The sequence below is a fragment of the Oryza sativa genome, chromosome 5 (genome assembly GCF_034140825.1).
Source record: "Oryza sativa Japonica Group chromosome 5, ASM3414082v1".
Taxonomy (NCBI): Eukaryota; Viridiplantae; Streptophyta; class Magnoliopsida; order Poales; family Poaceae; genus Oryza; species Oryza sativa.
Window position 1 is genome coordinate 6,585,387 of NC_089039.1, and position 72,089 is coordinate 6,657,475.

Below are 72,089 nucleotides of genomic sequence, written 5' to 3' on the forward strand. Positions count from 1 at the left end.
TGTCTGTAAAAATCGTTTCTATGTAGTGAATAACAAAAATTAAACAATGTATTGTACGAGCTATTTCAATAATTAATTAAATACCTTGTCATTAAGAATGCATGGCCTAGGGGTGTCAAATAACCTATTGATAATACGCCAGTGTGCTGATGGATTGCTGATCGATCGCGCAAGTTTTGGGAGAGTAAGATCAAGTACAATAGCAGGCTAGCACAGTGAGCACGGAAAATAGAGCGATCTATTAGTGTGTGATTAATTAAGTATTAGCTAGATTTTTTTTCAAAAAAGGATTAATTTGATTTTTTTAAGCAACTTTCGTATAGAAATTTTTTTACAAAAAACGCACCGTTTAGCAGTTTGAAAAGCGTGCGCGTGGAAAACGAGGAAGAGGGGTTGGGAAAAGGATATCCGAACACACCCTATTTGTACATATGAAAGAGAGAGAAGCAAAACGTACAGATTTGTAGCCAGCTGCAACATAGACTCCAATATATTCTGTGTGTACGAGAGGTGTGACCATATATTAACGGTGTAGTATATGCTTATAAGTAACTATTGTATAAATAAACTATTAGATTGTTTATAAATGATTTAGAATTAGTAGTTGGCTCTATACTATCGAACTTGCTCTAAGTGGACTTTTAACCCTTTTTTCAAAATTCTTGCCGATTAACTTGGTCGTATGGACTATGACTCATTCATGAGGCTTCTATAATAACTGCACACAGTTTGCTCTTCGCTGCAAAAACCGGATGATGACTACGCATGTGTGTGCTATATATGTCATGCTGGCGATTTATAGAATATAGGCTGTGATGGGATTGGATTGGATTGGGGATCGGAGTGAAATGTGCATTGCTGTGTTGGAATAATGATCTCTGCATGTACGTGGCGCCACTATCTCGTACTCCCTCCGTCAAAAAAAAAAAAATAAAATAAAAAAGACGAACCCTGCTTTATATGTCATTTGATCGTCCGTCTTACTTGAAAAAATTATAAAAAAAATTAAAAAGACAAGTCACACATAAAATATTAATCATGCTTTATTATCTAACAACAATAAAAATATAAATTATAAAAAAATTTCATATAAGACAGACAGTTAAAGTTGGACACGGAAACTCAGAGTTTGCTTTTTTTTTTGGACGGAGGGAGTATGAGATATATGTTGCGATATTTATTTTTTTTGGACGGAGGGAGTATGAGATATATGTTGCGATATTTATTGGGCCACTACACATGAAACTATCCTGCATCAATAATATGCTATATGCTAGCTAATATATAGTCCGAATGCATGCATGTTTCATCGTTTTGTGCACGGCACTCGTCCTAACTAGCGCATGATGATTGACCTGGTGCTACGTAACATATATGCCTTGCTTGCATCACTTCATACCACCTAGCGGTGTGCGTATGGATTGCTATGGCCTCTATAGAACTAAAATAGAGGATTCTCCACTATAACAATTAATGAGGATGTCAGGTTGTTAACTTCAGTAATGGCATACAGCATCCTACTTTAAAATCATGAAAATCATGTGATAATTTAGTCTTGGTAATAAATAACTCTCAAAGGTAAAAAAAGTGATTATGTTAATATTTATGAAGTGGTAATGAAATTGGAGAAGTGTCAGGGTGCAGGCGGTCAAATCGCATGGTAACTAGTAAGGCCGGTTAGACGTTATGTGTATGTGTGGTCACACCGGACCGGGTAATTGCGATCTAAATGAAGGTGTTCGAGCAGTCCGGTGGTTAGACTAGTTAAGGGCCCCTTTGAAATGGAGGATTACCAAAGGAATTTTAGAGGATTCATTTTTCTAAGAATTTTTTTTTCTATAGAGCCCTTTGATTCATAGAAAGAGGATAGAAAAACTTCCATAGGATTGCATTCCTATGATCAATTCCATAGGAAAATAAGCAAAAGGTTAGACCTCTTAAGAAACTTTCTTTTGTTGAGTGTATCCTGTGGTGTAATTAAAGGGCTCTTCTCTCCATTTTCTGTGTTTTCAATTCCTGTAGGATTGGAAAAACATACAACTTCAATTTCTACATTTTTCCTATTCCTATATTTTTCCTATCCTGCTTTTCAAAGGGGCCCTAAGTGTAGTTTGGAGCCGATTTTAGCTTGTTTTTTTTATAGACTATGTTGATTGTTGATGTTTATAACTTCTAAATTATTTCTATATGTATATTATACTATTGTGTGCTAATGTGCGTCAAGTTGAGTAAGAACTTATACTCAGATACGGTTTCTTGGTTGTTCATGTGTATAGGTGTTGCTTGAGGCCTTGGGAATATTGTCAGTGATGGATTGGGATTAGACTTTGGAAAAATTGAGGTCTAGACGGTAAGAAGATCACACAAGATATAAAGGCTAAAGAACAATGCACGTGGAAGTGAAGCTTCTATATGGCACACAAAGGGAATTGCATGCATAGATTGAAGTCCAACTTTCGGAGGATTGAAGTTAATTTGGAGTTATAAAGGGATATGTGTGGATTATCTATGTGATTAGGATTCCTAGTTCTAGTTAAATTCATGGCTGTGGGCAGTCATATTTTGGGAATAAATAGAAAAAGGGCTGAGACTCAAAGTTCATCGATTTTCTAAAAGAGAAAAGTTAGGGTTTGCTTTTATGTTTAGATTGTAATTTGTAAATTTAGATAGGAGTGCTTTAGATGTACTTTGTAAACACGTCTTGATGGAATAAAGTTGATCTACTTTGTAGCTCTTTTCAGTAGTGTTTTCTAGTTCTCGATGGTCAGACTGGTGGCACGCAGGCGGTTGGACTGGTAACGTCAAGGCGGTCAGATCGCAGGACATCCAGGAGGTTACACCGGAGCAACTACAACAGTCATATTGCAACTTTGTCTAGGATTTATTTTATTCCGCTAAAGATTTTGATTTTTAGTGTTCCCTACAATTCACCCTTCTCTGACAGGTTTCCTCTCTGGTAGGTTTGATTATTATGTTCGATCCTACGCTAACATTTGTAATATATGTTTGCTTCATATAAATAGATCAATGCAGAGTTTCTATGTAGTTCTCATCTGAACCGATAACGTCTGAGGAGCAACAGTGATGAAGGGGAGTTCATCTCAGTCACAATTCAAAGACAACGTACTGTTTGTTTGTAAACATACATGCTTGTCTCTCTTTTTATTTGAAAAGATACATGCTTGTCTCTTGTATTTATTGCTTATGAAACAGTAAAAGTAAAACAATGTATTGCGTAAGTTATTCCAATCATCAATTTTCTTTATTTCTTATCATGTGGCATCTTTTAGAAATATAAAAATAAGACCTCTCACGGAGGCGAGTTCTTAATAATCTATAAAAATATACTCCCTCTGTTCCAAAAAAAATTTAATCTAGGAGGGGACGTGACCCCTTCTAGGACAATGAATTTGGACTACCCTTTATGTTGATTTTTTTTTGGGACGGAGGAAGTATGTGATATAGTAATCCCGAGCTAAAAAGAATTGTATCCCAACTACCAAAGTGTCGGCATTAATTTAAAACAAAATGTTGGATAAAAATTCTTACTTCTTCCGGAGAAAAATAAAACCTGATCATGATGCACGCTTGCATGCAGATCATTTGAGTTGAGGAAACAAAAATAAACAAATATGGGTGAATCATTTGAACACTCCAAAAGTAAGATATGTGCGCATTGATCCTCTCGTTAAACCGTGTGCCCAAGATGTACACCGTTGCTTCTGCTGTGAACCACCAGCAGTTTATGTGTTCTTTAGTGCAGATATATATATATATATATGCCCACACCTTTTTATTTCTTTTGACACAGTCAAATGGGGAACTTTTTCATTTCATCACCCTACCACGCCTGCGTGGGACGCACTATACATAAGGGTACACAGCTACCCATGCAGAAAGGGTTTCTTTGGTTTTAAGCACATCACTGTCAACGACCGAGGTTCCAGGTCACGGACTACTATACCGAGGTTCCGAGTCAGGGCAATTTTGGACGGGAATAACACTATTGAATGACACGGTTGAACGAGTTTAAGGACATGTTGTGCATTTTACTCCTTCTAAAACTATATTTGGAAGTTGTTTTATCCTACATGGTACACATATTCATGCAGTTTAATTCTCCGACAAATGAAAATTACAGTGAAACCAACTCGCCATCCTACTAACCTCCTGTTCTCTTACTTATTTTGCTGCAAGACACCTAAATTTTGTGTAATTTACTGATAAACATTGAAAACATATGTCACGACTGAAAGACATCCTAAAAAACTGATAATTTGCTAAATGACACTTTGGCTCAATTGGAGAGATACATTTTTAAAAAAGACGAGAATGCCCTTAGAACCACATGCTTCAAATATGATATATTAAAATAAAATTGAGAAGTTATACAACTCTAAATTTGCCATCACCCAAAGTACATCACTAGCGTACATCATATTTCATTTTCACTCCAGTCTCATCTTAAAAGCTTTTGACCCTAAGGGTATTCTTTTTTTTTGAAGAATTTCTTTCTCCAATTAAGCTGAAAGTGTCCTCCAACAAATTATCAGTTTTTTAAGTATATTTTAGTTGTGACACGTTTTTACAATTTGTACAAACAAATTACACAAATTTTGAGTATTCTGTAGCGAATTTTGCCAGTTATTTCCTTGGGACAGCCTCTTGGCTAGCGCCACTATCACCAGTTCTCTTGCAGCAGACACCCATGTTAGCTTGCACTATTTTTAATGAAGAGTCTCTCCACAATACACTACTAAAATTTTTTCTCTCCATAGAAAACATTTCTAACTATCTGTAACAACTATGTCATAGAGGAAAAACTGTAATACCCCAACACGTACATAGCCTAGTTCAGCCCGTATGCGTGTACTTGCTCCGGTTTACACCTGGATAATTTAGATAGATTTGGGCCAGCTTTTACACCTGGTTAGCTTCAACCATAGTACCTTCGGGTTAACCCTTTTATATAATGTGAGGAGGAAAGTAGAAATAGGATATTGTTATGCGAAAATAGTCAATTTAGTGAATTATTGCGGATTTGAACAATGGGTGTTACAGATGATTATTAACAACGAAATTTGGTAAATTATAGATTGGATTTGGAGTCAAAGCCGAAGCAGATTTGGAAGAAGTTTGTTATTCTCAGAAACAGAATGCGCGTCAGCTACCGTTTGCATCAGCTGATACCAAATCAGATAGGGAGAAACCGATGTAGCCGATTTTGGCAAGATTATTCTAGAATCATTGTCAGGATCGATTAAGGTGGTGCATAAGTATTGCCAATTGTGGATGGAGTCCGAGGAAGGCAATTGTATCTATTAATTAGGATATTCTAGTAGTTTCCTTATAGATATTTTTGGTAAGAGTCCGCCTAAGGGACTTGTTCGTATTTTAGAGTTGTAATAGAAGTGGAGTCGTGTTCGATAAGGACATATTATGTATTTTGGATATAAATATGACCCGATACCTTGTAAACAATTAAAATCAGTTCAATAACACTTTCAGTGTATCGCCATCTTTTTTCTAGTTTCATTGTTTCGACAAGTTCTTGCTTTCGAGTTAGGCTGCATCGGTTGCGATCTCCGACAGAAAAGATAAAACTTGTTATGGCGGCTTGCGTTCTCAGGATTAGTGCTTACATCTTTATGACACCCTAATCTTGTTTACATAAATCATCGAGTTATCACATATGTTATATAATCTAGGCCAATATTCTTATCTGGTTTTGTCAGCTAGTTTTCAACATCGAGATCACCCGATAGAATTATATAAGTTCGTCGAGTTAGATTGTATAGCATATCTACCATCTCAAAAAGGTTTTCATTGGCATGTTTATTAGATATTATGTTTCTCCTTATGCTTAATGCCGCATCAGTTGAGTTTGACCTATTAAGTAACATCTAGATCCATAATCTCTAGCTTGCTTCATGATAATCAATAGAGATAGTATCAGAGTTTCAGCTGATCTTACCTGGTTTAGCTATCTCGTTCTTAATTTATCTACTTGGTATGCTAAATTTGCCCTTTATATCAAGATCTCAATAAGGTAAAATATGTTAAGATTGATATCAATCTGCTTAGATTAAACTAACAATAGATTGATTATTGTTTAATATATTTAATCCACAATGATATCTTAATTAGTATAAAGAAGTATCAGAGCAATAGCCGATACACGCTAGATTTAACTACTTGCTATGACATGAGCTTATATAATCTTTACTTTGGGGGTACTTTTAGACATAAGTAATTTATACTGTCTCGGGAGCAATCCGATCTATCCCAATCACTTGGTTTAAATATATTTTGAAGTATAGATTATATATTATTGATATCTATAGCCGATAAATTAAATTTAGTCCTTTATTCGTTATATACTCCATTGATGATCTAGATCAGATTGCATCGGCTTGATTTAGACGATACATCATCAGCAATCTAGCCGATCGGTTATCGTTTATGGATTTAACTTTGGATTCTCTGTTTCTTATTAGTTGCAGGATCAAACCAACTGGCACGCTCTGAACCCGAAAGCGAATCTTTGGATCTACACTAGAGTAAAGCAAATCTCTCAGGCCAGTGTGTGTTTTTTGCGTCAACAATGATATCAAAGCTTCAATGCATGCTGCAAAAGGTATTTGCACATGTTGGCCCATGGAGGGGACACGACGTAGCGCTGTAACACCAGAGGGAGATCTAGGTGTTCGCTTGCTGAGTAGCGGGAAGTTGCCGAGGGTGTCAACCCGTGAAAGGTGGAGAGGGTAATACCCTAGCTCGTTCATAGTCCGGTTCGGCCGTTTGCATATTCCGATCTTGATTTAGGTCCATAAGCCCAAATGTTTGTTTGTTGGGAATAGATACAAATGGATAGTCTAGATAGGTTTGAACTAGCTTATATACCTTCACTACAATCATAGTACCAACGGGTTAACCCTTTTATACGGAATGAGGATGAAAGTTTGAGTACAGTGTTATGTGAACATGAGCCCACTTAATGTGTAGAGTGGACTAATGCAGATTGGGAGGCAGCACCAGTGGTGGGTGGTTGACTCTACCCACCAAAGTTAAAATCCTGATGCCTATAAATATTATGCACATGTGAGCATGTTTTTAGTAGGATTCTAGTGAAACTAGGTGTTTGTCTCTAAGTCTCTATCTCTTTAAGCATGTGTACGGATGTGTGTGGAGTGAGTGCACAGCAATATGTATGTGATTTTCGTGTAATTAAATAACTATTTTGTAAAAAATATGACACATTGCTGGAGACCTGGAGTGCGCACGGAGGTTCCAACAAGTGATTTAAGAGGCCTTCAATGGATGCAAGTTTTGGGCCCAATTCACTACTAGGAGAACTGCAGGATGAAGGGAAAAAAATGAATGAATATTGCGTTCCCATAGCTAGGTAAATATATGGTCGGTGGAAACTCCATCTTTGATAAAAACTTGTGTAAATCCTCATAAAAATTCATCTAGATTAAAAAAAATCCCACGTACAGGTGAAATGATGTTACACACAATATACAAAATCTTGTTCGTTTGTGACATATGTACATAAAAAATTCAAACCAGAAAATTATCCTGATAGTTTGTTAAAAAAATGTTATTTTTATATTTCACAATGAATTTGGATAAGATTTGTTTACAGTTCCGTAACATAATCCTATCGATAATTAAATTAAAGAAAACCCGGTATATAGATAGGATTATGTTACACAACTGTAAAAGAAATCTTATCTAAATTTATTGGGAGATATAAAAATAAAACGCAACAATACCTAGGGCCTGTTTAGCAGAGCTCAAACTCCTTAATTCTGCTTCAGGAGTTGGGTTTAGAGTGGAGTTGTGAAGCAGTCTAAACCCAGCTCCACCTCCCTAGTTTATTTTGTGAGAGTGCTCCACCCAGCTCCGCTCCTATTTTCAGTGGAGCTGGCTGGGCTCTAGCTCCAGCTGTGCCAAACAGACCCCTAGAAAGATGTTTTTTTAATGTATTGTTGGGGTTTATACGAGTTTTAATCACCCGATAGCTAACTAATGACACTGTTTTTGGGTTCCATAATAAGCTAGTTCCTTTTTCTAGGTTCCTTGTACGTCCCAGTGACACGGGTGACGGGTGAAGAGTTGATCTTTTCGTTAGTGTTTATACAATGCTTCTAACTGCCAACTGAGACAACAATCAATCCTCTCATTTGAACGGAAACAAAACATGAGACAAAAATAATATTCTGAAACTGCCAACTGTATACTCATCACACATTCATGCACATACACATACATATATAAACTTAAAAGCAGAGAGTTTATTTAATTTCACGACAAAGAATTGCATGAATATATCAAATTCTTGCACTACTCGATCTACTAGCAGCTATAGCTAGATATATCCATCGTTGGCCGATACAAAATGTTGTTGAAAATCAATTAATTAGTGGCCAATGCCGGGACTTGGTACCGACCCCTGCACTTGGATCTTTCCCCAACGCTTGACCACCACAACCCCTGGCTCGCCTGACACCGCCGGCGCAGTTGCCGTCGTCGTCGTCGCCGCCGCCGATGGCGGCGGCGGCGGCGGCGCCATGGCTGCCATCAAATGATCTTGTTCATCACTACTCAAGCTTCTTATCATCCTAGCTTGCAGTGTGGATGCAGAAGACGCCAGCAGAAGCATCAACAAGATGGCACTTGTCTTCATGCTCCAACTCAAAGCCATGGAAATTAAATTGGCAAGAGATATATAGAGCAAACGAATTAAGCCAAATGCTGAATTTAATCAGCAAGGGATGATCGATCTTGATATCAGTGGTTAATCTGTGAGAAATGTTGCGATCGAACGATGTGAGGATCGACGAGCAAGCTTGGCATGTATTTATAGGCAAATTAACAAAGTTGCAAACGATTAACATATGCAGGATTTATGTGATGCATGAGCACGCCACGTGGCACATGTCGATTATTAATTAGTTGTTTGGAGCATTTGATTTATTTCTGGTCCGAGGAATTCATTGGACGGTGATGAAGATGCATGTCGGCTTAGTGCGTTCGTCGTCGTCGTCCGAGCTATAGGCAGCAATGGAGAGGGTAGCTCCGGCGTGCATGGCCACGGCGGAGGCAGGACCCACGGCGCACCGACGCCGGCTGCCGGCCGCCGGCCGCGTAATTCGGTGTGTGTGTGTGTGCATATCTCGATCGTGGGGCGTCCACCTTTTGGGCCCTAAAATTTGAGGCCACTTGCTGTCTGCTCCCCTGTTAGACCAGCAATTTGGGTTTTTCTCATTAGTTATGAAAAAACCTCTTCCGATCGAGATCAAAGATCAGATCGTGATCCTTGATGAATATGTATTGTCGTCGTAGGATATGCATTATGCTTCGTCGTGATTTGGTTAGAGTCAGCATGAAGGTATGGATGCGAATTGGTTATAGAAAATAATGCCAGGAGATTCGTCCATGGAGATCAATATGTAATTTAATATATGCGAGCCGCTCGTTTTATGGGTACATCACTTACCACTCCAGAGGTAAGAGTACGTACGTTAAATTAGAGCCGTTAATTGCACAAAGGTTTTTTTTGGAAAAATATTGTAGAAAAGGTTTCTACAGTAAATATATTGAGGGACGACAGAACTAAGATTTTAGGTCGATGGTGTCATAGTCAACTCTCTAACAATCGTACGTTTCTAATGATGTATGCAGAAAGCATAAAAATTAGTGATAAGTAACACAGTTAAGTAGACCAACTGATTTCGATGAACTTGTGTATTAACTCACACTCTAGTGATATTGATGTTTGATACATGTTGTCTGTACTAGTCACTTCATCAACAACTTGCGGTAATTTTCTTTTCAAGAATTGTTTCCATCATATTCATACATGTGGTAACAACATGTGTCCACTTGTTTCCATCTGTACTAGTTTTGGGTTGTAAATAACAAGCTTGTTAGCTGCTGTTGTGTTGGTACTAATTTTGGGATGTAAATTATAAGCTTGTTAGCTACTATCGTGTTACTTGTTAACTGTTGTCGTGTTAGTACTAGTTCCTTTTTCTCGGTTACATACATCGTTGTTTAGAGTCATATCAGGTTAGGTAGGATTTCTCGGTTAGATCCGATATTCTAACTAAGCTGATGTTCTTCTAAATCATATTGTTGTTTTAAATTGATTAATATATCTATCGCTCTTGTGTATATCTATCGGCTAAATAGGTGTTTCTTATTATCTTCTCTTATATATATTATCTCGGTTAGGTCTAATTTGTCATATTGCTATTGATAAGTTTATTTCTACTAAGCTGATATATTTTGTACGCAATCTTTCATTGGAGTTCTAGCCAATGAGTTACCTTGTGACGATTTCTAAATACTGCATCGGCCTCCTAAGTTGATGATCAGCTCCCTAAGTTGCTAATTGGCTTCCTAAGTTGATGATTAGCATCGTGATCAACGATCTATTTCTATCTTATTAATTGCAGGATCAAACTAACTGACACACCTGAACCTCATCTATATTTAGGACCTGCACTGGAGCTAAACATATCTCCTAGGCCTTCGTGTCGCAACATATTTTTGTGTCAACACCTAGTGCCCTCCCAATCCCATCCGCTGATGCACGCATGTCGTGTGACTCATCCATGGTCGCGACTCACGAGGAGTGTGCTCCGTGTCGTCGTGCGTCTCCACCCTCCGATCATGTGTCTCCGTTCACCTCGCATCTGCCCTCCGTACTCTTGACACTCCATCTCAAGTTCATGCTTTTCCCTATCTCGCTGGTCACTAATTACCATCCCTAGCACCGTGCGCCTTCTTTCTTCTCTATGGTCCCGTGACTGCCACCGTCCATGCCCTTCCCATTCTCCCCTCTACCTTCGGTCGCTAGCTACTGCTGCCCCCATGTTGTCTTCTCTCCTACTTGTCACCGTTGCCTACGAGCTTGGAGTTGGAGGGGAGCGAGAAGCACGTTGGGTACAAGTCCTCGGAGGGGCCGAGGCCATGGCTGTGGTCAGATTTCACCCTATTCATCACTTCAGGGCTGAAGCTGAGGCTGAGGCTAGGTGGACTCACATGGAGTCAGCGCCAGGGTTGTTGTTGCCCAACCCACACCCGTCCTGCCTCATTGCCATCCCTAGCTAATAGCATAGGTGGCTTCAGGCTTAGATCCTATACTGGTTTAACTCTTATTCTAGACTTTTTAAATAAAAAAGCACACCTAATATCACAACATAATACTCCCTCCATCTACTTTTGATAGTCATATTTCATCTTGGCACACAGACCAAGGATAAGTAATTCTACTTATCATCCATTTAAACATGCTACTAGTCATTCCTCGTACACAAACAATTCATTAATATTTACATTTCTCAATACCCATGTAACCAATCATGTGTGGAAGAATGGAGAGTCATGCGTTAAATCCGAGAAAGTCATTAAGATGATAGGTTGTTGGATTGAAATATGCCTATCAAAAATAAATTTTTCAGATTTAGAAATATGACTATCAAAAGTAGATGGAGGGAGTAATTGTTGATACCCTGATATATGTTACAGTTATACTAGTTTGGAGAGGATTGTAATTAATTAGTACTTTCTGTATAGGTTTCGATATTTAATTAACCTGGTTAATCAACATCGTGTTTTGATATCATCTGATGTTCGACTGAACAGTCCCAGTTACCTAGTACTCCAATTTATAAGGGTCTAAATAATAATTTTCTAGAGTTTGAATGTGCCGCGATAATTTGACGACAAGTACGTTTACCTAAAAAATGTCCATGTAATGTATAATTATACATGCTAATTTAATTATCTGCGTAAAGTGGTAAAACTTTTAATTCATTGCTTCACTCATTGGCGGCAACTAGCTTGTACTCCAACGGTTAAGTCAATGTCTTGTACTATTGATTATTACTATTCGTTGTTCGGCGATACTCTATTGACCGTCAATCCGTACACTTGGACGTAGCGATTGAAATTTTCCTGGACAGTTTAGGGGAAAATATTCATGTTTTGAACCTTTGAGGGATACCCCTCGTATATCTAAAAATGGTCTAAATAGTTTTAAAAAATTGAAGAAAAATAATAACATTCATGCAACATATATATATATATATATATATATATATATATATATATATATATATATATATATATATATATATATATATATATATATATATATATATATATATATATATATATATATATATATATATATATATATATATATATATATATATATATATATCTAACAAAAACAAGTTCAAATTCAGTTCAAACTTGCTTTAAACTAGTTAGTAAAGTAGTTAATGTTAATACCTAAGTAATTGAAAAAGTTTCATACTCATTTGAATTGGGTATATACTCAATTTCAACAATGGTGCCCGGGCACCATGGAGCACCAAACAAATTTAATATATATATATATATATATATATATATATATATATATATATATATATATATATATATATATATATATATATAGCTCTATGAAATTTTAGGTCCAAACCTAACCCACACATGGAGGAATCTACATAAACTATTAAATTTTCTAAATTCTGTAACTATGAAGGAAGCTATGGCTATCAGAAACTCTCAACAGATCCTTATTCTCATCGTAGCCATGAAGTACACTACGGCTCAACGGCTGTATTCGCTGGAGCTCGTTCCCAACCGGAATAGTGCGCATGAAAAATAAAACGGTCCATTAGCGTGTGATTAATTAAATATTAGCTAATTTTTTTTAAAAAGGGATAATATGATTTTTTAAGCAACTTTCGTATAGAAACTTTTTTACAAAAAATACACCATTTAGCAATTTGAAAAACATGCGCGCGAAAACGAGGGAAATGAGTTGGAAAACCTAGCTAATGTTGTGTTCGGGATCCCGGCAAAAAAATATTGCATGATTAATTAAGTATTTACTATTTTTAAAAAAAAGATTAATATGGTTTTTTAAAATAACTTTCGTATAGAAAGTTTTTGCATAAATTATATCATTTAGCAGTAGGTGAGCTTAGAAAACCAGTTAGGAAAATGAGGGGAGAACACATCCTAAGAACACAGCCGTGTTGATCCCGTCAAAAGAAAAAGAGAAACTGAAAAGAAAAGCACGATTTGAATTCGGTCACCAAAATGGAGCACCTGCAATGAACAAAACCATCATTGCGCCATGGGGCACTCAGATCAGGAGCAGAATTGGGCTGGGCCTACTTAGCCGAAAAGCGCAAATGTTTATACTATTAGTCCACGAGCTGCACACTGATCCATCGCCTCACGCGGATTAGCAGCTACCAGGAAAGCCACCTTAACAATTACTACCTCCGTATTTCTCCATATTTTAATTTTATTGTATGACGCCGTTGACTTTTTATCCAACGTTTAACCTTTCGTCTTATTAAAAAAAACTATCATTTATTTTATTGTGACTTAATTCATCATCAAATGTTCTTTTAAGCATGACATAAATATTTTCATATTTGCACAAAAAATTTAAATAAAACGAATGGTCAAACGCTGATCGAAAAGTCAACGGTGTCATACATTAAAATATGGAGGGAGTAATACACGCGGCACGTTTCCATGGCCTGAGCCGCCCAGATGATCACATTTACCAATTTGTGACCTCACCACCATTAGCAGTGCTCCACGTACATAGCGTGTTCTGGTGTTCACTGCAACAGTACACTCCATCAGATTAACACTTTCCATTAATTTTCAGTCGATCCCAGCTCATGATCACTGCTTCTACGACTACACATGATCGACCCATGCATCGATCGATCGATCGGTCTTCGCCTATAAATGCATGCCCGACTTGCTCACATTTCCTGCAAGAACAACACACATACAAACACAAGTAAACTTACTTCATCTTGCTAGCTAATTGTAGAGATTGATATAATCACTGTCTCTTCAGATCATTATCCAATAATGGCATCCTCCTCACTACACTGTCACTCGACGACCATCCTGTTCGTGCTCATCTTCTTGGCGTCCTCGTCGTCTCTGCAGGCCAGGATGTTGCCGAGTGATGTTCATGATGATGATAATAATGTTCATGTCAAGGAGCTGAGTGCAGTTTCTTCAAACCCTACTGCTAGCACTACTGTCGATTCGCTAGCACTCATGGCGCCGCCGCCGCCGCCGCCGCCGGCCGCCGGCAAGCCGGAGATGATGCCTGCCGTCGACGGCAAGCGTTGGGGGACGGCCCAGCTGCAGGGCTCGGTGCCCAGCCCGGGCATAGGAAACTGAACTTTTTGGCATATACTGTATCTGAGAATGTATGTCTACGTAAGTACGTAGACACACATATATATTTTTGTGTAGATCAAGAAGAATGTGTAAGGACATATATACATGTAATTCTTTCTTGCAATATAATAAAAAAATTTATGAGTTTTAAATTTCACAGGGAGAGGAATTAATATACTGGATGTCGAATTCAACAATATCGTGTACTATGTATCACCAAGATCTTTCTTATGCACTCCTGTTGGTAGATGCTAATTACTTAATTTGATCATTATGTTACAGAAAATGTGCATGAGTAGAACTCATGTATGAAGGGATTTTCTATCTCAAAATACGTGCAACTTGTATTCAACCGTCATACATATATATACTTTGTCAAGTGTGGTGGAAAGAGCTAACAGTTCATTGCATACATATAATGAATTAATTTGCACACAGTTGTGTCTTTTTTTTATTTGCTATTCTTTATTGATTAATTAATTTAATTATAAATTAAGCCTCCCAATTTTGCTGCAACAAGCCACGTCCAGCTATATAGATAGATGTACAAATATATATCTGAAAGCAACTACATGGCTTGACATATATACAAGTAAAAAATGAAACGAAATATTTATTACATTGGAATGTTTTTATTGTGAGTTTTGGGGCTTAGCGTATCGTGGGATTCTCTCTTTTTTAATTATGGCGTTCAAGTTTTGGGGCGGAAACCGGTCATTGCTTTTATTTAAGTGTATACTCCATCCATTTTACATGTATTCTCTCTTCTCAACTGATCATAACTTGCACCATTCAAATTTCCTACCTACCACCGCTTCTCAACTAATCATAACCTTCTCATGTTTAATTCCACCAACTTTTTAATACCCGTGATCAATCCTAAAGATCTTTATATTTTGGGGTGAAACCGTAGCAAGTACCAGGGCTTCTTCCACAAAACAGTGTGCCCAATAATTTACCTGTCGACGGCTTGTCTTTCATATTGTCCGTAGAGTCTTTGATTTATACTCCCTCTATTTTATAATGTAAGACTTTCAAGCATTGTCCACATTCATATAGATGTGCCTAGATTAATTAACATCTATATGTATGTGGACAATGCTAGAAATTCTTACATTGTGAAACGGAGTAAGTATTTGTTTAGAATTATTCTTTTGTCTGTTTTTATTCTTTTTATGTGGTGTTTGCAAATCCTCAACAAAGATCTAGAAAGCCTTGTCTATCTTGTAGCGGTTCAATCAGTGCCGATAGTTTTTGGGTTTGGATCGTCAATTTGTTGGTAATATCGTGTTGATATATTTTTGTGCATGTGTTCTGGGGTTGGTCACCATTGTGGATGCGCACTCATCTGCTTACACATATATATCATGTGGCGTTCTAAGATTTTGGGTCTATTTGTTCTACTAGCGCAGTCCCAAAATAATTATACTTGTAGGTTACTTAGCTTATACTCCGTATTAAGCTTTGAGAAGAAAGACTATAATGTCCCTTATTAAACGGTGTATAGGTAAGAGTGGAATGGTAGTTGAGGGTAAAATATATAGGAAGGAATTTAGATGAGAAGTGATTAATGGCCGGGACCATTAATACTTTTGTTGTGACAATTATTTTGGAACAAATTCAAATCCTAGAAATACAATTATTATAGGACAGAGGTAGTATTTAATTTGCGGTTTTGCTAAAATACTGTCGTCATATTTTTGGCTTGTTTACAGTCGATCTCTAGATCATATGATGTCCTCTAAGAGTCGTGCTATGGCAAATTACGAGATATAAACCAAACAATGATGCAAGACGTTAGCAACTATAAAAATATGGTGACAAATTTTTAGGTAAAAATACGTCAAATGAAATATACACAGTAGTTACACCCCACTTACACACCACTTACATATGTAATTAGTATGTAGTATACACATTAGTTACACCCCACTTACATACCACTACGCGGCGCAACTGGCGTGGAGGGTGGCGGCATGGCCGCGGGTGGCGGCGGGCAGCGGGTGGACACGGGTGTCAGGCGGCAGCGGGAGGACTTTTGCTGTTCTTTCTTTTTTTTTTTCAAGAATTTGTGATACATTGGGTCTAAGAATTTTTAAAAGTTCTGATTCATTGGATCTGTGCTGTATATGATTTATGATGTATTTCTTTTAGAATTTGAGATGTTTTTTTTTGAGAATTTGTGATGTGAACCTATGATTTATTGATTTGTGATGATACTTTGATTTTGATTTGGGGATATGATTAGGGATATGCGAGCAACTCGATTTGGAAAAAAGAAACAATGAAAAAAAAAAGAAAAAAATGGTGACCAACCGGGACTGGCGCTGCCACCTTTAGTCTCGGTTGAAGGTTGGTAACACCAACCAGGACTAAAGATGGATTTTTAGTCCCGGTTATTTCACCTGAAACTAAAAATATCCATCTTTAATCCCGGATTCTTACTCCTGGTTGCAAAACCGGGAGTATATGGGGGTAACAAACTGGGAGCAAAGACCCTTTCTCCACTAGTGATATGTAATTTAGGGACTTATAATGTAAATACATGCCGATTATTTTTTAGTAAAAAATATGACGCCATAAATATAGCTACTCCCTTTAATTTGTTAGCTCTTGCTTGCCAAAAAACAAAAAAGATGGTAGCTCTTATTTGTAACAGTAAAGGTTGCTAGCATATCTTCTATTTAATATAGTCTACCATTTTTTTTTGCGGGGAATATAATCTACCATTTTGGGAGGAAAAAAAATAAAACTGCTGAGTAACGAGCCTTAGACGGTACTAGCTCTATTCACAAGTATTTGGAAATATGCAAACACATTACCACCAGACAAAAAGTATATGGACACCTGGACTGGCAATCTAAAATCAGTTTAGGTAAACCCTGATGATGACAAACATATATATGGAGCACGCACGACATGTTAATGAGAATCAGCCATATGGTTAAATTATATTCCGGTCGTACATCGTCGAGTCTGTGCCAGCTAGCTTGTGTGACTTTAGCTTTAGGCCCTGTTTAGCTTGTTGGCACTGCTAGTGACTCGACGTTTGACCACCTGATTCTTTGACTTTCGAAGTTTTTGGCGCAAGACATGTTCGTTAGAGGAGTTTTTAACAGCTGTAGCTTTTCTTTAATACGGAGTACCTAGCTTCGCAAATGGTATAGATTTGTGTCCTCTACATCATTTTCTGAATTCTATAGCTATATTCTTAGAAACTTGCTACGTACCAACTAGATGCTTGCATGCTTCTTAAATCATATCCAAAACAAGACCCTAATCTGGTTCTCTATGAGCGATACTCAACAAATCTTGAAGTTTTGGGCTGGGTCTTATAAAGCAAAACAGAATGATGAATTAATGCAATAAAAATTAAATTTAGAAAAAGTCTTTAATATTTATATCAGTCCCTTCAGAGTATAAAACTTCTCTAGCGGGGAAGCATATACTCGCCCTTTGGAGATTCAGCCGGGCCAGTTCGAGTCCGGGACCCAATCAGAGAGTTATTAACGTAGGGGATTATATAGGTTTGGGCCACACGAATGTGTAACGCCCTACTCCTATGTGTGGACTATGCATGATTGCAGATGAGTTGCAATGAGAAGGAACTTTGCAAGAGTGCTAGCTGCTAGGAATCAGAACCCTCTATCCGCTAGCTTGGATCCTTCTTTTATAGATTAAGGGGTATCCACAGTGTTGTTACACAAGTCTTTGGATGGGGCCCATGCCATTAAACCAGTTGCGTTTGGTCTTGTCGAAGTCATTCGATCCGAACCGGGGGATGTCCTCCCTGTCAACTGATGGAGGGCATGCGCCACTAGTCAACAAGGCGCACATCCCCCAGTCGACCATGGACCCACCAAGATAACGCCCTGCACAGGCATCCCTATGCTCCTACATACTGGACAAGATGGATGGACGACCCGCGACACATCACAATTAGTGCGGGGGAGTGGATGGTCATCTCCCTCGCCAAGTCAACTTTGCCTCGGTGTGACTGCACCCGCCACTGAATGCCCGGGACAGGGAGCACGCTCGGACCCCTGCCCAGGGCGCAAAAAAGCGCTCGGGCCCCTACCCTGGACCCGAAGACGTCGGGCCCCATCTTCAGGCCGTCACCGTGTATGGGGACACTACGTCCCTACCGGTCTCCGCATTACGAAGATGTAGATATTATACTTCTCTTGAAAATATAGATTTTCTACATTTCTTGAAGATGTAGGCCTTATATGTTTTTGCTTGTATTAGTTGGGCCCCGATGACCTATGAGAATGGGGACCCTGGTTCCCGTTCCTCTGACATTAGCCCCTAGCCCCGAGGTCGGGCCGGATATCTGCCGAGGCCAGGGATGAGGCTTCTTTCCGAAGCCATCAAGTCGGCGCGTGGGGTGGGGCCCACGTGGTCAGTGAGGAACACGACAGGGCACGTCCCACTGGTCATGTCTTCATCTGGCTATGGTTTCCTAGATATCTTGTAAATCTCATAAAGATGTAGATTTTGTATATCTCTTGAATATATAGACCTTGTATTGTTCTGCTTGTATTACTCATGCCCCGATGACCCGGAAGAATGGGGACCCTGTTTCCATTCCTCTGACACTCCCCAAATTAATACAGAATGAAAAAAAAACTACGAAGAGCTCTTAATTAGTTCTAAAAGTTATGTTTTGAATTTAAGATTGGCTAAAGCTTACAAGCCATATCAACAAAACTAACATGCTTGAAAGTTCTGTTAACATGGGGAAGTACTCAGTTGGAATTCATAAATTCAGTAAATCATGAAAATGCACTTTAAAATTTTACAAAAAAATTACCTCATGTAGAGTTGTACAAGCACACTAGTATATATGCATTATTAGCAGTTTAGAAGTCAATATTGAAAATGTAAACTTGAATTCAACTGTAAACTTAAGTTTAAAATTTCAAATTTTGGCTGTGGCTGATAAGCTAATAAGCAGACGATTAGAAGCATAGTAATATTCTTCCAAGCACTCTAGCTTACAGCAGTACACATCATGTACTACTTACCGATTTCATCAGCATTCTTGTTTCAGAGTAAGAAAAATCTGCGACTAATATATTTGATAATACTTCAGAAAAGAGAGAGCCTAACAATTATCACTGGTACATATGCTTAATTATGTGGCAATTGCAGAGATTGCTAAGACGCACCAAAGCATCCACGTGGCACGCTCTCATCGCTTAAGCCGGCAAAATTCCCTATCAAAATCTTTGGACCAGAACTAAAGAGAGACATGAAAAGGCAAATTGTATATACTAAACACAAGTGCCCCGAAAAGTAGAGAAACCAAAAATCTATTAGTAGAACCAATTCAACCTCTCTATATATGGCTAGCTAGCTCTCTTCTGATCAATTGATGAAAAAAAAACTGAAAATTAATTGTTGAGACAGCGATGCTTTAATTTGTGCTCCACTATACACTTTGACTCAACCCAATTTCGATCAATTAATCAAACTTTTCATCGCCACGCCTCACGCAAGCACGATGGATCTTGCTGGCCACCTCCTCCTTCTTCTCACCCTATAAATACATGCCCAAGCTGCTCACATTCTCATCATCGCATACACACACTTAACTTAGACACGCACAATTAAGCACATTAATTCAGATATCCCCATTCTAGCAAGCTTGCAAAGTTTGCAACCTTGATTTTCCATGGCTTCCTCACACGCCATTGTTGCCGCTATCCTTTGCTTGCTTCTGCTGCAATCGTCGGAGTCGCTTGTTCAGGCTGCTAGGATGATGCCTGCAGGTGATCGTCCACAAGCTCCTGTTGCTAGAACAAGCAGTGCTACTGATACAGCAGCGTCGTCGTCGTCGACCTCGCAAGATTTGCTCCAAGAATTCATGGCGCCGCCGAGGCCGATCGCCGGCAAGCCGGAGATCATCGCCGTCGTCGACATCGCCAAGCGCCGGCGAGCTATCCAGGTGCAGGGATCGGTGCCGAGCCCGGGCATCGGCCATCACTAGCTGATCGATCATCTTCTTCGCCTTCAGTTCAGCTGCATGAGTAGAGTTCTTGCATATATATACATTAATTACACACATATTTGTCTCAAATATACATATTAAATAGTCGCTATCTAGCTAGCTTAGCTTGCTAGAGGCAGCTTTGATTTACATATGATCAAGGTGGATATGTATGTGTATGGATGGAGATGGATGCAGTTCTTAATTTGTTCTGTTTGTATACTGACTTGATTTGTATCTTGTCCTAAAAAAGAAGATATTTACACAATTATATATTATATCAAACACTTGTATACGATAATGAGTGAATGGATATATATAAATGAATTTTCTGCATGCAAGTCTTGATGTTTGGATGTTTTCCCATTGGTACCATCAAGGGGTCCCTTTGAAAAATGAAATTGAGTGTGTGAAGTAACCAACTGATCGATTAGATTAGCCAAGAAATTAAGGCAACAAAGCACTCCTAATTTAGAATTTAGCAGGGTTACTTAACTGAACTTGCACCAACTTGATAGCCTTGTTGTTACGTCTTGTTGCGTGCATTGCTCATAATTCGTTGTGATCATACATATATAAAACGATCGAGTTCATGAGTTAGCTAGCGATCGCACCAACGTGATGACATGACAAACGACGACGTCCTAGCTGCCGGATCAACAATCTAATGAACTCACCAAAAACAAGATTGTTTGGCAGTCCAATTTTGGACATATATTGGAGAAGTATATTTATATAGTGTCACATATATTGGTTGCGGCAATCATGTGTGCTAATAAAATTGACTATATATGAATTTGATTATTATTGCCTTTCTCAATCTTGCCCGTTTAGTTCAAGTCATGTGCAATTGCGTGCTGCATGTTGGGAATGAATTGAAGATGCTATAAATTTGGATCACCTGATCATGAAACCAGCTAGCCATCGACTATATGTATATATAGATGGTCTAACTCAAAAATATGTTTGTATTATATTGGTGGTCAATTAATTTAATGTGTCAACTTCTGAAGCAACACGCATGCATGAAATTCACACATATATAATATATGCAACAAGTGACCTAATTTAAGCACCATCATCATATCGATCCCATGACCAACTTAATTACAGCTATATATAATTATTGTTAGGCTCATTCCAAAATGAGACATTTTCAATTTATTCAAGTATAAGTTTCCATAATTATAAGGACATCTTTTCGGTTTTTATATAACTGATTCACTTCTTTACTGTCTCTCATGATCAACCATTGCATGCTGATGTAATCACACTACATCTACTAGTTAGTTAAGATTGTGAAACAGTTCCAAAAAGATATAATAGCATGCAAAACTAAAGTGATAATATTATTAGCTCAGACAAAACTATGCATACATATATCTGAGTTGCCAGACATATATAATTAAAAAAACATAGAATGGAAATAATAACATTACTCCAGTGAAAAGTAACAATATAGCAGCAGCAGGAGGATGAGGAATGATTAATTAATTTGATGACATATTGTGTGGAATTATTAGAGACAAATTAACCTATAGGATGCTTGGAATCCTTGAGAAGAAACAAATATCATAGGCATGCACATCCTCCTTGGGTGAATCCTATGTGCATCTATGCATGCCATGATCAAAGATCAAATTCAGTCTCACATGCATATATATATATATATATATATATATATATATATATATATATATATATATATATATATATATATATATATATATATATATATATATATATATATATATATATATATATATATATATATATATATATATATATATATCTACTATTATAAAAATTGAAGATGTTTTTGTCGGTATTTTGGTACGTCATCGTATTTGAGTCGGTTTCTAAGTTCTTTCACTTTTGGAAATAGAGATATGTGTATGATGCGGATTTTAAGTTCGTTTGCTTTTAGAAATACAAAAGAAGTCGTATAAAAAATTTCTTTGAAAAAACTTGCATGCTAACTTGAGATGAAAGTTGGACTCCTAATTGAAGCTCATGATTTTCTAAAAAAAATCGAAGTGAATTCCCACAGTGAATTTCATCCTAGATAAACCGTATAACAGTAATAAGATTAAAATAGCATTCACCGTTGCAACGCACGGGTATTTTTTCTAGTATGAAGATAAAATGCATGATATATATACCCTACTTACCCTTCATATATTAGTTGAATATACAAATAATAAATAGTTCCCTGCTCTCAACTTAATTAGTTAGTTGGTTTTATTACCCCTAACTAGCCAATGATATAAGAAAATTAATGTACAGAATTGAAGCAAATCACCTGTATCAGTCTTGGAATAGCTTCTAGCCAATTATGCGTGGTCAAAAGTGGTATGAAAAATTGATCACTACTTAGTACAAGAGTTCAATTGCCAAGGCGCGTACAAATTAATATGCACGTACCTGAGATATCACTATCTATCAATCATAGTAACCCAAATAACTCGAGCCGTCCAAATTGGCAGCCAATTGCCAGGTTTCAGCTTCACATGCTCTTCACCATATTCTATATAAAGTGCCTTTTTTGCATGCATCATCCTCTGCCACATTTAGCTTAATTGGCCGACAATACGCATTAATCTCCATTTTTTCTTAGAACATGTACAATAGCAGGCCATAAGCCAGCTATAAACCCATTTCAAAGAGATAAAAGAGGAAAAAGAAGGGCAGCGGGCTACAAATTTATAGTCAGCTGCACCACGGACTCTAAGGTACATGTATGTATGACAGGTGAGACCAGATATTAATTATGCAGTATATGTTTATAGGTAACTATTGTATAAATTATCTATTAAATTGACTATAGATGATTTGGAGCCAGCAGTTGACTATATTATTAAACTTTCTCTTATTAGATCGATCGATCGGCCATTTAACTAATTCAAGCAACACGGACGAGGGACGAGGGGCCTAGCTAGTGTTTGTTGGGATTTTATTTTATTTTATCTTGTTAGGACGACTAGTGGTACAGATTTCTTTCGTATATATATTTGACCACAATTAAGTAGTTACTACTTACTACTTCCTCCGGTCAAAAAACATGTCATTAGAGATATTTCAAGTCAAGGAATAAAAACTTTATGCAAAACTTTAAGCACTAGTATCATGTTAATAGTTTCAGATATCGATCGTCTGAAAATAATCAGATATTGTAGATTCACCTCAAATTTAAAGTGCTTTCGCAGTATTGTAGTTTTGTCATTTTTTTTAATTCTAGCAACAGAAATAAAATTTACATTGTTTTAAAAATACAGACACATGCACTCATATAAATGTATATATTTATCTCTATGAATGTACATACGTACGTGTAAAACCACCTTCGAAGATTGGCCAACATAACTTATCGGTGGATACATCGTCTACTATTAATAGAATAATTAGTCGTACATACGAGAACAAGTGTCTGATTTGGAACTTAAATGATATGTTTCATCATAATGAACCTTACCAATTGAGCTATATATGCTCAATTCAAAAGAAAATATATATTTTGGAGTCCAGTGTCTTTTAACCGGAGGAAGCAATTCTCTTGATAATTTTATTTCTTCTTTTATGTTTTGTTGGGACGTTGCTAACCGTCGGAGGTGGAAATTAATTAGTGTGCTTTTCCTTGGAGAGTCGGCGTGCTTACGTAGCTGATGATTAAAAGGTGTCTTTTCCAAAACCACGCTTGTACTGTTAAACTTTTAGGTTACATATGCTTATGAACCGTAACATGGTTGACACGTGTGCATGGCATCCCAAAGCAAAACCCCCCTTTGTCACACCACAAAAACCAGTGGCCACTAGTATTTTTATTTTGTTCTCAGATCAAACTCCACTAAATGCTGGATAAAAGTTGGCAAGGAATTCATTATTGTTTCAGTTGATGCAATGGGTGCTCTTGATTTTTTTTTCTTGCTAATTTTGTTCTCTGGCTAGCTAGGTCGGTTATGACAACATAACTTTTTGCTTTTCAAATTGAAAACAAATGCAGATAGAATTAACAAATTAAAGCACCAACGGACGATCGTGCTTTCCATGTATAACAAAGAATTGATTTCTATACACACGAGGTCTTACGGTTTTGCTAATCAAAGCGCGCGCCAGATCCACCCCTCCACCCGCCACCTGTCCTTTTCCTTTTTAGCGATTTTTTTCTCGGCATTGCTTTTTTTTGCGCAATTTTTTCCCTATTGGCCTCCCTCCCCTCGGTGTATTTTTCATCTTTTTCATATACTTTTTAATTTTTTTAAATTTGAAAGTTTTCAAATCTGAGTTGAAAGTTTTTAAATCTCGAGTTGAAAGTTTTCAAATCTGAGTTGAAAGTTTTCAAATCTCGAGTTGAAAGTTTTTAAAATTTGAGTTCAAAGCTTAAATCTTAAGTTAAAAGTTTTCAAATGTAACTTAAATTTTTTCAATCTATTAGTACGAAAAAATCTCCTAAGAAAATAAAAATTATTTTCTTAATTACAGTCATTATCCTTAACTAATAAAGTTAGTTACGCTACCGCGTCCTTCTAGGAACCGTGCATGCTAGTTATGCTCGCGGCGCATACGCGCGCGCTAAGAACGCCCGACTTTAATATTCCAAATTAGTGTCCAAACATCCGATGTGAAGTTTAGTCCCTGGATCTAAACTACCCCTAACTTTAGTGCTAGGATATAACCGGTACTGATGGTCTTCAGAAGGCGTCAAAGTCTGGTAGGACTTTTTAGGAGAGAATATCAAGGTATACAGAAGAGTGTCATGCTACCGATGCTACCAACCCTTAAAAATATATTTGAAAGTCATAAAAAATATAAAAAAAATTCTGAGATGTGCAACACCATGGAATGTAATATCACACAAAAAAAATCAACTCAAAATTCGATGTAAACGTAAAGAAAAAAAAACAAATCTGTTGTTAATAGCGATGTGAACTATTTGCGCACTATTCGCAGCACGAATTTGTCTTTTTTTTTCCTTAACGTTTACAACTTTTGAGTTGATTTTTTTTTTGTGATACTACATTCCATGGTGTTGCACATCTCATAATTTTTTCATATTTTTTGAGACTTTTAAATGTATTTTTAAGTGTTGGTAGCACCGGTAGCATGACACTATTTGGTTGCACCTGGTATTCTCCGACTTTTTTGTGCTAGTTCGAAAGCGTTACAGGACCACGAGATATATAGGTTGAGGGGGGGAAATCCTCCATCAATATTGGTAGCTTCAATGTTGAAAAAAAATATTGGTAGCTTTGTTAATTTCAACCGGTACAGATAAGAGACAATTTACATGTTTTGTGTAGTAATGGATAGTCCTTACTGGTACTATCATAAATAAAAACGATTATTTAAATTATTGATGTATGAATTCTACTAGAAAAATTACTCTACTTATATGTAGATAAAGATAAAAATTCAAATTAATTCTACTGCGCGTAGAGATTACGGTAAAAATAGTTCCGTATACATATAGTCAGGCGGATTCCTAGTCAGGCTCTCCTTGGCATGGTGAGCTAACTAGGCCCAATATCCCTTTCATTGGAAGGATGCAATTTGGCCCGATCGAGCAATGAAAGCAACCGCTCTGTCCTTCAAAGAGAAACATTGAAGAAGGTTAAGCTTCTTTGCATGAAGGCGTGAGGGAACCAAGGAGATGGGCCGGGAGAAGAATATATAGCTGAGATATATTGAATTTTTTTCATTTTTAAATTTTAATTTTTTAATATTTACAGAAATATTGTACCGGTGAAAATATTTACAGAAGTAGACCCAGGGTGATGTGAGGGATGGACAAGATGAAAAAAAGACTAGAAAAGTGCATTTTTGGCAAGGCGAAAATTACATTTACCCCCTTGCAGCCCTTACAGAGAGCGACAAGGGACCTCAGTGCAAAATGCGCACACCTTGCCGCCCTCCACTTGTGCGGCAGGGGTCATTTTTGTAAATATTTTGAATGGTATAATATTTTTTAAATATTAAAAACTAAAAATTTAAAAATGAAAAAAATTCGAGATATATTCAGTGAGCTCCGGATGTAGGACAATTTTTATAGGGGGCATTTAACTATTTGGCAAAGTGGCAAATAGTTAAATATCGTCAATCTGGTAATAGAATCAAACTGACTTACTTATGTACACCAAATTTCCACAGTGTAATGCCTCCCGAAGAGATTATCTAGGAAATCAATATATCCTACACAGTTAGAAATAGAAACTTGATATGCATTGAGCCACATTCTCTTAAATAATAGTAACGTTTGGATTGGGAAAATGGAAACTGTTGTTCGGAAATTCTTTCGGAAACTTTTGGAAACATAAATGAATTGGAATTTTTTTTCTCGGAAACAAAAACAAATATCATAAGGTTATTATCCGTCGGAAACTTTTTGGAAACGAATTCAAATTTTTTTTCTAGGAATCAGAAACAATATTTCTCATATACAACTATTAGCTTCAGCTTTCTCTACTTTAATGTTTAGAGTTATGCCGTGTATTGAGGTGTTTGATTAAATGGAGACATTATTTTAGTCTAGTACTTTAGATTTTTTTTTTCATAATGACTATTTTTTTATTTTTGTTTGACTATGCCGTACTACTTATATTACAGTTATAGATGAATATAGTTCTTTTTTCTTAAGAAAGTAAAGTGTATAACTAGTTGTATTGTTATTAACTGATAAATAATAGAAATACATATTTATTGTTTTATAAAAAAAGTTATTGAGCTATGTATCTTCGTTGATTTGAGAAGTTCAATTTAAAGACTTTTTATATTTAGATAAATATCCGTTGTCGTATTCGCTCTGGTTTCGAATTTGATAATATTCATTTCCGTTTTCATATCCGAGGTTTTTTATTCTGATTCCGATTAAAGAAATGAAAACAGATACATATTTCGAACAGCTTGCTTCCCATCTCCGAGCGCTTGCATATGCTCTTTTCCACACATGGACGGTGTGGACTAAAGTTCACTGGACTTGGAATGCATGAATTTCTTCTAGAGCAACACAGATGCATGAGTTTAAATTTCTGTTGACCTGAATCTTTCTTTATCCAACGGCACTACTCTAAAATTTTCTTATTTAACAGAGAACACGAATGAATCGTCCTGACCACATGAAAGTTTTGGACTTTTGGTCCAATAGAACACTATTATCTACAAATTTCTCCTTACATTTTATACTGATGCGGTGATCCAATTTTTTTAAAAAAAATCTCTAAATTAACATTTCAGCACGTGTAAAAAAATTCTCTAAATTAACATTTGAGCACGAGTAGTAAAAAAATATCTGAGATATCCTAATATACGTAAAATTTGAGACATGTAATTTTGTTTTTACAGCATGAGTATAAAACTGAGCTGTATGCAAAATGTGATACCAAAACTTGAAATACGGCCTGATGGTAAAAAAAAAGTTCAAATTTCTACGAAAACGTTTTAAACATTAAAAGGAAAATCTTTGCGGCGAGCCGGCGACTCCTCGCCGCCGCCGCCCTTCAGGAATGCTGATGGGCGATCGATCGCTATGGGGATGGGGTAGCGATCGATCCCCTCCTCCCTCCCTCCCTCCACCCCTCCACATGGTTTCCTTTTTTGGCACCGCATTACTTTTCTATTTTAGTAATTTATACACCTAAAGTTTATACATCTCAAGTTTACACATCTAAAGTTTAGAGACCAAAAGTTTATAAGTCAAAAGTTTATATATCCGATTCAAATTTAAATTTGAATTCAAATATTTTTTTATATATAGTATTTCTATACATCTAAAGTTTACACACCTAAAGTTTATACACTTAAAGTTTATAGACCTAAAGTTTATAAGTCAAAAGTTTACATACCCGTTTCAAATTTGAATTTGGATTATATCCGATTCAAATTTGAATTTGAATTCAAATATTTTCTATATATAGTATTTCTATACATCTAAAGTTTATACACCTAAACTTTATAGACTCAAAGTTTATAAGTCAAAAGTTTACATATCCGATTCAAATTTGAATTTAAATATTTTCTATATATAGTATTTCTATACATCTAAAAGTTTATACACCTAAAGTTTATAGACCCAAAGTTTATAAGTCAAAAGTTTACATACCCGATTCAAATTTGAATTTGAATTCAAATTTTTTATATATAGTATTTCTATACATAAATTTTTCTAACTTTTGTTTTTTTAAAATAATTTTGTGTGGTTTACTATAATAGGAAAGAAGGGGAGGAGGAAGGAGGGAGAAGAGGGAGGAGTATAGGGTAGGGGGGAGGGGGGCCGAACTGATCGCCCATTAGAAGGGCCCGCCGCCCTTGCCCCACTGGCCACCAGCCACGCCGCCCCGCTTGCCCGCGCCTCCCCTCCACCGTCCCCGCCGCCTCGCCTAACCCTATCGACGGATCGGTGGCGTGATGGCGTCGCATCTCCCCGCCGCCGTGTTATCTTCCCCTATCCAGAATCGAGTTTTTGAGCACCCACCCTGCTCTGTTCCCCGCTGGCGACTGCGACCCCCCCGCATCTCCTCTCTTCTCGTCGGCCCTGTCCCCAGATATCGCGGTTCGATTCGTTCCTTTCTTCATCTTTCCTATATTTGTTTGGATGAATTTTATTTTTTTTATACGCGAGTGAATTTTTCAGTTATAATAATAATCCGAATGTCGCTTCTATTTTTGGCATCGATCTAAGAAACAGTTAGGCCTTGTTTAGTTCGCGTAAAAAAAAAATTTTGGGTGTTACATCAGACGTTTGACCGGATGTCGGAAGGGGTTTTCAGACACGAATAAAAAAACTAATTTCATAACTCGCCTGGAAACCGAGAGATTAAATCTTTTGAGCGTAATTAATCCATCATTAGCACATATAGGTTACTGTAGCACTTATGGCTAATCATAAACTAATTAGGCTCAAAAGATTCATTTCCATGCAAACGATGTGACGTTTTTAGAAAAAAAAAATTGGGGACTAAACCGGGCCTTAGGTTCTTTTGATATGTGGCAAAAACGAACTTTCTTCGAATCTGTTAATCTTAGAGGGCTGAATTGGGTGTTGAGGAGCCAAAAGAAGGGCATTGGAGGAAAGAGATGGGCTGCAGAAATGAGAAGAAGAACAAGGGTAGCGATGGTGACATCGACGGTTTGGATGATTGTTCTGGACTTCTGGTATGGCAGCTGGTGCCTAGGTGCAGGTTAAGCCTTCAGGACTGATGGTGCAGCAGTGCATCTCGGAGGCTCGGATTATGTTGAGGGTGATGCGAGCAAACGTGACATGAAGAATGACATGAAGTTGATGAAGAAGAAAGAGGGAAAAGCTGCGATTACTGGAATTGATCAGGTACTTAATTATCTCCCAATGAAAATGTAGGCTTGGAGCACACAGAGATGGACTAAGTCGAAGAAGAGAAAATGGAAGCGTGCGGACGGTGAGCCTCTGCTGCAGAAGGATTCGCCGATGATCAAATTATGACAAATAGAAACAAAGGAGAGTTCCGTTAAGATGGAATAGGGCAATCAAGTTAACATGTCTAAGATGGGGGCGGATATTGAGAGAAACGAGAAGAGAAGAAATGAAAACGATGAGTTTAATCCTGACTTATGCCATGGTACACTGACTGGAGGAGATGAGGCTGCTGGTGGTGATAAGAATGGCAAGAAAAGAAGAGCAAGGAAGGGGACAGTGGAGGGGAAAGTGAAAAATAAATGGCTGCTCGGTCCAAGGACAAGGTTAGACAGGTGAGCTTCGCTGATGCTGTGGAGGTGTTTAGCAAAGCATCAATGGTGGTGATTGGTGAAGATGAAGAGAATGACAAGAGTGCTGAATCCGAAGTTGTGCATGGACAAAACGTTTTCACCAGAAGAAAATGTGACCCTGATTGAAAGAATTACGCAGAGGTCTCCTCTCTTTTTCTTTCCTCTTGAGTTTAGTACCTGAATACATGAGCAGTGACGAGCACCATATAAAACTAAATGGGAGCTATGCCTCTGACTCACAGTATAAGGGAAAGCAGACTGCTTTTTATTAGTGAACTATTTTTGGAATGACCTATACAAATCAATTTCTTTTCATAAAATGATGCACAAATAAAATGTTTAGAAGCATGAATACCAGTCCTCAAACATATCTTGTATATTCAGGATGACAAATGCTAGGATTATGTTTTGTGAAAGGCTCCTGTATTAAGAACTGTTATTATGACACAGTCATGTTGAAAAGAATGTCTTGGATATTGTTGGGACATGAATTTGGAAAGAGTGAGGTCCATACAATAGACACTTGGAGAATATTTTTTGAGGGAAACACTTGGAGAAGATTAAAACCTAAAAACTTGAAATCAGGTGTTGATCACTGCAACTCTTCCTTTTGAAGTGAAATATTTTTTCACCACATGCTTTGGGTTTTTACTTTTAAAAGGCTGTTTTGATTATTGGATAACTTGTTCTGTTTTTCTGTGCATTCTTCCAGAATGGCTTTTCCCTCATAATTCATGCCACTTTGCTGAATTGGTTATTATGCCAGAAATGGTTTGCATTAGCTGCAGGTTGACTCTGTACTGTAGTTTTAAAACTTATATCATCTGTAGCACTTTGTGAGAAGAGGAAATTGGACTGAAGGGTACCTGTAGTTAGGACTACCTAATTTGAAACTTATATTACCAGGAGTGCAGGTGTGGCAAACATAACTTGTACAAACCTCCAGTAAAGTAGTGTTGGCACAAATCCCATATTGTTTTTTTTTTGGGCTAACCCTGAACTTACTGGAAACTATTTGCAAAAATTTCAAACAATACAGTGGTAAGTATGGAATTGTTTTTTGTACATGATTTTCATTGCCAGTTGCGTGATCTTGTGTTTCAGTTCAATGCAAATACAGTTCACAGTAAGTTCTGAAGGGTGCACTAATTATATTTTAGGTAAAAGATCTTTGCTATGCAAATGAGATTTGATCCTTGTGTTTTGTATCAAATGCAATATAATTATATAAAAATAAGTTATATTCATGGCTCATAATTTTTTACTGTATTGTGCTTTCAGGGCAATGGACTAAGCACAAGTACCAAAACCTGTTTGACTTGGTGAAGTTGGACTTGCAGGTAAAAGCTTATCAAAATTATGATGCTGGTAATCGTCAGGTATGCTATTTACCCATTTTTGTTTATGTATGTATTGCTAGACAGCTTTGACATTTTTAGAACTATTCATATTAATTCTTTTTAAAAGGATACTCATATTGTATGTTTCACTCTAGCTTTCATATTTCCCACTGCTTGTTATTATCGCTTCCCATTATTCCTTGTTATGAAGTGATCTACTTGCTTTCTGGGACAGTTCAGATACAACATTGTCTGGGAGGATATTAGTGAGAAATTGACAACCCGAAATCGCAAGAATTGCTGCATTAAGTGGTTAGTACTAAGCTACATCCAAGCTTCCTACTGTGTTCTAAAAACATAAGTACATTCCAATAATTTATTTATGTTTTCTTCTCCCAGTTGATTTCAGACAGAAGTGCAGTGATCGTATCATTATCCATGTATTTCATCGGATTTGTCCATACAATAATAATACTTACAGTGTCCTCAAAATGGGAAAAGTACATGCATTTTGGTTATTTTAGGTGATAAAAGTTGATAGGCTCGGTCTCCGTACCATAGTAATCTATACCTATATTTAAAAAATATGTAAGTATTCCGTATTTCTTTTTTCGCCCTCTTTTTCTTTTTTTCCGTCATTTTTTCCTCCTTTTTTTTTGCCATCCACTTTTTTCTTGCTGTTTCTTCGCTATTCGGCGCGCCCTTTTTGGTCATTTTTCTCTTTTTTTTCATCCGCTTTTTTGCCGATATTTTTAAGTTGCTGTTTTTTTTCACGCGTTTTTTCAGTTTTTTTCATCCGCTATTTTTTGCATGGTTTTTTTCGTCCTTTTTTTTTCTTTCATCCGCTTTTTCGCTATTTTTTTACGTCATATTTTTTTGGCACGTGGTAAGAATTCAGTTTTTTTTTATCCACTTGGTTTTTTTTCCTGTCATCGGGATTTAATCTTCAACAGCCATCCAGGCCGAATCCTAGCGTCGCTGCCACGTTAATCTGCCTCCCCATTCGTTTCCTTCTTCAATTTATTTGCAAAAATTGATTCTGCACTACTTGGTCATCATTTTCTCCTTCATTTTCTATTATTATTTGGTTTTACTTCACCGGATTTAATCTCCATTTTAACAATCGCCGTTTTTGTCCCATGTTTTACGGAATAAAACCGGGAAGAGAAGATCGAGTGGATAAAAACCCTCAACCATTAATTTTGGTGATGGGAGGATCGAGAAAGATTCGACCGGATTTGATGGGAGGATCAGCTCCTGCATCGTAGGCACTTCAGACGGCTGTTAGTTGTGCGAGCTAGACCTACAGCTCCACTTATGGGTTTAGCTGGCTTAAAAGGAAGAAAGTAATGGGTTTGTAGTCGAAAACCATCGAAAACCAAGGAAGTAGTGTAATGCATAGCGATAAAAACGGTTTTACCCGTTGCTTCGCACGGGCATTATTTCTAGTATGAGAAATAAACAACTATGGTTCTATAATACATGATTATATTTTTCCTATTTTCTTGGACCCTTTTGTAATATTCATAATCTTTTCGATTCTGTTGCTCCAACTCATGTTCTCTACTGTCATTGGATTCATTGCCTATATGGCTGTCTGGCCTACCATCGCCGTTCCTGCCTGCTGGTCTACTGTTATGCACATCAGATTGATTGGCCAACTCAACAACAACAGTGTTGCCCACAGGAAAAATCTTTAACAGAACTTTAATTAATCCAATCGCATGCTTTGTACAGCTAAAGTTTGCATACATCTTCTGCTTCTATATGAATATGCTATCAATATATTCTGCACTTTCAGATACTTCGGATTAGCATCACCTCGGGTTCAGAAAGGACTCTGGGCAGATACTAATGACTATCGATTTCGTAGAAGCGTAAGTTGTACAGATTTTACCAATTTTATTGTTCTTTTCAAAATTTAAAGGCATGTCATTTATGCATGGGAGTTCTAAAATATTACTTGTTTCAGTTTCAATAATTGACAGATTGGTACAGAGCATATCCCAGATTGGCTGTATGGTGAGCAAAATGGATAGATGGTATTGCCTGTCTAATAATTAGTACATCTTTGTTCACTGCAAAATGCAAATTTTAGTTTTTCTGTTTTAATAATTGACACTTTTTTGCATACATCTTTCTTGATTTGATAACATACCATTTCTTGATTCTGTTTTGGGCTTGCCTGAGGGCTAAAGTTTCAAACCCACTTAAATATATTGTTCTGTACACCCTTTTTCCCCTTCAATAATTGAAATTGTAGATCAATTTCCGGTACTGCAAATGTATGAAGTTCATTTATCTGCACGCTTTGTCCTTGTACTATGGGGATGCACTAGCTTGTTACCTGAAACTAGTCACCAAAAAATTGATTTATTATAGGTAGATTATTACATGACTATGAAAGCCAGTGTATATGCTTTACTAATTTTTTTTAAAAAAATATAATTGACGAAGGCATATCATCTTTACAATCTTAATTCTTTTCGTAATGCATGTGGCTATGTATCAATTTTTTTAAACAATTTCTGTAGCAACCTGCTTTTAATAAGCAACATGGTAAAAGTTAAAAGAATAAATGTCGGTGTAGTGTTAGCATGGGTATATTAGGGCATGTACAAAGCTAGAGTCAGATATAAGCTCTACGTTATCTAGAGACTAGCATCCTACAACAGTTAGAGACAATATGGTCTCTAATCATTAATGTATCAAAATACTTTTTCTTACTTTTGTTTTCTTTCTTTAACCATCATGCAACAAAATTTGCTCTAATAAATGCTAAGAGTCGACTCTGAGCTGTTGTCATGCATAACAACCATACTTCTTTCTCTTTCTTCCATGTCATCAAATTTACTTGTATGGCAATAGAGAGAGTCCACTAATAAACATCGTTGTACATGCCCCCCTTACTAGTACTAATGATTTTACAATATCTGATCGGTGATCACTTAAGAAGTCAGCTTCAAACCTAAGAGAATGCACTTTGTACTGACGAGGTACTCTATTCTCTTCTCTCTTTTTTGTGAGTTTTTCTATTTTATTGTGTGTGCATTACATTTTACTTGCATAAGATTATATATACTTTATTATAGTTTACCGACTTAGATTTGAACTTTGAGCCCACTGTCCGTTTTTATTATGGATTCGCCACCGTCCAGTGCACTACTACAGATTCGATCAGTTTTTGCAAACGGGCCATAACGATTTTCGCATGCGGTTGGGCCAGCCGCATGCACGAAATCGTCTGCAAAGATGGCGATTTAAAGATAAAAAATCACGAAAAAAATAAAATTCCAAAAATAAAAAAAACGAAAAAAAAACCTAGCGCCACCGCCGCCCAAGTTCGTCGTAGCCATCGCCACCGCTACCGTCGTCGCCGTCGCTGTTGCTAGCCGCCAGTACAACCGCCCTGCCCAGATCCACTCCAGCCACGGCCGCCTGAGACCGCCACCGCCACTGCCGCCATCCTCCGTGCCAGATCCGCCGCCCACCGTCGTCGTCGCTGTGGGGAGCCGGATCCGTCACGCCCGAGCTCGCCGCCGCCGCCACGCCCGAGCTGGATCCGCCACGCCGCCACCGGATCCGCCGCACCTGAGCTCGCCGCCGCCGTCCGGTGTCGTCGTCGTCGCCGCGGGGGGAGGGCGCGGCGCCGGATCCGCATGAGAGGAGGGCGGCTGACCCCGGATCCGCTTGGGGGAGGGACGGCGTCCCCAGATCCGCTCTGGCCGCCACCACCGCAGGCCCCCGCGCGCCGCCTCCCGAGCCCCGCGCCGCGCCTCTCAAGTCCGCCCCGCGCCGCGCTCGCGGGGTTGTCGTTGTCGCCGGGGACGGCCACCTGCCGCTGGCAGATCGAGAAGAGATTTGTGAGAGAGAGAGAAAGAGATGAAGAGAGTGAGAACTGAGAGAGAGAAGAAGAAGAAGATAAGACCGCGTGTGAGAAAGAGTTGAAAAATTTTTGAACTGTTGAGATGGAAATAGGAGGCCCCGCATGTAAAATTCTTTTTTGCATGCACTCATTTTTACATGTGGACCACTTAAGCATCCGCATACAAAAATCGTGCGGCTCTTTAAACTTCAAATTGATTTTTATAGCACTAAATTAACTCATGTGAAAAGGTTGATAGAAACAATATTGTAGAACTCATTGAGATCTACCAATTTTCTTTTGGTCATTTCTCCATCCGAGTTTGTTCTCCATCCGAGTTTGATTGGACTATATAAAATTTGAATTTTAAAATACAAAAAAACAAATAATATTTTGAAGCAGTAAATGATTTCAAATTGAAAAGTCATCAACAACAAAGTTGTATAACTCATCAAGATCTACAACTTTTGTTTTGGTCATTTTTTTATATGACTTTGTTTGAACATTTTAAATTTTAATTTCAAAATATGACAACTTCAAACAATATTTTCAAATACTAAATGATTTCAATTGAAAAAGTCATCAATAACAAAGTGGCATAACTCATTAAGATCTATAACTTTTATTTTGGTCATTTCTTCATCTGACAAAGTGATATGTAACATTATTCACAAAATGTACAAATCTCTTATATAGTTCATAAACTATAAGAGAGATATGTAAATTTTGTGAAATTATTACTATCACTTTGCCGGATGAAGAAATGATCAAAATAGAAGTTATAAATCTTGATGAGTTATACAATTTTATTGTTGATGACTTTTTCAGTTGAAATCATCTACTGCTTCAAAATATTATTTGAAGTTTTGAAATTCAATTTTTAATTGATAAAACAAAGTCACGAGAAAAAATGGCCAAAATAATAGCAGTAAAAACACAATAACATGATAGAGCATGATTTTAGAAACATTTAGGGAAAAAATCATCTAATTTGGAGTTCATATGAGTGAGATAAACTAGTTTCAAAGTTTTCGAATTTTATTTTCGCATATGGCTCCTTAAGTGGCCCGTATGGAAAAAATCGATTTTTCCATGCGGGCGCTTAAGTGAGCCGCATGCAAAAATGAGCTGGGAAAATCGATTTTTCTATACGGGCCACTTAAGGAGCCGTATGGGAAAGTGACCCACGATTTTTACAGACGTCACTATGGTCCGTTTGCAAAAATTATGAGGGCTTGTACAGAAAAAAATACTTTTGTAGTAGTGGTGGTAATGGTTCTTGTCTGTCTTCCGGCCAATCTCTTCTACCAAGAGGCCAGGAACCGGCTACTGGCTCGACTAGAGGCTTTGCAATCTCATTTTGAGTTGAAAAGTGAACCCTATGGAGATGATCAATTCTGTAAAGTTTGATGAATTTAGAAACTCCACATTTTGGGTACAAAAATTTGAATGAATTTGTGAACCGGCCCCAACAAACATCAGCTAATAAACCACGGCAAATTTTTTGGTTGTCGATATCTAAAAATAACATTTTCTTGTCGCTGTAGCTCCGAGGAAAATAACAAAAACGCTCTCAATTCTAGCAAATGTTAGCAGCATTGGACTCAGGTGAACATTACTACCATAAATTCATAAATCAGCAGCTTCCGGCTCCCAGCAGCAAAAAGGATGTAGTGTATATCTGGCTGTGCAGCAACAACAGCTGGGTGGCCCTACTCAAGAAAAAATATGGACTGTACTGTTTAACATAAAGGAATGACGAATGAACTCAAAGGAGGTGAGAATGAGGCAGCAAAAGGATGGAATAAAGGGGAGGGGACTCAGATGGGGCGGTCTGTCTATAAATCTTGTCTGTGTTTGCAGCTTTGCTGCTTCACCTCTTCTTTTTCAAGAAAATGAATTAAAACCCGGCCTCCGGCCTCTACATGCTACTTGACCTCAAGTTGTTCCTGCATGCATGCATGCTTAGCCTGAGTTCATTTTAGATTTTGGGGTGATAATATTGTCGTTTCTTGTTAGCACGTTCTCAAATTGCTAAATGTTAATTTTTTTCATATATATTTTTTAAAAAAGTTGAACAAATCTATTTTTTAAATTTATAATATTCGCTTAATTAATCTTGCGCTAATTAGCTTTTTCGTTTTATGTGTGGACGAAAATTTCATCCCAACGCCTCACAAAGGAACTCACTCTTAGAAATTAGAATTAAGCAACGTATATATGAGGATTCAACAATGTGGGGTGATAATTAAGACATAAGCATACCCATGTGCTCCTTTGGAACATATACAAATTTTATAAAAAATTTACAGAATTCGATTGTCGCTGAATCCTTTGAAATTTCTTCATTTCAAAGGAGGCCAAAGACGTTCTTCTCGCTCACGTTCACATTTACCACCAGCTGACGTCGCTAGTTTGCAGTGCTAATCCACGTAGTTTGAGAGGTAAATTACAACTGTTGTCGGCGACGATGACCGAAAGGGAAACGGTGACAAATGGAGGATAGCAAATGTATCTATCTGGTTGTGAATGAGTAGGCGTGATTTTGCCGCTAATTAAAGCAGATGCATGAACGCACGAGCACTGTCGCATCGTGTACGCGTCCCAGGTACAGTGTCCGAGCTACAAGGGCAGCTGGATCATCAAACGATCGACAAACACAAAGGAAAATTAAAGAAAGAAAAGGCAAATTTCGTAATCTTAATAAAAATACTTTTTTTTTGGATTTGCTATTGCTGACTGGCAGTTGATAGAAAAATAGGATAATAAATCTTACTGATTTCGAACCATCTGATTGGATTGAAGATTCGTGTGCCAATCTCCGCAAGCTTCAATGTCTCGTAGCAACTTTAACCCACCAATGACGAGAACTAGGGGGAAAATTTCCCTGTTGGGGCTAGGATTCGCCCCTACGAGACCAGAGGCAGGTGCGAGCATCAGTTACGCGAGGGTGACGTGGCGATGTCGTGACATGTGATTTACCTCTTCAAAAGTAGCCCATTTCAACAATATAAGCCCAGCTGACCTAGTAGATGGAGTAAGTAGCCCATATATAAACTAAACCTTCATTCCCTAGTCTCCAATTCTCTTGTCTCCCACTCTTCCTCACCATTTAGCACAATAGCCGCAACCTAGGCAGGCAAATGGTGGCAAGAAGGCGCCGACAACTGCTCCTCCACATCGTCTCGTTAGTTGTCAACCATCGTCGTGCTACCTCGTCGCTCTTGGCTATGCCACCTGGCTACCTCATCGATCGTCACTTATCGCTACAACACCTCGTCGTCTCATCGGTTGCCGCCCTTTCGCTAGCCCGCTAGCCAGCCGCTACCCTAATTGTCTTGCCGGCCGATGGCATGCGGATGCAGTAGGGCCTTGGTCGGGTGATAGGGCCTTGAAAGGACAGTGTGCGGGAATTGATTCTCCCCGCGCTTCACTTTAGACCCAGGGCCGGGTGAACCCACGGGGACGTTCTTGTCCAACTCACCCCATCTTGTTGCCAACTCTAGTTATAACATGGTGGCCACTCCTACCAATTAGGTATCGGGGTTAGGGAGGGATAGGAGCGGGTTGGGGAAGGAGAAGAGGGGAGAGTTCCCCAAGTTGAGAGGGATGCTAAAGCAATGGCGTCTTCGTAGTGGGTAGTGTATAGGGGGTGGCACGGCATTGGCGCTACCACCGGAGCTATAGGTACAAAGGAGGATGGTGCACAATGGTGATAGCGGGGGCATCTCTTGCCCGAGTGGTTAGATGACGTTGGCGGATATGGCAGCAGAATTGTCGGAGATGGTGGAGATTGGTGATACGGTAGAATTTTGTCAAAGATCAGGTTGAAGACATCGAGTGGGTAAGTGACGGCGATAAGGGACTTTTACAGTGCGTTGAACCTTGCTAGGGAGTGGCTGGCGTTCAGGTTGTCGCCATCAAGGAAGTAGGAGGAACGTGTGACCTCCTGGTGGCTCTTGGTGGCGTAAATGTCCAAGGACAAGATGGTGCATGGGGTGGAATGGATGGGAGCGGAGGCAGAGCTTTCCGGCATCGGCGGAAACGTCGATAGCATGAATCATGTTTGATACAACTCAACTTAAGTGTTGTTTAGAGCTGGGTATCTCTATCTCTACCTATAAAAGTTTTGGTGTCGATGATGCTGGTAGCAAATCAAGAATAATAGAGAACAATAAACTATTTTTTTACTTAAAGAGGGTTAATCCACTTTAGTTTCATCTACTAACTTTATTTTCTGAAAACGTAGGTCCTATATATTCCATCCCATAGTGTAAAGGGCTCCTCTCACTTTTCATCACTATGTCCAATCCCCTTATACTATAGTTGCATGCCTGAATGGCCCCCTTGAACGTCACGCACGCTGGGGTAGTAGCTACTCCCTCCGTCCTATAATGTTGTAACCTAGGACACTGCCAGCAACTTTCCACACCCTGTGTCTATGTCCACCCACGGCTTTCCCTGAAACTGGCCATTCATCTCAATGCAAGCTCTATGGATAAGCCATTGGGATTTTGGGAAGAGGGAGAAGAACGACACAGCACATGGGAAAGGAGCAAAGAGAAATACTCGGTAATGAGGGGATGAAATGTTACTGGTAAATCACGTTTTCTGAGTACTAAGAACTTCATAGGCCAAATGTACTCCGTATGAAAGCTTAGCTAAGATGGATGCGTTCTTCCTCACAGACATTATTTTTCTACATCAGCAGTAAGACTGTTTTTGAGAAAAAGAGAAAGAGAAGACTGAGGAAACACATGAAACGAGACGAACCATTAGCTTATAATTAATTAAGTCTTAATTATTTTAAACTTAAAAAATATACTAATATGATTTTTAAAGTATTTTTTATAATTTTGTTTTAAAAATTATATCGTTTAGTGGTTCGGAAATCGTACATTGCGGAAAACAAAACAGTTTTCTCCTACTGTGCTTCAAACCAACACACCCCGAGGTACTAAATGTTGCTATATTGTTAACATGTGAATAGATGGGACTGAGTGTTAGAGTGTATAGTTAGGATTAAATGTGATCGATTAGTTTCTATTCTTCACATATTACACCATCCATTTCATATTATAAACCGTTTTAACTTTTTAGTTGATCAAGTTTACAGAAAAATTTAGTAACATCTGTAACACGAAACTAGTTTTATTCAAACTAGCATTTCATATATTTTGATAATATGTTCATTTTTGGTCAAAAGTTGTTATCTTTTTCTAAATTTTTGGTCAAATTTATAGAAGTTTGACTAGAAAAAAAAATCAAAACGACTTAAGTGTAATGCATCGATCCTAAATGTTTTTAAGATAATCCTACCTCTGTCCCATTTTAAATGTAGTTATGGGTTTCCGTGTCCAACGTTTAACCGTCCGTCTTATTTGAAAATTTTATTAAAATAATTTAAAAAATAAGTCACAAATAAAGCATGTTTTATCATCTAATAAGAATAAAAATACTAATCATAAAAAAATTTAAATAAGACGGACGATTAAACGTTAAATATGAAAATCCACAACTGTACTTAAATTAAGATGGAGGGAATAAGTACTAGTATAAATCACCCTTTCCTCAAGAAAATGGACATTTGGTCACATTCAAAACGTGGGTTTCGCTAGAATGCCATTCCAAAAAAGCGATTCGATAAAATACTAACATAAAGCGCATGCCTACCGCCACTTTGCCATTTTCTCTATTTTATCCAATTCCGAAAGGATTTTCGCTCCTCCACCAGGTGATGAGACGGAATTGCCCCTTATCAACACAACTGCCATTCCGTCTGATGAGCGTGATATGGAGCCCGGGGAGATCGTCATCGTCGACCGCCGTGACATGTCGGTGTTTTATGCCTGCCTCGTCCCGCACCACCCGTGCAAGTCCTGCGCTCGCCGAGGAGTCCTCACCCCTGACCGCCGACGTTCTAGCAAGGCCTCATCCGGCGGCACTATAGCGGCCACAGCTTCATCCAGTTGTGCAAGCCATCTGCAGCCTCGTCGTCAAGCTCAAGCTCGCGCCCGCGCATGATGTCATCGCGGGCAAATGGTCGTCAGCCAGCCAGCACGCGTGAGGTGCACACGCGCATCGCCAGCCCGCGGGTCATCGGCTCCTGCCTCTACGACATCGACACGCCCAACGAGGGTGATGAGCTAAAATATCCTTGCTTGCCCAGTGAAAGGGGATCCTCGCCCTTCCCCCACCGTCGTCCTCTCTCGCTTCCCTTTCTACACATCGTGTGCGACGCCGAGGACGACGATGACGGCGATGGCTGCAATCCGTCGACCTCCTCGCTGTCTCCGGGAATCCACCATGTCAGAGCACCTCTTGTTGCAGAGCTCCGTCAGAAGCCGCAGCTTCAACGCTGTTGCCATCCTACCACCGCCGCCTCCCGCCACAACGCTTCGACCTGCTCAACTTCGTTTGAATCCGCCAGAGTCCCACACGCCGCCGCTGATAGACGCGCCCGTGTTTTGGTCTAGAGCCCACGCCCGCTGCAGGGTGCACCTCTCGGTGCGTGGGACGCTGCCTCTCCCGTTTGCAGCGGCCCGCCCCGATGGCGATGACGACGGCGCATGGGACGTTGCCTCCCCCGTCCGTAACGGCGATGGAACTGGTCCCCCTGCCCGCGCCGTCGCCATCACTGCCAGTGACTGACTTCGAGGAGTTCTCCCCGGTGAGCAAGGGCATTTTTGTCTCATCACTACGTGGCCAAGCGAAAATCATTCCAAAATGGTAAAAATGGCAATGTGGCCAGATAGCGTGTGTTTGAGATTGGCATTCTATACAATCGTATTTTTTGAATGTCATTTCAGCGAAACCATTTTTTGAAGGTGGCCAGATATCCATTTTCTCCCCTTCCCTCCCTCCTCTTCCTCTGCACATTATCAATAGCAATAAAAACAACTGCCTAATGATTATTACCAAACAAAACGAAATACTCGAGAGGATAACATTTTCCCTGTAGCAAGGCACGGTTGACGTGCACAGAGATTTGCAGGTCGCACGCGCCTTATTAATGTTGAAGTAGCCACTGTTTGGGGATGATACTGTACTACGGATCTGCCCTCTTTTGCCGCACTGTAGCGCATGTGGGCTGCTACTGGACCGCTTCCTCACTCCACCGATCAAATCCTGGCCGTCCATCTCACGATCCGACGGACCAGATCGCGCGGCGCCGATCATGCATATGCAAAGTGGTAGCCTGATAGATACTTAGCTGTTAACACGAGTGGCTGGGCTACCAACCTACTACACAAATCTGTGTGTTGTATGCAGATTTGTTTGTCCACCCAGCCAGCCTTTTTGCTCCCAGATGCATTCTCTCAATTCTTTTCATTCGCTGCATGCCCTACCTTGTATGGGGTTCATGTGCACACATTTGCATGTGTTTTTGCTGCTGATTTGCTCCAATGCATGTGTTCAGCTTTTGTGCACAGGGTATGTATGTTCTTCAAGTGGAATGTAGTCCTACATGTTTCTGATCTAGATCACCCTCATGAACTTGAGGGCAAAAATAGTGATATTGGGATGGACCATTGCAAATTTGCCATGCAATCTAGAAATCATTGCATACACGGTGGGAGATCTATGAGCTGTTTAGATCGTAGCTAAAAAACTTTATTCCCTTTGTCCCAAAATAAATGCAGCCATGAGTTTTCGTGTTCAACTTTAATCGTTCGTCCTATTTAATTTTTTTAAAAAAAACTAAAATAAATAAGTCACGCATAAAGTAATATTCATGGTTTATAATCTAATAACAATAAAAATACTAATCATAAAAAAATTCAAATAAGGCGGACGATTAAACTTGCGCACGAAAACTCATGGCTGTGCTTATTTTGGTAACGAGGTAGTACCAAGTTTTGACAATAGCAAAAATTTTGGTAAGTTGATGATATTGTCAAGTTTTGGTATGATAACCACTATTGTGTAGTTGCCAAATTACTTATGTATTTACTAAATTTTGGTAAAAGAATAAATAAAATATATGCATATCTTTAACAACTTTACCAAAAATATATATGGTTTGAAATATCATCGATCTGAACACTCCCTTAGAAATATTTCAAAGCCCAAATAAACTTAACTATTGTTAGTATTTGCAATAGAATCTCTATTTCAATTTTTATAATTACTAGAAAAATTCCCGTGCGTTGCAACGGGTGAACATTATTTTAATCTTATTATTGTTATACGATTTAGTTGAGGTGAAATATACTGTTGGGATTCGCTTAGATATATGTATTCTGTTTTTAGAAAATCATGAGCTGAAATTAGGAATCCAATGTCTTAAGTTAGTATGCGAGTTTTTTAAGAGATTTCTTATACGACTCCTTATATATTTCTAAAAGCGAACGAACTTAGAAACTGACTCAATTACGGATATGTATTTTCAAAAGAAAACAAACATAAAATCGACTCATACATAAATGACGCATCAAAATATCGGCAAAAACATCTTTAATTTTTTATAATAGTAGAGAAGTACGCGAAAGTTTAATGGATTCGATGACGAACCCGAGAAGCTGTCGGATTCGCCACTGATTTTATTTTTTATGAAAGACGCATGTTTAAAGATAGAGACATTGATAAATCACTAGATCATGGCCAAAATTGAGAATTTATATTATTATTATAATTATTATTATTATTCTGATAAGTATTGCTTACTACTACATCAGTACATAATTGCTTGCTGGACACTAAATACATAGATAGATACATCGTACATATACGTGACAGATATACCGGCATGGACTACGTCCCCAGCCAGCCACCGCCTCCGGCCGCCGCCGGCGAGCTCCACCGCCGTCATGGCTGTCGCGCCGGCCGTGAGAGGTATACGCGGCATTGCATCACCGTCCGCCCAACTTTGAACCCCGGCACCACGGTGAACCCCACGACGCGGTCACCGGCCGCCGCCGCCGCCACCGCTGTACCGGCGCCGCCATCGTCGCCGTCGCCGTCGCCGTCGCCGACGCTCTCCATGTACACCTCCGAGAACCGCGCCCCGGCGGCCACCTGGAAGATGGTGCTCGCGCCGCCGTCGTCGAACGCGAGGAAGAGGCAGTGCAGCAGCCAGACGCGGCGCGCCATCTCGGCGAACTCGGCGAACCACGGCGTGCCCGGGAGCGCCGCCCCGGCGCTCGCCGCGGCGCCGCGCTGCGCCGTGCTCCCGAAGAAGGCCGCCTCCATCCGCTCGTGCACCACGGACAGGTACCTGTCCCGCAGGAACTCGCCGAGCGCGCCCCACCGCGAGCTCCGCGCGTCGAGGAACTCCGCCGCCGGCGCCGCCTTGAGCTCCGCGAACTCGTCGAAGAGCCGCCGCCGGTCGTAGGAGCTCCGGTCGTGGAGGGCGCTCAGGCCGAAGTCCCTCCGGTGGAAGCCGTCGAACATCTTGAGCGCGACGAACGACTCGAGCGCGAACTTGGCGTCGCCCGGGTGGCGCAGCGGGACGCCCGGGTGCGCGGCGGCCGCGGCGGCGACGGGATCCCACCCCGCCCGCCGCATCTCGCCGAGCATCGACTTGGCGAAGGAGCGGACCGACCTGGCGGCGTGGCGCAGCGCGGTGAGGAAGTGGGTGGCGTTGAGGCCGGAGAGGTGGAGGCCGTCGAGCGCGGCGAGGGTGCGTCCCGGGTGGGCGCGCTCCTCCAGCGCGCGCGCGGCGCGGAGATCGTCGGCGAGCGCGGCGCGGGCGCGCTCCGCCTCGGCGTCCCGCGCGCGCAGCTCCCGCCCGAGCTTCCCCGCCGTGATCTCGTAGGTCCGGAGGAGGTGGCGCTGCTCGTCGGCGTGCGCGGCGAGCGCCGCGGGCCCGGCCGCCGCGCTCTTGGCCGCGGCGGCGGGGTCCCTGGCGAACCTCCGCTTGTGGTCGGAGAGTTTGGTGAGCTCGGCGACCATCGCGGCGTCCGCCGACTGGATCGCCTCGGAGTCGTACGGGTGCTGCGCCTGCTGCAGCTGCGCGTACGCCGCCTTCACCGCCGACACGCCGGCGAAGAGGCTCGCCACGAGCGCGTGCGCCGCGGCGGCGTCCACCGCCGGGGACGCGGCCGGCTGCGCCGCGCTCCTGAACAGCACGTCGAGCTTCGCCGCGGACAGCTTGAGCTTGCTCAGCGAGTTGATGGAGCTGTCCATGGACGACTCGTCGTACTCGCCGCCGCCGGCGACAGAGCCCGACGTGGAGCGCTTCCGGCGGAGCAGCCTCACCAGCCGCCGCGCCAGGCCGCCGCCGGCCTTCTGCTGCGGCAGCTCGGCCGCCATTAGCGTCTCCATTGGTAGCTCAAGCTCTCACTCTCACTGAGCTCACTCAGAGCAAGCTTCCACTGGCTCAGCTTCTTGCTGCTCGCTTTGGTTTCTTGAAATGGAGAGGAAGAAATGGGAGGGCTAGCTAGGATGGAACACATTATTAATTAATTAGTTAATTAAAGGGAAGAGAATAATTAGAGGCGGTGCTAGTACTGTAAAACAGGTTCATTAAATTAAATATAATAATTAAATATGCTGTCATGTACTGTACTATCTGATTATTAAAATGGCATGAGGTACAGATGGGGAAGCGTTTTTTGTTTTTTTAAAAAAATTTGAAAGATTTTGTTTAGGAGGGGATGTTTGCTCTCTTTTTTAATTTCTGATGTTTTGATAATTAGGTAGGAAGCACACCGGCAAAAAAAAAATAAAATTCCCTTTTGTGATTTTTTTGGGGGGCTTTAGGGTTTATTTTCTTTTTACAGAACATTGGATCCGGATTCCTGCTGTGATGTATGGGCAAAATATTTTTTTTTCTTTTGGCATTTTTACAGGTGATAGTTTTGAAGTTTTTAAATGTCAAGTAGGAAATGTTTGGGGGTATATTACCCACTTGTGGGAACAAGTAGAATAATCTGGCTGCATATCTCCTGACTAGATCTCCTGGGCGAGTTTTTTAATTAGTTGTAACTTTTGGGGTAAAATTGCATGGGAAAGGTACAAGTAATATGGGAATTGTTAAAAGTGTGAATCTATATGTTGAATGAATAGATATTCACATTAGGGGCTCATTTGAAATGCAGAAATTTAACGGAACTCTTTATAGGAAGTGGCTCAAGTTCTTGAAAATTCTTTGAAATTCCTCCATTTCAAAGAAGGATGAGAGACTCTTTTTATAATTGAAAATTTTATGGAACTTTCACAAGATTTAGTTCAATTATCATAAAAATCCTACGAAATTACTCATATATGCCCAAATATACTTAAGAGGGGGTTTCTCAAAGGAAAACCATAAGAGCTAAAATCAAACATTAACCAAATCGTTAATTATTGATGGAGGTTTATGTTATCTCTATCTTTAGGTTGGTAGTATGTGTAGTTTCTTATTCTAATTAAGCTGTGATTTTGTAATTCGCAGCCATTTGATCTGCAATCTTGGTAATAACTGATTATATTTGTCCTTTAAAGTAAAAAACCGAAATAAATTTTATTATCTTAAAAAGGATTAATCAACATAACCAAAGTTTATCAAGTGCTACCCACATCCACATGGACCACATCACTGTTTCTGTTCTATCTCGCTGTTAAAAGACATTTTCCCTGCAGAAAGTCAAGTGAGCAGTAAGCAGTACAGGCAGTACTACTACCGTGGCAACGTCCAACATGTAAACGGGAAACGGCTAAATCATAAAAAGCAGCCAAAGGTAATGGACCCGGACACATTCATTGAAAATGATTTGAACTCGATGTGATGGGCCCACCTGTCATAGCCGTTAGGGCAACAAAACAAACAGGGGCCGCCCCTGTCTTCCTCACCGTAATTATCCTCGCCAGTCCAATGTCATCATTTACCAGGTAGTGTCTCTCGCAAAGCAATATACTCCCTCTATTCTAAATTGATTTATATATTTGTACATCGAGACCAAAAAACCTAATAACTCTCTCATACTATATTTACTCTAGCAACAAATTCAATGTATGCACTATCCCCACTATTTCCTAGCTAATAGCAAATCAAGATATTACGTGTGGGTTATATATACTTGTGTGCATGGATGCATGCATCAATGCCCATTTACTCCAATACACAGATAACGAATAGACTTGATGAATGAATACAAATATAATGATCATTTAGTAATAACCTCAAAAAAAAACTATATGTACATCAATTTAGAATGGAGGGAGTACAGTACTATCTTAGTAGTAAGAGGTACTCCCTCAGTCCCATAATATAAGAGATTTTAAGTTTTTGCTTATACTGTTTGACCACTCATCTTATAAAAAAATTTTGGAATTATTATTTATTTTTTTGACTTACTTTATTATCCAAAGTACTTTAAGCATAACTTTTCGTTTTTTATATTTGCACAAATTTTTTGAATAAGATGAGTGGTCAAACAATTCAAACAAAAACTTAAAATCCTTTATATGATGAGACAGAGGGAGTAAATGTTATCTTTGACCTAATTTTCCATTACAAAGAACACTAGCATACACCTCTACCTAACAGAGCACACCCACATCCTCATGAATACGATTTATTAATTAAGACATGCTTGAAGAGACATTAGCACATGATACTAGCAGTAATTTCCCAATTTCCTAATATGTTACTAAAATTTTCTTGAAAACACATATACGTGTGTGTAATATTTATGTGCAACCAAATTTAAAACATGGTAGGATATAGTCATACGCTCACGACTATATTATTACACCATCGTTACTTACTTATAGTAGATGCTCACTCTATCCTAAAATAAATTCATTTACAAAAACAAAAATACTACAATACCCTCTCTTTATCAAATTCCAATATAACTATTTATCTATTTATTTACTCCCAATACAGATATACCATACTTTCGTAAATTCTGATGCAATGATTGCTAAAAAAATGAACTATTCTAGGATAAATCGGAGAGACCAAAAATGAACTTATTCTGAAATGGAGGGAGTATTATTTTAGATATGTTCGGTCAAATATGAAAATATTAATTATACAAAAATATTAAAAATGGAAAAGTAAAGAGATGATGATAATATGTTTATCTTAAAAACACTTCATTTAGTTATAATTTTTATAACTTATATAAATATTTTTAAAGAACTATAAATATATATTTATAAGAGGCAAACATGAAAACATGTATATTATAGAATGTATATATTAGAGACGGTATTGGCTTCATAGAGGACAAATAGCAAAAACCGAAAGAGTAACACGTAATACAATAATAATCTTAGAGCAAGTTCATGTTTTATACAGGACTAAATTCTAGAAAAATCATGTGAACTGTAGATCATCGATCGTGATATGGAGGTTATAACCTTTAAAGCTAGCTAGAGGGACAAAATTCGAAAACGGCGTTGCACTAGACGTTGTTCTTCCTATACCAGGTACTGTACTAGCTAGGAGAACAAGGAGAATATTTAGCCATTGTAGGTGGGAGACATCGCTAGGTTTTGCTTTCAAGTGGAAGATACATGATACGTCACCTTTTCTCTGAGTCCCACGAGAGCTACTTACTACCATTTGGGCTTGGACAAATTTGTTTCATTTTGAACATTTTATTAATATTACAAACAAATCACCAATAAAGTCTATCTAAAGAATTTTTTTTATTTACTATGACAGCCAGTTTAAATAATCCCTATGAACCAACGGCCAACGCTTCCCTTGGCGCCTTAGACCACTGCCTCACGTCATGAACTATCGTCGGCCTCATAGGTCCGAGCCCGGGAGACCGGATCTAGTCGAGGACGCGTTGGGTCTGGCTAGGAGACGTTGGCTCATGATGTACATTGCCTCGTCATACCCCCCCCCCCTCCCAAGGACACCGAATCCAGTCGATGATACATTAGATCTGTCCGTCCCTCCCAACGCCTTGCCACACCTTTGTCAGCATCCATGGACCACAAGCAAGGAGGGAAGGAACACCTCGCCGCCATAAAAGAGGAAGAACGCCCCGCCGCCGGATATAGATTCATGTTAGCCTGCTCAGGCGACGGTGAGGATGTGGCCGGAGATGTGGGAGCGTTGAGGTGCCACGCGATTGCTGCCCATGTCACCCCACATGGATGACGCAAGGACCCTATGTGTAACAGGTGCAAGTTTAACATGAAAAAAACAATTGTTTGCAATTTAAAACTTCACTAGAAATGTTGAAAAACCAAATATTACTATATGATATTTTTTTACTATAATAGTCTAAAGTAACTAATATATTCTAAAATCAATTAATAGGAAAAAGTCTTACCATGAGTCTATGTAGGCCTAAGCCAGCTAGCACCACAAAGCCGAAGGAGCAACTGTGTGAGCAGCTGCGCCAATTAACGATTCTGAGAATCATCTCTTTGTTGTTAGCTAAAGCTTAGACATAATTTTAATTGCCTTAACCTAGCAAGTTTGGCAAAAGTTATGAAATAATAATGGCTCGAATGTTGGTTAGCTTTTCCTTTTCATCTCGCTGAGACTCTCATATATAGTCAAATACAAAAGGATAAATCGAACAAAAATAATACTACACTCTAGCTGCTTGCCGACCAATCATCAATTCCAGGACCAAAATATGAGAATGATATGGCATGGTAAGGTCCATAAGGAGAGAAGAATAGACGATAGAGACTCTTTGGCTTTTGTACATGAACAGCATCTGCCAAAGGGAACATTGTCGATTGCAATTGTTAGCTTTGCAAATTAATTTATTAAACCTGTGTGTTAGGTCTACCACTCTCAGGCCCCTGTAGGAGATTAAGTACAATAGGCTTGCCCCATTCCCGGGGAGCCCTTTCAGTTTGTAAATTAGCTCCCATAGTGTATGTTTCTGCTTCTAAACTCGCAAAGTAGTCTGACATCAATCACTCTCGGTTCATGTACTGTCTCTACCCTTAAAAAAACTTAACCTAATACTTAATGTGACATAACCTAGTTAACGAATCTGGACATTCGTCCGAAAAAATCCAACCTAGTACTTGGATGGAATATAATTAGTACAACGAATCTGGATTAGATTGAGTTTTTTTTGGAACGGAGGGAGTAGGAGTATAGTTTAGGGGGCAATTAGTTTGTAGCCATGTAATCCAAATTATGCATGCTAATTGCTAGCTAGCTAGTGTTCACGGTGGGCCATATCATATTTAATTGAAAAATAATATGCTCACTCTTTACTTGAAGAAGTTTATTATTTTATTCGTCAATCGATGTCGATCGATTTTCACATATGGATCTTTGCAGGCATTCAAGTGTGAACGAACGACAATGTTGTGTTAAACATCTCGAGTAGAAATAAATTAAAGCGGTGGATTACACAACTACTAGTACCGACTACCGTGAGTTTCGTTTATGTGGCTAAAGGCCCATTCGTTTCTACAATAAGTGGATAAAATTTTAGATATCTGTGGCACGTTTTTCAAACAGCTAAACAGTGTGTTTCGTGTAAAAACTTTCTATATAAAAGTTGCTCCAAAATATCATATTAATATATTCCTCAAGGTTGTAATATGATATTTTGGAGCAACTTTTATATAATTAAAACTCAATCAATTATACGCTAATACCACCTCGTTTTGCATAAAACACTTAATTTTTATCTTTATCTTTATCTTCAGAGCAAAGAACACCATCGAACTCTTATAATTAACACGTACATTGCTTATATTTATGGATAATTATTTACAATATACTATTTCTCTACCTATACCCTCATCTTAACCAATCATAAATCTTTCATTTAAGTTATCCACCACATTCTTTTCTCGTAAAACCTCAAAAATATTTATTATTTTTGTCCCAAAATATAAGAATCTAGGATCATATAAGATATTTCCTAATAATACGAATCTGCATTATCTGTCCAGATTCGTAGTATTATGAAATGTCTTATACCACTACTAGAAAAATCGTTTTTCCAGACGGCCAAAAAAACGTTTTCCCAGGCGGGAGAAAGGCCCGCCTGCACGCAAAGGCCTGTGAAAATAAGGCAACAACTTCATCTTTGCAGGCGCCACAGCCATCCACCTATGGAAATATTTTGGGAAAACAAAAAAATTGCCACCACCCCCATGCACCTGCGCTCTACCCACCTCCGGCCGGATCTAGAGTTAGGGTTTTGGGAGGGAAAGGGAGGGAGAGGGGAGGGGAGCCGCTCCGCCGCCAACGCCCTTCCCCTCCGCCGGATCTGGGAGGGGAGGGAAGGAGGGGAGGGAGCAGGAGGGAGAGGGAGGGGCCTCCTCCGCCGACGACGCGTGTGTGCCGCCTCCTGCGCCGCCGGAGCCGTCTCCTCCACACCTGCCTCCTCCTCCGCTCGCTTGTGGCCGGCGCAGATGCCGTGTCCGGTAGAGGGAGAGTGAGAGGAAAAAAAAAAAGGGAGGGAGAAGGAGAGAAGTGGAGGAAAAAGTGAGGGAGAGGGAGAGGCACGGGCTGTGAAAATCAAATTTAAAAGTGTACTCACATTTTGCAGACGAAACCACTTAAGGTTCCGTATGCGAAAATCATTTTTTTCTAATAAAAATAAAAGTATTTTTCCAAGTGGATCTCTTAAGGGGTCCATCTAAAAAAGTTTATTTTCGCAAGCGTACGACGGTCTCACCTCCGATTGCCATTTTCGTATGCGGCCGTTTGGCTCCGAGGGGCCTACCCGCTTGAAAAAAATTCATGTTTGGAAAAATGATTTTTTTAGTAGAGTGTGGTTTTAGGTTCTTATATTTTAGGGTTATATTTTAGGGTAGAGAAAATTTATTTTTTCCGCAAGAGTACAGTTTTTGCAAAATAAGTTCCGTAAAAAAATGTCATAAAGTGTCAAAATTGCACCATTCTACCACCTCGGATGCTTGGCCGTACATTGGGCGTGAAGTAAAACACACACATTAAAAAATGCTTGGCCGTACATACATGCAAGAAGAAAAGATGCCCTAGCCTATCTCTGACTCGTCATCAGGAGTGACTGTTATTCCCCAGGGTGGGACCCACTCGGCACGGCTTCTCTTCAGAGCGCATGGGACGATCAGATATCACGTGCAATGGCAGCGATCACGTACTGACCGAGTACGTGATCAACGATCTTTATTTTTTAATTTTCAACTCGTCGTCAGATTGTGTGTTTTCTGGATCCTGTCATGTAGTATCAAAGAAGATCACTGTTGTTTAGGAGGACAAATATACCTCAGCGATCGATTATTCGAGTGAACAGAATAATGTAACGTGCTTAAACTGAATTACCTCCTAAACTATCACGATCCATCGAATTATATCCCTAAACTCGAATATCAGGTATTCTATACCTTTAACTATTGAAATTGGACAAATAATCCTCTGACTCAATCCGGAGTGGTTTTGGTACTATATAACATAAACGTGGCAGTCTAGTCAATAATCCTTTAGAAAATTTTGGTGGGGCCCACTTGTCAAATCTCTCCCTATCTTCTTTATCTATCTCTCGTCGCTGCCAACCACCACTTGGCTCCCGCTCGCCACATCCTGCGTCGTGTCTTGCACAGGGAGGCGAGGTAGGGTGGTGCCATGGTCCCTCGTCGGTGCTCACCTTGTTTGCCTCCTGCACCTGCAACTAGTAGGAATGCATTGCCGTCGTCTAGATCGATGGCTCCGAGCTCCTCCGGACCACCATTGTGGAACCACGCGCCGAGAGAAAACCGAGGATGAGACGCCGAGGTCAGGAAGGATGGGGAGAAGCGGTGGAGGTTGGGGATGAGACACGCGATGCCCACCGGTCTTGGGGAGGATGGAAGAGGCAGCGATAACGGTCGAGATGGAGGGCGGGATCGAGAAAATGTCATCGAGAGGGCTCGAGATGGCGGCTGTCTCATCACTTCCTTCCCGTGAGCTCCATCTTCACCGCCGCTGCAGCTGCCTCCATGCAAGCTCCGGTTCCGCAGCCTTCCCCAAGCGACGTCGAGCTCTGTCATTAATTGGTCGCCGCCTCCAATACCCTCACCAAGGTCGAGACGGCGGTGGGCTCGTCGCTGCCTTCGCGCGAGCTATAGCTCTGCCGCCGCTGCAGCCGCCTCCGCGCAAGCCTTCGCTGGCCACCATCTCCATCGCCGAGAAGAAGCACGGCATTAGGAAGGAAGACGCCATCAACATCCTGGAGGTCACCCCCGCTCACCACCCTCACCACCGTGGACTGTTCCGTGCACCCTCGCCGTAGTTGCCACCGTGGACTGCACCATACGTCCTCACCGAAGTCGCTGCCGTAGTCGCCAGTGCTAGGGATTTGGGGAGAAAGGGAATCTTTTTTTTGGTGTGTGTGTGGGAGGGGGGGAGGGGGGAGGGACAATGCTGACAGGGCACATTCTGCCACGCTGAACGGCCACGTGTACATCTCTTGCTCCCAACTCTGCTTTGTTTGGAGGGAGAAGGGGGGTTATTTGTCCGGTTTATATAGTTGAAGGTGTAAAATTTCTAGCTTTCAAGTTCGGGGGTAGGAGGGTATTCAGTCGCCCTCAATAGTTCAGGTGGTAATTCGTATTTTTTCCTAAACGTAATCACACCCCTAGTGTAATGAATGCAGTATTCTCTCCATCGTAAAATAAATTCATTTTTAACCATCTCGAACATATCAATACAAAACTAAAGACTAAAATACTTTCACTTTATTAAATCCCAATACAATTATTTCTTCCTTTATTTATTCCTAATATATTTATTCACTAGTTTTATGAACTCTAATACAATGATTACTCAAAAATAAATGGGAGCATAAAAATGAATTTATTCTGAACCGAGAGATAGTACTTTGTTGCTAATGCTCATTTACAGGACATACCACCAGTTATTGCCTTACTGAGTTACTGGGAAGCACTGTAGTTGTACCATGCATGCTGAAAGGGGCTGTACGTAGCACATGTAGAATGTCTTTGCACCACGACTTCAAGAGAAGGGATCACATGATCAATCATTTTATATGCGGCTCATAGTATTATTGTTTGGACCGCTAAAACCACGGCTATATGTCCGATTTACCGGCTATAATATTTCTGCCTTACTGATTTAACCAATGTCGAGTCCATCCTAAATATTTGAAGTTTTTAGGTGTGAAATCAATGGTTTTGATGTATATATTTTATGATGAACAATTAGTTTGTGATTTATATTTCAAAGTTCGAATATCATTGATTTGATTTTGATGATTAATAATAAATTCAACTATATGAGACTAATATTTTTATAAGCATTTATTTGTGTAGTCTTATCTGAATATGAAAGTGGAAATCGTGAGAGGTAGTTTCTGGATTTCATATAAGTTGAGATAGAAACATTTGTTGATGGTGGACTAAAACACAATAAGGATGAAGTGCACGGAAATCAAGTTATATATAACATTTTCATGTGATTGATATATGCATGTAAGATTAATGCTTTGTTTGAACATTTTCTCTTGTTTAATCTCTTTACATTGAGAACTTGGAGATGATGAAGGTATATATTTATTTTATTGTCTATATTTGATAAATGTTTTCTATTCTTATATAGGATAAGATATCAATGTTTCAGATTATTTAATGCATATTCTTGCTTCACACAGATATTTCGTATGCATATATTTAGGGGAGCAAATCATATACCTTAGTTATGCATGTATTTGATCTAAGTTATTCACTTTCATTTAATTGAGATATTTACATTTGACTATATGACACTTATGGTATTGATTAATACTCATCATTTATTCATATTATTCTATACATGCGATCAGTTGGTCAACAAGTAGAGGTTGATAATAGGATCATTGGGACTAACAATTTCATTGAGTTGAATGAGAGAAATAGTTTCAAGAATTAAAAAAAGGTGTTGATGCTCAAGGGAGATCATGATACCTAAAGATATCAATGATGACAAAATGAAGATATTGAAGATGCGAGGTACAAAGTGGCTAATATGGCAAGACAGTAAAAGGCAAGCAATACTCGGTCGCGATGGACCATGAGGAGGTGAAGGGCAAGCAAGGGGCTTGGCATCGAAGGACCAAATCCAGTGGTGAAGGACGAGTAACGGCTTTGTCATGATAGACCATGTGAGGCCATATGAAGATACAAGGAGTCCGCATCAATCATTTGAAGAATATATGATAAAACGGTTTGGTGTTGGCATCCTTAAGACAAAGAAAGGAAGATGGTATGAAGGCATTTCTATTGGTATAATTCTCTACCTATTTATATTTGAGTGTAGGAAAACCGTAATATTAATAGGGATGCAACGTCAATGTGTTTGTGATGTCTCGTTGCTCAAAGTGACATATCTTAGTGTTAACTTGAGAGAAACTCAAGCTTTAACCTATCCTTTAAGTGGTTTTAGACATTGCTTTTGGTTGAGTTGGGTAGTCCTCTGAGTAAGCTTTCCATAGGGTCCATGATCATAAAAAGTAGACTTCCAAGCAAAAAGTTATAGTTGTTTTGCTCTTTGCTGATTTTCGGATTTTCCAAAATTTTTGGAAATTCCAAAAGTGCCTATGAAAGTGAAACTGCTCTCTGGTGATTTTCAGATATTTCTGAAATACATTTCGGAACTTTCAAAAGATGGAATCTTTGCCTACAACGGCTAGTTTTGAGGGGGCAGGGTATATAAACCCCTCCATCCCCTCGAGTGGCTGCTCTTCTTGGGCATGAAATAGATTTATCCAAAGCCAAAAATATCCCCTCTCCAATCTCCTATACCTAAGTGGTAGATTTTTGTGAGTGAGATTTGAGAAGAGAAGAGAGTTGGGGTTGAGAAAAGGATTGGAAAGAGAGTTTGAGAGCTATTGACTTTCAACCCATACTATGAGCACTTGAGTTCATAGCAAGTAAATTTTGGATTGTGTTTGTTACTCCTGGGACTAAGGTCTCCTAGATGGCTAGACGTCGCCAGTGAGCAACCATGGTTGTGATGTGCTGTGGAAAATTTGTGAAGGCTTCGATTTCGCCTCCTCAAGGGAAAAAATCAAGAGTGAAATCGAGGAGTGCATTTATCCAACTTTGTGAGGAAAAGGGTTAAAAGAGACCTGGCCTTTGTGGCCCCTCTACGGAGACATAAAATCCGTGGATTCGAATTATGGGAAACAAATCACGCGTCTCCTATCTTGGTTTGCCCGCTCTTACCTTCCCTCGTGTTGTGCTTGAGCTTATTTTACCTGATTTGCTTGTATGCTTAATTGATATAGTTGGTGACCTAATATCTTGCTTAGATATCTTGTTTGTCATCTTTTGATTCATATATGTTTTGTTTGTTCGAGCTATAGGTTCATAGCTAGTGTTTTATTCCAGTTTTGGCCAAACTTTTTAGTTGAGACCGGAACTTCCAATCCCATATCAGAAGTTTTGATTTGAACCGAAAGTTCCATCATTATAATATGCATGGAAGTTGTGATAATTTTTAGTAATGTCTATTCAACATCCCTTCTATGTGACATTAAGGTCCTTTCAATATTATTTTAATATTTGGAGGATAATTTGCAAAGTAGTATTTTGCTCTTTATGCGGAGCCGGTCAGACCAGGCAGGGTGTGCCGGTAAGGACCGAAGGTCTGACCGGTTGGACTCTATTCGGGGTTGGTTTTGGGTTGTTTCTTTGGATATTCATGATTTTCTCGTGGTTATAACTTCTAGATGATTTCTATACGTGTGTAATACTATTATGTACTAATGTTAAGTCAAGTTGGGAATAACCTGTACTCGAATATGATTTCTTGTTTGATTCATATGTAGGTCTGCCTTGATGCCTCGAGAGAGCGTTGCCGGTGATGGATTGGGAGTTAACTTGGGAGAAGGTGATGTCCGGACAATCGGAAGATGATGCGGGATGCTTAGGCAAAAGAACAATGCACGTGATTTGTGAAGATTCCTTGTGGTATATGATGGGAGATTGTGTGCGTATGGAAAACGGAGTCAAATTGGAGAGACTCCAAATTTGGGAAGATTGGAGTTTGAATTGTAATGAGATAAGTTGGATACTTGCATAGAAAGGTTTTCTAAAGGATTATGACTACTTATACAAGTTAGATCCGTGGCTTTTGTGCTGCAACTTCGGATATAAATAGATGAGGGTTTGAGGCTTCTCGGTATCAATTTTGTGAGAGTTGAGCTGAGAGAAAAATTAGGGTTTCAAGTTTACTCGAATTTTGAGAGAAGGGTGATGTTGTTGTATTTTGTAAACACGAACAGAAGTAATAAAGTTTGATATACTTCGGAGAGTTCTTCGATTTGTGATCTCTCGGGTTTAGCGATCACATCGATGAGTTAGACCGAAAGCGGTTCGGAGGATAGACCAGCGATGGTGGCAGGTGATGGCTGCTCAGTGAGCAGTCAAACCGAAGCGTCTACACCGGTCAAACTGGCGGCATCGGCTCAATTAGACCGGCAATCAAACGATGCACTGGTGGAGAAACCATCTTTCGTCGGTCGGGCGATTTCCACAATAGTCCCGGTTGCAATAAAAACCGGGACTAAAGATGATCTTTAGTCCCAGTTAAAAAGGGTAACGGGCATATTTGATCTTTAGTCCCGGTTGGTGTTATCTTTAGTCCCGGTTGGTAACACCAACCGGGACTAAAGACGGTTCAAATGCTGTCAGGGCTTGTCAGGCACCCCTGGGATCTTTAGTCCCGGTTTGTAACACCAACCTTGACTAAAGATCGTAACTTTAATCCCGGTTGGTGTTACCAACAGGGACTAAAGATCCCGGCGATCTTTAGCCCCAGTTCATAACACCAACCGGGACTAAAGTCCCACCCCTATATATATGTCTTCTTCCTCCTCCAGCCCGAGCAAGCTTCAAAATTTCTTCAAAAAAGAGGGGAGGTCATGCCAAAATTGATAGTGAATTTATTTTGGTGATTATATACAAATCGTAGGTGCCTAAAAGGTTAGTAACTTCAACCTCCAATGTTTTTTTTGTCATATTACATTTGGAGCTATGTTTTGCACACTTTTTTGTCTCCAAAAATTTGTTGTAAGTTGATGAGAGAGAAAATTTGTGTGGGGAAGAAAGAATATATAGAAATTTAGTTTATTTGCTAAAGAAGGTTTTATAAAATAGTTGAGAAGGAAAATATAGTGAAAGTTAATCTTGAATAATAGAAAACAAACTAAAATGAAAAATTAAAATAAGTACAACACATTAATATTAGTTTAAAACTTAATAAATAGTAAATAAGAATTATTTGGTGTAATATTTCTTAATTTTTGTATGAATAATGATATGTCATTATTGTGTGACTGTTGAAAGAGTTTGTAATTATTTTATAATTATTGTATGACTGTCATTATTGTTCGAATAATTATTTGTGTACGATTTTTTTTCATGCCATGTAGATGGATCGGTAATGGATGTACGCTGACCGGCGGTCCAAAGAGTTTATTGACGGCGTGCATTATTTTTTGAGAGTGGCCGAAGCTAACAGGCAAAAGGGTTTTATTTGTTGTCCATGCAATAAATGTAAGAATCAGAAGGAGTATTCTGCATCCAGGACTATTCATTTCCACATGTTTGAGTCGGGGTTCATGCCAAGCTATAATTGTTGGACATCCCACGGAGAGCAAGGTGTTGAAATGGAAGAAGATGAAGTGGAAGATGACAATATTCCGGACTTTGCTTAGTACGCTGGATTTGAAGGAAATCAAACGGGCAAGGAGGAAAGGGATGCTGATGGTAACGACGTTGCGGATGATCTTGGTCAGATGTTGCAGGACGCCAAGGAGGATTGCGAAAGTGAAAAGGGGGCCCATAAATTGGACAAGATGTTAGAGGACCACAGAACGTCGTTGTACCTAGGTTGCGAGCAGGGGCACAAAAAGTTGGATACCACTCTGGAGTTCTTGCAATGGAAGGCAAAAAATGGTGTTAGTGACAAGGCATTTGACGATTTATTGAGACTCGTCAAGAACATTCTTCCGGAGGGAAACAAATTGCCCGAGACAACGTACGAGGCTAAGAAGATAGTCTGCCCTCTAGGACTGGAAGTTCAAAAGATTCACGCATGTCCGAATGATTGTATCCTATATCGCGGTGAGGAGTACGAGAACCTAGAAGCATGCCCTGTTTGCAAAGCACTACGATACAAGATTAGACGACATGATCCAGGAGAAGTTGACGGGCAGCTAACGAAGAAGAGAATTCCTGCTAAGGTGATGTGGTATTTCCCTATAATACCACGGCTAAGGCGTTTGTTCAGGAACAAGGGGAATGCTAGAATGATGCGATGGCACGCTGAAGAGCGTCAACTGGACGGGATGCTGAGACACCCCGCCGATGGTTCGCAGTGGCGAAACATCGACAGAAAATTTAAAGGCTTTGGAAAGGACGCACGAAACATACGGTTTGGTTTAAGTACGGATGGCATGAATCCTTTTGGAGAGATGAGCAGCGGCCATAGCACTTGGCCCGTTACGATGTGTATCTACAACCTCCCCCCTTGGCTATGCATGAAGAGGAAGTACATAATGATGCCGATTATTATTCAAGGCCCCAAGCAACCTGGTAACGATATCGATGTGTACCTAAGACCACTGGTCGAAGATCTTAAACTGTTGTGGAAGAAGGAAGGTGTCCCCGTGTGGGACGAGGACAAACAGGAGGAGTTTAACCTACGAGCGCTGTTGTTCGTAACCATCAACGATTGGCCTGCACTTAGCAACCTATCCGGGCAGTCCAACAAGGGGTACAAGGCTTGCACTCACTGTATGGATGAAACAGAAAGTACGTATCTTAAGCATTGTAGGAAGGTTGTGTACATGGGTCATCGTCAATTCCTTGCTGCAAACCACCCGGTACGGAAGAAAGGCAAGCACTTTGAACACAAGGCGGACCACCGTACGAAGCCTAAACATTGCAGCGGGAAAACAGTGTTTGCTATGGTTAAAGATCTTAAAGTAGTGTTTGGAAAGGGGCCTGGCAGCCAGCCTATAGAGAGCGAAGATGGTCACGCGGCGATGTGGAAAAAGAACTCTATATTTTGGGAGTTACCCTATTGGGAATTCTTGGACGTCCGCCACGCAATCGACGTGATACACCTCACTAAGAAACTTTGCGTAAACCTTCTTGGCTTCCAAGGTGTATATGGAAAGTCGAAAGATACACTGGAAGCACGTAATGATCTGAAGCATATGGAACAACGCGGCGACCTTCACCCAGAACCAAAGGAGAAAGGAAGCCATTACTTGAGTCCAACCAGCTACACTCTTAGCAAGGCAGAGAAGGAAAGTATGTTTGAATGCTTGGAGAGCATAAAGGTACCGTCTGGATACTCCACGAATATCAAGCGAATAATAAGCACGAAGGAGAAGAAGTTCACAAACCTAAAATCTCATGACTGTCACGTGTTGATGACACAACTGCTACTAGTTGTAATAAGGGGTATCCTCCCAGACAATGTCCGGGCAATAATAACAAAGCTATGTGCTTTCATGAACGCAATTTCGCAGAAGTTCATCGATCCTGATAGATTACAAGCCCTGCAGAATTATGTATGATTATTAGAATTTTTGTCAAATTGAAATCATCGATATGCTATTTATATATGATTATTAGATTTTTTATTAATTATGTATGATTATTAGAATTTTAATCAAATTGAAATCATCCATATGCTAGTTATATATATGATTATTAGATTTTTTATTAATTATGTACGATTATTAGAATTTTAATCAAATTGAAATCATCCATATGCTAGTTATATATGATTATTAGAATTTTTAAAAGTTTTAAATCATGCACGTGGTATTTACATATGTTAATTAGACTTTTCAATAATTTATTATCATGATATGCTAATTACATATGATTATTAGATTTTTTATTAATTATGTATGATTATTATAATTTTTGTCAAATTGAAATCATCCATATGCTAGTTATATATGATTATTAGAATTTTTAAAAGTTTTAAATCATGCATGTGGTATTTACATATGTTAATTAGAATTTTCAACAATTTAATATCATGATATGCTAATTCTACTACATACAACAATAATTTTTCGAAGGTTTTGTCATTAATTGTTCGACTTTAAATAATTGTAATGCATTATTTACTATTTTAGAAACACATATGCAATGAAATTCAAGACACAGCTGCTATTATCTTTAGTCCCGGTTCTTAACCCTAACCGGGTTTAAAAAGAATTTGAAAATAGCGGGAAAAGATCTTTAGTCCCGGTTGGTGAGAACATCCGGGAGTAAAAATATCTTTACTCCCGATTCGTAACAACAACCGGGACTAAAGAAAAGTTCCGGGACTAAAGAAAATTTCTTTAGTCCCGGTTGTTGTTACGAACCAGGAGTAAAGATATTTCTTTAGTCCCGGTTGTTGTTACAAACCGGGAGTAAAGATATTTTTACTCCCGGATGTTCTCAGCAACCGGGACTAAAGATCTGGAGGTATATATATTCCCAGTGCGCCCTCGTCTTCTCCACCAACACTTAGACGTTTTTCGATCTCCGTTTCTCCTCCGCCGCCACTGTGCCTAGGGCAACCCCGCGCCGACGCCGCTGTCGTCTCTCGCCGTCGCTTGGCGGTCCTCGCCGCCTCCGCCGCAGACGCCGCCGCCGCATCTCTTGGGTGAGGGCCGCCGCTGCCTCTCTCTCTCTCTCTCTCGATCTTGATCTCGATCTCTCTCTCTCTCTCTCTCCAAACCGCCGCCGCCTAGCTCGTTGCCGACGCCACTGCCACGCCGCGGTCAACCGCCACCGCCGACAACCGACTTCGACGCGGCCGCCACCGCCGACGACACCGTCGCCACTGCCACTCCGCCACCCCCGCCTCGAGCTCGCCACGCCGCCGGGCCGCTACGCCACGCCGCCGCTATAAAATCAAAGGTGTTTTTGATTATTATTCTGTGATGAACAATTGGGCATTGGAGATTATTGGTTTTGTTATTTGGAATTTATTCACGAATGATGTGACCATGGCTACTATGGATATGACCATTGCTCACATCATGAATCAACAAGAAGACATCAAGATCAAGTCCTCCATGTGCTGCAATCTGATTTGGCCACGTGTTACATTGCTGACTTCAAACGGCCGCCAAATCTACATACGTGCTCCGTTTTGGGCCCGTGAGTACTTGATGGAAAGCTCTCGAAGTCCTCCTTCCAACGGATCCAGCCTCATCTTGGAATTCTATCTTGTTTGGCCGCAATCACAGAAGCAAGGTGCTGCGTCACCTGTATTGGGCGTCCTCCTTCCAACGGATCCAGCCTCATCTCGAAATTCTATCTCGTTTGGCCGCAATCACAGAAGCAAGGTGCTGCGTCACCTGTATTGGGCCAATGAGCTTGTAACTTTGTTTGGGACCCTGGCCCATGTGGGGCCCATGTGGGGTGCGCCCTAATCTAGTGGAGCACGACCCTTGGACCCTCTTGGTCGTCCTCCCACCTCTATAAATAGTTAGGTACCCCCTTCAGGGTTCATCAGGTGGTATCAGAGCCTGATGAACCCTGAGTTCCTCTCGACACTCAAGGTTGTTGTTGGCCCGATCTTTCGGTGAGTTGTGATAACTACGATTTGGGAGAAACGTTGACGATCCGACTACAACCGTACGAGACGTTGTGTTGCGCCTTAGCGATCGATACACCTCTCCGTGGGTTGTTGATCTTGCCGGTGCAAATCAACCTTATTCCTGCAAGCAAATCGAAGAAACAAGCAAGAACAAGATAAAGCAATCTGAATTGCAAATAGGAGTTAAATACGAATGATAAGTTGGGGTTCCGAAGAACAAGCAGACGGACGGTCTAGCCGACACGCGCGCTGCAAGCAAGTAGCAATGGCTAAACTTTAATCTATCAAAACCCAAGAAACCCTGAAGGGGTAACTAGCTATATATAGGATGACCTAGGGGTGCCTAGGGTCGTGCTCCACTAGCTTGGGGCGCACCCCACATGGGCCCCACCTGGGCCGGGGTCCCAAATGAAGTTACAAGCCCATAGGCCCATTATAGGTGACGCAGCACCTTGTTCCTGTGATTTCTGCCACACGAGATGGAATTCAGAGAAGAGGCTGGATCCGTTGGAAAGAGGGCTCCAAGAGCTTTCCATCAAGTACTCACGAGCCGAAAACGGAGGTCGTATGCAGATTCGGTGGCCGTTTGAAGTCAGCAGTGTAGTAGGAGGCCGAATCGGATTCCAGCACTTGGAGTACTTGATCTCGATATCTTCTTGTTCATCCATGATGTGAGCAATGGTTGCATCCGTGGTAGCCATGGTCACATCATCCTCCCCTTCTTCACGGAAAACCGTCCTCGGTTTTTCCATATGGTGCTCTTTGCGTAGTCTATTTACAACAACCTGTTTCTTCCAATCAAAACAAGGCAAATTCGAGACAATTTGGTTAGCAATAACATTTTTCTCTAGCTTGCATGTTTTATCCACATGTACAGGAGGTCTAAATCCGAGCAGATGTAAACTCTATGCACAAAATATATTCCAAGATCATTATATTCGCCAAAGATGTGAAATATAACATTGGTTGGATATGGCAAATCAGACTTAGCAAATAATTTCTCCTTCAAATTATCGAGCTCACAAAAATTATCAAACTGAACATAGCCCAAAGTATTTAAAGAAGATCTCAATTCACGCTCCTCTACTTCATTAGCAATGTGAACAACGTGCTTAAAATCAGCGCAGTATGAATTAACAGTAGGAATAGCATGTTCATTCACTAGTTGTGGCATGGATATAAGTGAAGCATTATCGCATAACTCTTCTTTATCACAAGGAACAGCAAACAAATCAACTTGTGACAAAGGAATCTCAGCAGTTGGTTCCACTAATGGTTGCTCTGCTATAGCATGAAAAGTGGACAAATTCAATTCATTAACAACACACTCACCTTTATTAATTTCAGCACCATTAAGTTTACCTTTGATGCCCTCTTCAGATAATGGAGGTGCCTCGACTTTGAGTGTGATCAATGGGACTGGCGGCTCTTTCATGTCTCTCTCCTCCTTTTCATGATTATGCACTTCCTGCAAATGGTTAGTAATAGAAGACAAAAACATAGCATGTTGCTTCTTCATGTCCTCCTCTATTTTACTTTCAGCATTGCAAGCAAGTTGTAACAAATGAGAAAGAGATGTATATCTTTAACAATCAAGCATGTCCTGAATTTCTTTGTTAAGCCCACATAAAAACCTCAATTCTTTTGCTTCTTCGCATTCATCTAAACCACAACGTAATAAACAAGCTTGCATATCATGATAGTATGGAGTAACAGTTCTGGTATCTTGTTTTAAACATTGCAGTTTGTTGAACAAAATGTCAGCATAATACATGGGAACATAAACATCTCTGAAATATCGTTTCAGGTTTTTCCAAGATTGTGGTATTTTGTTATGCCTACAAAGATGTTTCCAATCATTAGAAGCATGTTTAATTAAAACACTAGAGGCACACATAACCTTTTGTTTCTCCGACAAGACATGCTTTTGAAATTCACTATCAACCGCTAGCTCCCAATTAATGTAAGCACGAGGATCATAGTTTCCCTCAAAATAAGGCAGTGCAGATTTGATCTTACCTAGAACATCATCACTTACCTCATAATGGTCATGTTGATCCCTCCTCATGTCTCAACGAAGATGTCGATGTTGAGCACAGCTATCCCCAATTATCTTGCGTATCCCTGCCATTGTTAGTAGAAAACAAGAAACATACACAAAAATATGCGCGTTCCTATTAACTACTAGGTAGTGGCAGCTCAAAAATCGCACACACTCAAGCTTTTAACCAAGCTCTTACAAGATCTTACCAATGCAAGTGGAATGGTGACATACACCGACTCAACCAAGCACCCCAATGAAGGTTGGATGTATCAATGCCTTGGCAAACACTTGCGGTATGGCTGTAATCAAATATGTGGAGCTCTGGGTAGGCTTAAATATGTAGCAAAGGAATAGCAAATGCTCAAATCAGATAATGCAAAGTTGAATAATTGTTCAAAGTCAAGTACCGTGCTGGTCCTAGGCTAGAACGTACTAGAGACGCGAGCCTAGACACAAACGATACCACAAGATAGCACTAGGAACAACTCATGCACAACTCTGATATATGAAGTTCAGCTCAAACATAACAGTATTTTCTCTTTTCTTTCTTTCTTCTTTCTTCTTTTCTCTTTTTTCTTTCCTTTTCTTTTCTGTTTTTTTTGTGCGGCTTTTTTTTTTATTTTCTTTTTTTTTTTTTGCACCTTTCTGCCTTTTTTTCTCACTTTTTCTTGATTTTTTTTAACAAAAACTGACTCAAGGACCTTAATGTAAGATTACAGGGACTCAAACATAAATATAAAATTTACAGGGACTCAAATGTAAAAGTCTAAACGCAAAATTAAAATTATACAAAAATGGAATGCTGAATTTATGCCGGTTCCGTTTTTCCAAACAGATCTCGAAACCGACACCAAACAAAAATTCGCCAAGGTGTTTGACACAACTCGGAACCGTGGAAGAGAGGGAGGGAGTCGGACTCAGCCAAAGGGGCGAGTGGGACTCGGCCAGGAGGTGGAGTGGATGGCAGCCGAATTTGGTGTATGGGATAAAAAGAAAACTGATTTTTAACCAATCCAATCTACTATATCTTTCCAAAACAAACTTGACTACTTCCAAAATCAAATATGGTAATTCACCTTCCTCCTGTCGTGCACGACACAGGCACGGCCAAGACAAACACACACAAGGATCGGCAAACTCTAGATGCAACTCAAGAACTCCAAAACTAACCGACAGAAACTTCTGAAAACTACAAAAATAGAACCGTGGCAGCGAGCCGATTCCGTTTTCGTAGGTCCCGACAACAACAGAGACACGGTGGCAGCGACGACTGTGGTACAAAACGTGACCAGAACTCGAAACTCTAAACGAACTAGACGCTAAGACCAGCAACACGACGTGACGATGCAACACAAAATTCAACAAAGCAAAAACTGAAAAGAACAATGCAATGGCACAATATGGCTAGGTAAATGATACGAATTTTTTTGTATGGCTATTTTCTGGTTATAGGAAGATAAAAACTCACCGGGCAACGAAAGCTCTGATACCACCTGATGAACCCTTGAGTGTCGAGAGGAACTCAAGGTTCATCAACGAAGTGGTTTTGGAGATGATTGGATTCACAGGTGAATTACAGGTGCTATCATTTTATGTGGCCGGTTAGACCGGGCTCTGGTAGCCGGTCAGACCGGTAGTGTTTGCGCGGTCAGACCGGCGCAGCCCGCGGTTTGACCAATCGACGCTGTGTCGGTTTCGGTTTCGGGTTATTTATTTGGATATCCGTGATTATTTCATGATTATGACTTCTAGATGGATACTATACGTATGTAATACTATTGTTTGCTGCTAATGAGTCAAGTTGGAGATAGCTTGGTCTCGGAATATAGTTTCTTTGTTTGTTCCATGTGTAGGTGACTCGATGTCTCGGGAGAGTATTTGCGATGATGGACCGGGAGTCGCCTTGGGGATAAGACGACGTCCGTGGTGGTCAGAGATCATGCGGGATACTAAGGCTAGAGTTGATGCACATGGTTGATGGAGATTCCATATGGCATACGATGGAGTTATTGTGTGCATATGGGATGCGGAGTCGAATTTGGAAGGAGTCCAAATTTGGTACGATTGATTATGTAAAGTTTCTTTCTTGTACTAGATGGTTTTCTAAGGTGTTTAGGACTCCTAGTATGAGTTTGGTTCGTGGCTTTAGGCTGCCTACCTCAGGTATAAATAGAGGGAGAGCGCGAGGCTTCCCGGTATCGCTTTTGAGAGCAATTGAGTTGAGTTTTGTATTAGGATTTCGAGTTTAGTCGAAATTTTTGTAAGGAGTGCTGTTGGTGCACCTTATAAACACATAGAGAAGTAATAAAGTCGTCATCCACTTTAAGAGTTCTTCGATTTGTGTTTCACCGGGTTTCGGCAGTTTAACCAGCGACTAACCGGCGGTTAGACCGGCGGCATCGCGGCGGTCCGACCGGCGGGAGCGAGGCGGTCAGACCGGCGGTGGCAACAACAAGCGGCAGCTGATCTCGGCGGTCAGACCGGAGATCTAATCTCGGTCAGACCGACGGCAACTAGGCGGTCAAATCGGCAGGGCAATTTCGGTCAGACCGCGATCCGTCGAATTCGAGGGTAACTTCTATTTCCGCTAAAAGTTTTCGGTTTTTGGGTATACCAACCATTCACCCCCCTCTGGTTGGCTTAGTTCTTGTGATTCGATCCTACAGCCACCGCGGCACGCCGCCGCCGCGCCCCCACGCCGCCGGGCACCAATGCCGCCGCCGAGGCACGCCGTCGCTGCGCCCCCACGTCGCCGGGCCCTGACGCCGCCGCCACGCCATTGCCGCGCGCGCCCAACATTGCCGAACGTGAACGAACGTGATTGAAACGTAACCGAATGCGAACGAACGTGAACGAACGCGAACAAACGTGAACGATACATGAACAACATTGAACGAACGCTTAACGAACGTGAACGAACGGTAACGAACGCGAACGAAACGTTAACGGACGCGAACGAACATGCACGAAACGCGAGTGGACGTGAACGAAACGGTAACGAACGCGAACGAACGCGAACGAAACATTAACGGACGCGAACGAACGTGCACGAAACGCGAGTGGACGTGAACGAAACGTTAATGAACGCGAACGAGCGTGAACGAAACGCTTACTAACGTGAATGAAACGCTTACGAACGCGAACGAGCGTGAACGAAACAATTACGAAACGCGAACGAATGTGAACGAAATTACGTGAATGCACTTGTACTAAAAGTGTGAGAACGAATGTGTTTAGACTAATACATTTTACTGGTAATACATATATGATTATATATGTAACTTGGCCTGTTTAGACTAATACATTTTCCTGGTAATGTTGTAGAGAAGACGTCGTCGTCGTCCCTCAAGCCAAAGTGGTAGCTAGCCATCGAAGGGATTAGCGCAGGCAAGTGATGTAAAGAAGTGATTGTTAGAGATTTAATGTAAGATTGTTAGACTTAGCATATTTGATTGTTAGAGATTTAATATAAGATTGGTAGACTTAGCATATATATATATATATATATATATATATATATATATATATGATTATTACAATTTTAATATAAGATTAGTAGCGATTTAATATAAGATTGTTATACTTAGCATATATATATGATTATTACAATTTTAATATGAGATTAGTAGCGATTTAATATAAGATTGTTAGACTTAGCATATATGATTATTACAATTTTAATATAATATTATTAGAGATTTAATATAAGATTGTTAGAGATTTAATATAAGATTGTTAGACTTAGCATATATATATATATATATATGATTATTACAATTTTAATATAAGATTAGTAGCGATTTAATGTGAGATTAGTAGAGATTTAATATAAGATTAGTAGCGATTTAATATAAGATTGTTATACTTAGCATATATATATGATTATTACAATTTTAATATGAGATTAGTAGCGATCCAATATAAGATTGTTAGACTTAGCATATATGATTATTACAATTTTAATATAAGATTATTAGAGATTTAATATAAGATTGTTAGAGATTTAATATAAGATTGTTAGACTTAGCATATATATATATATGATTATTATAATTTTAATATAAGATTAGTAGCGATTTAATATGAGATTATTAGATATTTAATATAAGATTATTAGAGTTTTAATATTATGGTTAGCAAATACATCCTATAGACCTAACAAATAATTTTTGTATGCACAGATGGCTGATCGCGATGAGGAATAGATACTATACGATACAATCGCAGAGGGAAGCAGCCAGTGCTGGAACGAAGAAGAGGGGAACGAGGATCCAAACCAGTACTTGAACAAGGAGGGGAACGTGGAGAGGGATGCGGAGGGGAACGAGGAGGAGAACGATGAGGAGGAGGCTAGTGGAAGTCATCCATCCGCTGGACAGAAGAGGGCACGCGGACAACAAGGTGCCGCGAAGAAGATAGAGGGTCGGCACATCATAACTGAGGTGGACGAAGACGGCCGACCTAGTGCCCCGGCAGAAGCAGCCAAGAATTTTGTACGCCACAGCGGTTGGGTTGTGAGGGACAACGTGCCTGTCAGCACGGTGTACTGGCGCAGAACAAGGGCACGCGGGGATAATGACAGCTTTGTCCCGGACTCAGAGAAAGAGATGCTGTGGACCACAATGCTCGAGACGTTCACGCTACCCGCGGGTACGGAGAACATAGTGAAACAGTGGACTCTGAAGAAAATGGCAGAACAGTTCCAGAGCTTCAAGGGAGATCTCTACAAGAAATACATCCTGAAGGGGCAGACACCGAACTTCGACACATTCCAAAAGCTAAGGGATCACTAGGACGAGTTCGTTGCATATAAGATAGGTCAACAAGGGCAGGGGATGATGGAGAGAAACAAAGAAAATGCCGCCAAGAAGAAGTACCATCACCACTTGGGGTCAGGCGGCTATAGCATCGCAATGCCGAAGTGGGAGGAGATGGAGGCAAGTTTGATTGAGAGGGGTATCGAACCGGCCAACGCTAAATGGCCGGATCGATCAAAGTTCTGGTACTATGCTCACGGTGGAACGCTTAACCCAGTTGATGGCTCCCTTGTCTTCGGCGATCAGATACGCGAGGCTGCCAGTCGACTAACGGACGCAGTGGTAGCCTCTTCTTAGGGCACATTCCGACCCGACAGAGAGAAGGATGAGCTGTCACTCGCCCTTCAGACTCCAAAGCATCCAGGACGAACACAAGGGAAAGGCGTGATTCCCTGGAAGATTGGATTTAAGGAGGACATCCACACATACAGGAGTCGGATGAGGAGCAAGAGAGATACCGAGGTGAAGATTGCAGATCTTGAGTACAGGGTATCGAGCTACGAGCTCAGCATGCAAGAGGAGGTGGCAAGGAAGGTGGATGAACGTATGGCTGCACATCGGTCCCAGGATCCCCAGCCGTACATTCATCCTGCAATGGTCAGCCCATCAGGCAATCGTAGCAGCTGCGCCTCAACGGGGCAGGTCGGATCACAGAGTATGGACGCCATGCAAACCCAGGACGAAACCACCTGCCCCGTTGATGAGATCATGCAGCGGACACCATGTGAGCTGCATATTACCTTCAAGAACTTATCAATCAAAGTATGCTCGTAGTTTGATGATTTTTGACTTGTACATTCCGCAAGTTGCTGCTTAGGTTGATTACTAATAGATAACCTCTCATCACGTGAAGGTGGCGTTTGGAATGGCCATCCCAACGGACCCTTCCGGGACTTACCACTATAGGCCGATTCCAACAAGATACTCTAGGGTCGAAGTTGAGCTGGTGGAAGCCGCGTACGAGGACCTCGAGTTGGACTACCCAGGAGGAGACGGTGAGACGCATCTACGAGACACAAGCCACGCCATTATACTATGGCGCAAGCGGTACATCATCCTCCCTGGGCGACAAGCGGCGTCTCGTGCACCATCTCCTCTGGCTCCGCCGTCTCCTCCTGCACCATCTCCTCCGGCTCCTCCGCCACGTCCTCCTGCACCATCTCCTCCGGCTCCTCCGCCACCTCCTCCTGCACCATCTCCTCCGGCTCCTCCGCCTCCTCCACCTCCACCTCCACCGTGTCCGCCTGCACCTCCCAAGACAAGGTCTCGCCAAGCTCCACCTCCTGCCCGCACAAGGGCAACGAAGAAGGCGAAAGTTGACGCCACCAAAAACAAGGAGCCACCGTACGATTGCAGTCAAGAGGAGCTTGACGCTTATGTGGCAGGAGAAGTGAAGAGGCAACTCAAGCCTCGGAGTCCTGAAAAGAAGATACCTATTGACCCGAGCGTGAAGAAGTTCTTCCAGGGAATGTCCACCATAAACAAGGAGGCCTTAAAGCTATCGGACTATGACCGAACACTTAGGAAAGCCTATTACAAGAAGTCCAAACCAGTTCCTCAGCTTGGAGAACAGCCAAACCAAGAGGTCGAGCCATTGGTGACCAGCGAAGACTTTGGCATAACGGATTTCATTTCGGACACCGGTCTAACTGTGGATCAGTTGGTTCAAGGCACACCAATCCCGAAGGCGGAAGTGGCATATAAGTTTGAACTCGGTAAACCGCTTGTCAGGCCTGAGCAGCTGCAGTCCCTACCGATACAAATGTACAAATTCCATGAACGGTACATGGAAATGAGCGCCAAGGGTAGAGAGACGTTCGAAGCGAGGATTAGAAACCCTGACTTCTTGCAAGGAGAAGATGTTCTATGGATCCATTTCAAGGATGTCTTCGATCTGTACCATCTGGACGCCCTCGACGTCTCTCTTCTGAGCGCATGGATTTTGTAAGTATCTTTGAGTTCGATTTGTTTCGTTCAATAATTAGCTCCTGGCATATATGAAAGCAATAATAATTTCCTTTCATCGTTGTAGAATGGAGATTCAAAGGGCCCGACGGCGGGGGGTTTACGATACTGGGTTCATTGACCCTCGGAAAATCAACACCGAAATGATCGACAAGTACGAGAAAGACACAGAGGACAATCTCGTCCATCTCCTAACGCAGCAGCATTTCAAGACGTTCATACTACTGCCGTACAACACAGAGTGAGTTCTTATTGTCGTTCGGACAAATTTCATTCCCATCCATATAACATGTACATTCTGATATTTATCTCATCTCACGCATATTCCAGATTCCACTGGGTCCTATTATTTTTCGACTTGGACGCATGCAGAGTCACTGTGTACGACTCAATGAATAAAGAGGAGAAGGTTTTTGACAAGGTCTTCCAACTCATAGACAGGTAATATAATGCCATCTATTCCAAAGTCGCGGGACTCTGTTGCTATTATGTTGATCTCGAGTAATAATTAATTAATCATAGCTTGCAACTGCACATGTAGGGCTTGGGATCGGTTCCGTCAATTGGTCCTCGGGACTTAGAAAGAAAAACTTGGATGGAGATTTCATTTTCCAGTGAGTTCATGCATGA

General features: G+C 40.3%; 2 protein-coding genes across 7 annotated transcripts; one reads left to right on the top strand and one right to left on the bottom strand.

Annotated features, from left to right (window-relative positions):
* Positions 1-28,463: 28,463 nt before the first annotated feature.
* On the top strand, positions 28,464-33,618 carry LOC4338074 (uncharacterized). Of its 6 annotated transcripts, none has more exons than XR_010741701.1 (5): positions 28,464-28,781; positions 31,253-31,350; positions 31,547-31,623; positions 33,113-33,188; positions 33,284-33,618. XR_010741701.1 is itself a non-coding variant. In XM_015782696.3 (4 exons), coding segments are annotated over exons 1-4 (321 nt in total). In that variant the 5' UTR covers positions 28,464-28,636; the 3' UTR covers positions 32,961-33,100. The 6 variants fall into 6 exon arrangements, 2 of the variants coding, with proteins under 2 accessions (XP_015638182.1, XP_015638178.1); XR_010741702.1 differs by having other exon boundaries at positions 31,552-31,623; XR_001545831.3 differs by lacking the exons at positions 33,113-33,188; positions 33,284-33,618 and adding exons at positions 31,711-31,899; positions 32,482-32,811.
* A 10,168-nt stretch (positions 33,619-43,786) lies between these two features.
* On the bottom strand, positions 43,787-45,514 carry LOC4338075 (protein GRAVITROPIC IN THE LIGHT 1-like). The gene has a single exon (XM_015782908.3). The coding sequence runs from the start codon at positions 45,440-45,442 to the stop codon at positions 43,985-43,987; it is 1,458 nt and encodes a 485-aa protein (XP_015638394.1). The 5' UTR covers positions 45,443-45,514; the 3' UTR covers positions 43,787-43,984.
* Between the last annotated feature and the right edge of the window lie 26,575 nt (positions 45,515-72,089).

Bases quoted from the DNA above. Each gene is read 5' to 3' on its own strand.
- LOC4338075 (XM_015782908.3), bottom strand. From the start codon at position 45,442: ATGGAGACGCTAATGGCGGCCGAGCTGCCGCAGCAGAAGGCCGGCGGC.
- LOC4338074 (XM_015782692.3), top strand. From the start codon at position 28,637: ATGGCGTCGCATCTCCCCGCCGCCGTGTTATCTTCCCCTATCCAGAAT. The intron at 28,782-31,252 runs GTTCGATTCGTT...TTGTGCTTTCAG, and splicing joins CCCTGTCCCCAGATATCGCG to GGCAATGGACTAAGCACAAG. The intron at 31,351-31,546 runs GTATGCTATTTA...TTTCTGGGACAG, and splicing joins ATGATGCTGGTAATCGTCAG to TTCAGATACAACATTGTCTG.